At 43.4% G+C, this 60,920-nt stretch overlaps 2 protein-coding genes and 1 non-coding gene across 5 annotated transcripts; all 3 read left to right on the plus strand.

Annotated features, from left to right (window-relative positions):
- Nucleotides 1-3,796: 3,796 nt before the first annotated feature.
- LOC137281905 (uncharacterized) lies at nt 3,797-8,151 on the plus strand. Its single transcript, XM_067813617.1, has 5 exons — nt 3,797-4,129; nt 5,125-5,262; nt 5,381-5,511; nt 5,908-6,010; nt 6,212-8,151. The coding sequence occupies exons 1-5, from the start codon at nt 4,075-4,077 to the stop codon at nt 6,313-6,315; spliced, it is 531 nt and encodes a 176-aa protein (XP_067669718.1). The 5' UTR covers nt 3,797-4,074; the 3' UTR covers nt 6,316-8,151.
- Nucleotides 8,152-10,398: 2,247 nt separating this feature from the next.
- Nucleotides 10,399-29,618, plus strand: LOC137281910 (homocysteine S-methyltransferase YbgG-like). 3 transcript variants are annotated; one of them, XM_067813630.1, is made up of 9 exons: nt 10,406-10,495; nt 13,069-13,161; nt 14,615-14,711; nt 14,900-14,967; nt 15,725-15,876; nt 17,258-17,358; nt 18,627-18,788; nt 24,142-24,344; nt 28,958-29,618. In XM_067813630.1, exons 2-9 carry the CDS (start codon nt 13,157-13,159, stop codon nt 29,097-29,099), a joined length of 930 nt encoding a protein of 309 aa, XP_067669731.1. In that variant the 5' UTR covers nt 10,406-10,495; nt 13,069-13,156; the 3' UTR covers nt 29,100-29,618. The 3 variants fall into 3 exon arrangements, with proteins under 3 accessions (XP_067669730.1, XP_067669731.1, XP_067669729.1); XM_067813628.1 differs by having other exon boundaries at nt 13,072-13,161; nt 14,615-14,738; XM_067813629.1 differs by lacking the exon at nt 13,069-13,161 and having other exon boundaries at nt 10,399-10,495; nt 14,615-14,738.
- Nucleotides 10,799-10,872, plus strand: Trnat-agu (transfer RNA threonine (anticodon AGU)). Its single transcript has one exon. It is a non-coding gene; the product is annotated as a tRNA-Thr (tRNA).
- Nucleotides 29,619-60,920: the final 31,302 nt, after the last annotated feature.

Below are 60,920 nucleotides of genomic sequence, written 5' to 3' on the forward strand. Positions count from 1 at the left end.
CAGTTTGGTGAAGAATAAACTCGAGCTATACTCGATCGTATGTCGTTTAATACCAAACTAAATAACCAGTGCTCCTCAAACAAGCTTGACTGACATACATGTGTGTAAGTTATCGCTGTGACCCATTGATGGGCTGATTCAGGAATGTCCAAATGAAAGGGATGGGTGGGTGGGGAGGTGTGATGGGGTGGGGTGGACTGGGATTTTCTCCTACGTTTACCTGACACTCTCTGATGTAACTGGAATATCGTTGGAAAAGGCGACTAATCTATTTCACACACACATATACACACAAGCACATTCACACGTACGTACACACACCGAGAAACACGCTCGCAAGTATGGTGACCAGACACGTGCAGGTGCATGTACGCACCCACACACATACAATGACAACACATTTGGACGCACTTGCCTACGTGCACACACACATACAGGGGCACACTCGCACGTGGGCGCGCACACACACAACACACACACAACACTACACACACACTCACACACACTCACTCACTCACTCACACACTCACACACAATCAAGTCAATCCAGAAGCATCAACAGGCCGGCCAACTCAAGTGGAGCAGGAGATGATCCCAACTAGGTTAAGGTCAAAGGTCTTTTTCCTTGTACCATTTACTTCCTCCTTTTGACAGTTTTTACTGTTGTATATTGAATTGTATTATTATTGTCATGGCTAGTGCCCGTGTTTAATTGAGTCATCGTCTCGAATCCTTTTATCAGAATGTTGTAATATTTCGCAAATATTTACGAGTGTTTCTTCAGAATTTCAGTTGGTATTTGCGCAAGGGACGGTGGGTATAGCCCTTTCGTTACCCGAAGTACCCCGAAGTCGAGACTTCGGGCCCCACATGTGTTTACATGTGTATACAATTCATGATCCCTTCGGGATCCGGTTAAAATTAGTGTCTATTTTAGTTGTGAGTATATGTTTTACGGCGTGGAGACTCAGCTGCATTGGTGTGGTCGTACCCAGATGAGATAAAACCATGTTCGGTGTTGTGGCACCCAGGCGGGATAAAACGTGGATCCTTGTCTTATCGTACTCAGATGAGATAAAACGCAGTGCTGTGTCGTCACACCCGGGTGAGATAAAACGCTGCTTAGTATCGTCGTAATCAGATGAGATAAAACGCGGTTCGGTGTCTTCGTACCCAGGTGAGATAAAACGTACCTCGGTGTCTTCGTACCCAGGTGAGATAAAACGTACCTCGGTGTCTTCATACCCAGGTGAGATAAAACGTACCTCGGTGTCGTCGTACCCAGGTGAGATAAAACGTACCTCGGTGTCGTCGTAACCAGGAGAGATAAAACGTACCTCGGTGTCTTCGTACCCAGGTGAGGTAAAACGTACCTCGGTGTCGTCGTACCCAGGTGAGATAAAACGTACCTCGGTGTCGTCGTACCCAGGTGAGATAAAACGTACCTCGGTGTCTTTGTACCCAGGTGAGATAAAACGCGGTTCGGTGTCTTCGTACCCGGGTGAGATAAAACGTACCTCGGTGTCGTCGTACCCAGGTGAGGTAAAACGTACCTCGGTGTCGTCGTACCCAGGTGAGATAAAACGTACCTCGGTGTCGTCGTGTCGTCGTACCCAGGTGAGATAAAACGTACCTCGGTGTCGTCGTACCCAGGTGAGATAAAACGTACCTCGGTGTCGTCGTACCCAGGTGAGGTAAAACGTACCTCGGTGTCGTCGTACCCAGGTGAGATAAAACGTACCTCGGTGTCGTCGTACCCAGGTGAGATAAAACGTACCTCGGTGTCGTCGTACCTAGGTGAGATAAAACGTACCTCGGTGTCGTCGTACCCAGGTGAGATAAAACGTACCTCGGTGTCGTCGTACCCAGGTGAGATAAAACGTACCTCGGTGTCTTCGTACCCAGGTGAGATAAAACGTACCTCGGTGTCTTCGTACCCAGGTGAGATAAAACGTACCTCGGTGTCGTCGTACCCAGGTGAGATAAAACGTGACTCGGTGTCGTCGTACCCAGGTGAGGTAAAACGTACCTCGGTGTCTTCGTACCCAGGTGAGATAAAACGTACCTCGGTGTCTTCGTACCCAGGTGAGATAAAACGTACCTCGGTGTCGTCGTACCCGGGTGAGATAAATCGTACCTCGGTGTCTTCGTACCCAGGTGAGATAAATCGTACCTCGGTGTCGTCGTACCCAGGTGAGATAAAACCTGGCTCGGTGTCGTCGTACCCAGGTGAGGTAAAACGTACCTCGGTGTCGTCGTACCCAGGTGAGATAAAACGTACCTCGGTGTCTTTGTACCCAGGTGAGATAAAACGCGGTTCGGTGTCTTCGTACCCGGGTGAGATAAAACGTACCTCGGTGTCTTCGTACCCAGGTGAGATAAAACGTACCTCGGTGTCGTCGTACCCAGGTGAGGTAAAACGTACCTCGGTGTCGTCGTACCCAGGTGAGGTAAAACGTACCTCGGTGTCTTCGTACCCAGGTGAGATAAAACGTACCTCGGTGTCGTCGTACCCAGGTGAGATAAAACGTACCTCGGTGTCGTCGTACCCAGATGAGATAAAACGTGGCTCAGTGTCGTCGTACCCAGGTGAGATAAAACGTACCTCGGTGTCTTTGTACCCAGGTGAGATAAAACGCGGTTCGGTGTCTTCGTACCCGGGTGAGATAAAACGTACCTCGGTGTCTTCGTACCCAGGTGAGATAAAACGTACCTCGGTGTCGTCGTACCCAGGTGAGGTAAAACGTACCTCGGTGTCATCGTACCCAGGTGAGGTAAAACGTACCTCGGTGTCTTCGTACCCAGGTGAGATAAAACGTACCTCGGTGTCGTCGTACCCAGGTGAGATAAAACGTACCTCGGTGTCGTCGTACCCAGATGAGATAAAACGTGGCTCAGTGTCTTCGTACCCAGGTGAGATAAAACACGGTTCAGTGTCGTCGTACGCAGGTGAGATAAAACGTGGCTCAGTGTCTTCGTACCCAGGTGAGATAAAACATGGTTCAGTGTCGTCATACCCAGGTGAGATAAAACTTGGCTCAGTGTCTTCGTACCCAGGTGAGATAAAACGTGGCTCGGTGTCTTCGTACCCAGGTGAGATAAAACGTAACTCGGTGTCGTCATGCCAAGATGTGACAAAACGTTGCTCATCATAATTATCAACTAGAGGAAAATCTGACTTGGCCTTGATCTAGTGCCACCGGGCGATATTGGGCGTATTTGGCATAGATTGCCAGGTAGCGCAACGTCACGTGTCTCTTGTAACCTCCATCACCGAAAAGGTTTTCTTGGTTTTGCAAGAGTGGGTTAGCAATTAAGATATTAGGCCACGTCGACAATATTTCAGCCATATCTTGACTAAAAGAGGTTCGACAGTCAAGATTAGATTTGAAAACCTGTCTACGAAGGAAGTAAAATGGCGAGAATATCACAGATATAAATGTGAAAATGGCGTAATCAAGCCGTTCAGTGACAATACGCTGCTGAATCAGTGATCATTAAATACTAATGTTTTGGTTTGACGTATTTAATTCGTCTATCACTACATGTAGCAATAACATCCCCGCTTTTAACCTGAAAGTTTTTTCATGACCCTGAAATCTGAAGTTGAAAATGCAAATGCACTCCCACCCCGACACTATTTGTCAAGCGTGTGCATTAATGATAAAACTACCCTGTAAATCGGATAACTGGCGATCTCCTAGAACTATTTAACGCCATTTTTAGTTTAGAGCATTACATAAGCTTGATCGAAACTACCTTTGCCCAAAATGAAAGTAGTAACGTGACGTAATACGTCTGCATTTTGACATGCGGATGCACATGATTAGAATGCATTTTTATCAGCTTGAAAACATCTCAACGAAGCATTGTGATTTGGCAAAAGGACACGCTTACAACAGCGTAATCTTATGTAAGCGTTATTCGTGGAGCAATTGTGTTAAAATCCGGAATTTCCGGCTGGTTATTTATAGTAACATGTCATCCACGAGCGTGCTTTATAAAAAGCCACATTTTCAAAACTGACACACTGAAACTTGAACCTGAAGCGAGGGAAGTTGTACGTCTTCGAAGATGCCGAGCCAGTCCGAGAAAACGCATAGCCAGAATGGTACCAAGTCTGATAAAGGTAAAAGCTTTTCTTTTCTCAGTTAACTGCAAAGATTTTACATCCGATCAAGGAAATGACTATATCATGATTGTTCAAATATGAAGGTGTGTTTAGTCGTCGTTCATTCCCGGCGTGTAATAATCTGGACAATCAAGTGACTGATATCATGAGCATTGATTGTTGATAAAAGGGTCGGACCTTTTACAAGCCATGGGAGCAAAGATACTGATTGTCATTGGTTGAAATTTGATTTGTAAATAATTATGACTGACGTACAAACAGCATTAACTACTTTTTGACCCACATCATTGCATGCTTTTATATTAAATAAGACCAGGTGGTTGTTTGTTTTATAGTTTAGCTTGGGGTATTGGATGGCTGAGATGATGATGAATTGTTCTTTGTTTTATAGCATTATATTGGTTTATTGAAACATAACCTATGTACATATAGACGATCTGTATTAAATTGATTTTAAACAGGGGACAGATATGAACAACGTTCAGCGTCGTTGTGGTGAGCGAGAGAATGAGTTTAGTTTTACGCCGCTTTTAACAATATTCAAGCAACATCACGGGGAGCACCAGAAAATTGCCTCACACATTGTACCCATGTGGAGAATAGAACCCGGGTCTTCGGCGTGACTCGCGAACGCTTTAACAACATGACTACCCCACCGCCCCTAAACGTCGATGAGGTACGAAGTCACGCTATCAATCAAGGTGATAGATCTTAGCGCTTAAGGTGGTTGATCGTAGCTCTAGGTAATTGATCCTATGACATGATCAATCGATCTTAGCGTTGATCTTAGCGTAACTTCCATCAGTTATGATGGGCTACCCAGGATCGTTTCATGGATCAGGTACTTTATTCTGACCACCAGATCAATCACCTCTTGGAACTTTTTCAAACCTGGGTCCCCACGGTGAGTGAGTGACTGCTCATGGGTCGCAGGTCGAGAGAATGACTGAGGAAGTCGAGACGTGATGAATGGAGTTGCCTTTCTGTTTCAGATGGATCACTGGTCCCCATTAAGAGCACGTGGTCAAAGACAAGTGTTCTGGTCAGTGTCCGTAACAACGAGCATGTGAGCGTTGAGGGAGACCCACCCGTTATGTCGCTTGTGCATGGAATTAAAGTGACAGAAAAAGGTAACCCAGCTCGTCATTACTACATGTATTATTATTGCCATTAATACTTTTTCACGAAGTAATGAAAATATCGCAAAGACGCAAGGATGCTAAATAAGTGTAAATTACATTTTCACAGTGACCTTCACCCTTGCCTGTCTGCCGGTTCTTGTGAATGGCGTCATCATGTCTATGTGCTACCTCAGCCACAAGGTCAACGGGGTCACCTATTACGTCACAGCACGTGACGACAAGCAGGTGTTTCTCAAGGTAAGTCATGGTGGCATATACCTCAACTTTCATAGTGAGTGAGTCAGTGAATTGAGTATTACGTCGCCTTTTACAATATTCCAGCAATATCACGGCGAGGGACACCTTTCACAATAATCCAGCTCATGGGCGGGGGAAACCAGAAGGGCGCTCCACACCACAGTATTTCGATAGAGAGGGGTGCTATAAAAGCCAGTGATGTTCAGAAAGTCTAGCTTGGCGTCCTGTGATCATAGTGACTGAAAGCATCTATGCACGTTGATACAAGGTCGAGGTCACTGAACTTAAATTGGGTCCGCGGGTGTCTTGTTCAGTTGTTTGGAGTAGCGTTTGATTCTGAGTCTATCCCGAGTCTCCCCACCGAAGATGCATTACTTCATATTGCTTATCTTACAGGAAGGCCTCTGTGATCCCGTTGTGGGTCTCACTGACCCGAGACTATTCGAGATGTTCGCAAGGGACAATGGCTGGTGTCAGTTTAGAAGCTTTGCTCACAAAGGTACATATAACCGATGATCATAAACTCTTATTAAGTCAATGTCTGTCCAGTCAAGATTATTTACAGACCGCTGTCGTGAGATATGAATACTGACCAAATGCAGCGTTAAAAACAATGAAAATATAAACGAAACAAAAACAGGAATACTGGCTGAGATCAGTAAGTGTGATACACTCCGGTTGTAATTCTGGTCTTTTGCAGATTTCTTCCTGACTCACGACGGGAGCAGCTTGTGTCTGAAGATCATGGGTTCAAGTGACGCTCAACGGTTCGACTTCGACCTTATTCACCTGACCAATACATGAACTGCCTCATAAAGAACAACACAAGATTGAGAGAAGAAATGAACAGCTTTCCAATTCCATCTTTCCTTGCCTCCCGTGCAGCTTTCATGTAACGTCCAGACCAGTTCAATGCAGTCAAATTCTTGATATCCAGATATAGTCACTTGTAATTACCCATACAATGGGGCATTAACCTGTATTCCTTTTGTTCAAATACACAGGACGTCAAAAATATTACAAGTAACATATGATGACAGTCAAAAACGTAGAAATACAGAATTTAGTTTTCCTCCGATAAAACTGCTCAGGAAAAAAATGTCTGCATTAGATGAAATCGCAAAATATTGCATTTACAATGTGGAACATTGTGCATGCTGCGATTGTGGCTTTTCGTGTGTGTTTTTTTAACCAGGGAAAATTTCAGTGAATATTTCATTGCTGTATTTCATAAGATGAAAGTGTTAAAAGTATCACGGTGCTCATTCTGGATTTCAATACTCATTTTTCACAGTACCAATGCAGGACATGAGCCCATTTTATGAGGTTTGAGTATTAGGGTGCGATGCAAACATATACGGATTATCATGAGCTTTGGGACTGCATTTGGCGTAAACTTCTTTAATCAGCACTGTTCATCCCATTCAGCATTATACTGCATGTGTTCACAATTTTGTCACATGTCGATTTGTCAAAGCAGACGTTGATCGTGTTAACCTCGTTTATCCGGACGGCATATTTCGGACGATTACGTCCACAAAAAGACTCTACCCTGTGAATGTTCATCCGAACGATTTTATTTGTACATAAAACCTCAGTATAAAAGTTTCAGAATCTCTCTCTTTTATCCAGATCGCGCCATGCTTATTTAAACCGAATCTAATTATGATGGCCAGTATATTAAGTCACTGATTTAGATTAATGTCATGTCATATGGTATGCATATATCGGTACATGTCAGTAAGCGATGTTTCTGCACTAATGAGGTTAAACAGTACGGATATTTGTCCTTCAGTATCAAAGTCCATTCAAAACTATTTGCATTTCGCCCTTACCATCACCGTGTGTTACTGCCATCATTTCACTTTCACATGAGAACGAGAATTTGAAATAACAACTTATCTTTTTCGTTCGTGGCTATTTGTTTCATATCGGAACACACCGATACAAATCACGGAAACCCGGGTTGTTACTTTCGAAAGGTCTTGACGAACGCATTATTTGTTTTCATGTGATGAGAATAGGGAAATATTTGTTATGTGTTTTTGTTGTCGAAATGAAGTTAAATGTAATAAATTGTTGAATAACTTGACATTTTCTGTTCAGAGCAGGAACTTTCCCCAAGCTAAATAATATTGAACAAAGCGGCCTTATTTATAACCCGCCTCCTAAACACTTTAATTTGGTTGGTGACGCCAAGTAACTGATCTTATAGGAAGACAATGGAATTCTTGATCACAAATTCACAATAAACTGTTCCGATAACTTTTTCATTTTGTCCCGAAACAATGATTTAGTTATGGCCTTGCATTCTATGCGTTATGAAATCGTACCCTTGGCACTGAACAGCTGCTATATTCTGACATTCACGTTTTGCGCCGTTACCGATAGCGTCACATGTCTGTGATCAGCGTACAGAGACAAATCCTCATGATATTTTGGTTCAAATTATTGTATGCATGTGTTTCAATATATGTATGAAAAAGGCTCTATGCGTTTATGTGTATTCATCATTACCCATGATGTGTTCTTGCAAAGTACAGTTGTATAAATTCGCGAGATGGATGCCTATGCTACGGAAGATGTCTCCCAGAGCGGGATGGCCATAAAACCACGAATAAAGTGATTGTATTACATCAATACGTGTGTTAGACTGCTGTTTATTACGTGATGGGGAGAGTGGGTAGCTTTGTGGGTAACGCGTTTGCTCGTCATTCTGGAGACCCGTTTTCGATTCCTCACATGGGTACAGTGCGAAGCCCATTTCTGGTGTCTCCGGCGGTGACAGTGCTGGTGTGTTGCAATTCAGCGTAAATAGAGAATCTCACCCAAGTGTCCATTGATATCGAATATATCAACAGTTGATAAAGTAACAAATATCCGTAACAAATATTCCGTGTGATGATGCAAATGGCATCAGAAGACACGAGGGTGAGATTCTCTATTTATCTTCCAAAATCATTCAAAGAAAAATGCACATTCTCTGAACACAGAACTGCCATTAGATTTGCAGTGCAGCTACGCCACAGCATTGTGACGTCATCTTGTTCATGATGTCATATTGTCAGGGCATTTGTGCAAAAACATACCGCCTGATCTCACACAAGCGATATTTCCTGTTCAACACAGTTATTGGATGATAAAACTACAGCCACTTACTTTGTGACATAACTACAAATGACATCATATAGAATCACCGCCAGACCAGACAATTGCTGACTGCTATCGCACGAAAAGAATAAATTCGAAGTCAGTAGTACGTTTTATTTATTTGAATTTTGAATATTCGCTCATAGATACGTGCAGTTTTCAGACGTTTTCAGTTGTCCTCTGATTTTCTGGTTGTCGGGGAAACCAATTCTGTGTTATACTTCCCCGGCAGACTCAAGTATTCCATTGCTGATGCCGGCATTACTGCAATACTGGCCATTGGGTTTGGTACTTTTTCCTCTCGGACATTTGGACATGGCTTAAGGAGTGTTTAAGCTACAACATACAAAAGATGGAGCATAGCAACACTTGGTATAAGAAAGGGACATTAAACGTAGTCACTACGACTCCCATCTGCGTGGAAATCTGAGCACAGCTTTCTGTATTTGAATGATGTGTTTAAACTTGTATTTAAACTTTAATTCACTGTGGTTATATGGTGAAGGACGTATGCTCCATGTCTTGGATATTATCTTGGTTGACATGCGACAGCACTATTATACTCTACGCATTCCTTGAACTGCTCGATGTGCAGCCATGTAGAATGGTAACTGTTTACAGGAGATCTTCACGATATCACCAAAACATCCTGAACATTTCTGGGAATCACGGACATTTTCTGGAAAATTCTGTTTCCTGTTTTGTTCCTGTTTCTTGAATGAGTTTCAAACCCTGAGTTTCAATGGTCATTTAATAAACATTCAGGACAAAAGGTGGGGTGCACACCTCTGCACCCCCTCTTGATCGCCTCTGAGACCCATGAGTGTTAACATTGGTCTGAGACCCATGAGTGTTAGCATTGGTCTTCAGCTAAACCATGCTTGTGAGGGGCAACTACTGGAATTGGTTGGTTGGCATGGTTGACTGCTCTTGATAACTGGAATGTCTGGTCCAGACCTGACTATTTACAAACTGTCGTCATATTGCTAGGGTGTTAGTGAGTGCGGCGTTAAGCGAACAAGCAAAACATTGTTTAAAATGCTATGCCATGAACTAAAAGGCTATGCAGGTCACTAGCTCTAACGCTCAGGTAAAGTTAAACCAACCCAAAGGATGTTTGTTCGGGTAAGGAAGATGACGAAACGATTATTTTTCAGACCACCGACATGTAGAGAGAGGCTGATCTTTATGTGATATGAGGTACATATGGTAACTCGGCATATATATATCAGTTTCGAGATAGATGATTCCGGAGCCAGCTCTTTGAAGCTCTTTCCAAATCTTTCTATTCTCAGCTTCACTGGTAGACCCTTTACTCTGCCTTTATGCTATATACAGTCCCTATCCTTTACGGGCTCTTCCGACACTCCTCAGTTGAATGGTGTCTGACTTTGTGGGCGTTTCCAGCTGAATTAAATATATAAATAACCCCTCCCCTCCCCCCCGATAACATGTAATACTTCACACTAGAGTATGCATAAAATTCTTACGTATGGGATGTTAATAAATCTCCGTAATTCTCGCTTTAATTTCTAAAATAATTTTGTTTAAAACGTTAGCATTGATGTGTTGATATTGTAAGTAAGTAAGTAAGTAAGTAAGTAAGTAAGTAAGTAAGTAAGTAAGTAAGTAAGTAAGTAAGTAAGTAAGTAAGTACCATTCAGAGGAATCGAGTTCAGCTGACGACTGAGCTCTGAGCTGCACGGAAAGCTTTGTATGCTTTTATGACCGCTTCTCACACCTTGTTTATTGCAATTCAAAATGGCGGCGTCCCAAATGTGATAACTGGAGCGTATTTAAGATGAGCAGAGAACAGGTTTGACAAACGTTTCAGGTATGACAGAGACAATTTTCGATCATTTCTACATTAAGTGCACATATATTTTAACTGCCATCGTACCTGAACGCTGCAGCACTCTCATGTTCGTTGTCGAATAAATCGATGGTCCACTAAATAAAAATGGTTGCTCTGTGAATATTGAGAATGACTTTTTTGCGCATAATCTGGAATAAAAACATCTCGAAAGAGCATTTATATTTTGTAAATGTTGTCATGACATTAAAATTAATTATAACTATGCACGGTGATGACGTTTGTCAAGATTATGATGTTACCAAAACCGCCGTGAGAGCAAGTGGCTCTATAGCTCAGTTGGTTAGAGCGTCTGCCTAGTAAGCAGAAGGTCGAGGGTTCGAATCCCCCTGGAGCCTGAGTTTTTGTTCATTTGGACACTTTCGTGCCTCCCAGACCAGGTGACAAGCCTACGACTAAAAGGGGTAGATTTTGAATTCCACCATATGATGTTGTATATAATGTGAAGTTTATGGGTAATGTGAGATAGATTGAAATGAGCATGGAGAGAATACGATCAGAGGACATAGATTCTTATCTGAGTTTGAAAGTTGTAGCTGATGTATTGTGAATGGATTAACTTCATTTATAGTCAGTTAATGTGTATTTGTCTTGCCCCAGTTGCTAAGCAACTTGGTAACACGACAATAGAGTGAACCCTGAATTGTAGCATTAATAATTAATAGACATTTTTAATTTTTACAATTTTTGAATTTATATTTTGTTGGATATATTAATGCTTCATGACGAATCATAACATATTATTTCTTGTAGTGGTAATGATTAATAATGAATTCTGCATAAATTATGTTTCCATAATGAAAAACTGAATCCTGATGAAGCTCTTGAGGTAATAATTAATAATGAATTTTTGTATGAATTGTCAAAACACATTCTCTGAGCTTGGGTGGCGTCAAACCAGTGTGCACAAATGAAAATAAGAATGTTGTGGGTGAATGGTGATGGGCATGGCAGTACCTGGAGCATCCAAAAGCTGATTACAATGGACGACGAGTTAAAACTGGGTGACTTTGGGGTAGACACCAGCAGGAGAAAATGACAGAAAAAGACATATTACCTTCGAGAACCAGAAACATCAATATATATGACAAATTAGTCATTACCACTGAACAGTGTATAGAAAATGAAATCCAACTGAGACCCCTAAATTTAGAATATTGTTATACTGTATTGAAGCCAGCAAGAATCCTGTCACAACAGTACAGCTTTTGTTACAGAAGAATTAAGAGAGGGACTGAAATGTTTAAGAATTTATAAGTAAAAAAGTATGATGAAGGCAAGCTAGATTGTGAAGGTTGTGGATTTTACAGACTGATTGTACAGCGTGCTGAGATCGGTGCGAGTGACATTCAGAATGTGATGTAATTGACACGTATAATACATTATGTCATTGTAACTAAGAGACATAATTAATGCTGGAGATAGCAGAATGTGGATGTAAACACAAGAATGTGGAGGTAAACACAAGAATGTGGAGGTAAACACAAGAATGTGGAGGTATATGCGAATGAAGTAACAGAATGGCTTTGATACCTGCCCTAAGTGTTGATCACAAAATGTAATTATCAATACATGGTGAAAAACTGAATCATTCTATTTATGACTTGCTGTGGTAATTATTAATAATTAATTTTGTATGAATTAGTACTGCTTGAAAGTATTCCAGATGCTGTATTGCGGTGTTCTTGACACTACCAGCTGCAGTATACAGGAATGCAACAATTTGTTCTTGAAACAATGTGTCCCGTTTTGCAATACTTTTTGTGAGAACCGATATACTTGGTATAACATTACATGAAGCCTTATGTCAATGGTTTAAGATCAAATCCACACTTATATATACACAACCTATGTTTCATGTTGTGATTAATTGACAAAACGACTTGCTTCACATACCATTAACTGTAAATAAAAGAAACTCCCTGACAATCTTAATTTTATTTTGAGACCCACAGCAAAGAAACTCCCTGACAATCTTAATTTTATTTTGAGAACCACAGTCATGTAGAAAACTCATTGTCAAACACTGAACCTCCCAATATTGCACAATGGGGTACTTGAAGTGCAATATATGCCAGCCCAACTCATTAAGATGCAACAGAATTTTTATCAGGTGGATGCCAATATTCAGTGCTGAAATTTATTTTTCATCTTTTTTTCTTGCAAAGTGACAAATATATAAAACGTCCAGCCATTAGTTTACATGCAGGCTTGACCAGGCATATGAGACTAATTCAAATTAATTTTATCATTTGTACATATTAATATTTCTTGTCCACGTTTAAGCTAAGAGGAAGAATTTAAAAGTCTCAAACTGCAAGTACAGAGGTCAAGTTTCATTTTTAAAGTTTTTTTGAAAAATGAAACTTGCAGTGTAAAACTTCAGACTTGGTGGTACGTTTAGTCAATGAATCATGCGGGTCACAAATGAGCGACAGAAACAGAATCCTAAATCAAGCTATGTAACACAGATATACACATACACTTCATATGCATATTAATTAGATGCAACATTGAAGTAAATTGTTACATAGCAGTGCAGTGAAACATCTCACTTGACTTGAGGACCAACTGTTGTATGGACACAGAAGAGATCTCTTTTGAAGCTTTACAACTGCAGACATGAGGTGAATATTTTCATTACTATCTTTACTAGATTTTATTGCTTTTATCACTGCCTCTTTTAGTGTGAGTGGGTTAAACTTTATATCATGTAAGACAGTATTCCAGCCATATTGTAAACTGAAACTTGTTATAAATTTGTTAGAAATATGGATAAATTTTTAAAAACCTGTTGACTAAAGGCTGTAAAAACAACAATAAATTGAAATGACATGACTGTGAAGAGGTTCTTGAAATATTAATGGGTAAAAAAAATTCATCTTTGTTGATCAGTATAAGGATATGGCAGTATACTTATACCAGTTGCACTTGTGGCTGGTGCAGCAGAGATGGCAAACCACTCAAGAATTTTTTGATATCATTTGGGCAATTGCTGGGGAAAAAAGGTCAGTGTCCCTTTGATAGGATCCTGGCAAAGTATGGGCACCCTAATATCCACAAAGGCACACCAAAATAATCTAACTGATGCCTAATGGTATTCTTGTAGCCAAGTGGTTAAGGCATTTGGGTTCGATTTCCTGCATGGGTACAATGCAAGAACCTCATTTCTGGTGTCCCCCACCATGATATTCCTGGAATATTGCTTAAAGTGATGTCAAGCCCTACTAGCACACTCATTTCTTAGAAAAAATTGCATTCCTACCCTTGAATTTGTCTTCGTATTTGTACTGCAATTGAATTTGCACTGCTAAACTCTTTTGTACAGCCAAATTGTTTTGCTCTGCCAATATACATCCCATGCAGCTGTTTGTATTAAGGTGTAGACTAAATTTAGAATACTATTGTCAACACAGACATGCTTGTTCTGATTTACCTCTGCTAATAAGTCTAATTATTTTCAGATTACTTGTCAGGTTTATGAGAATTCAGGATGCGTATTGTGTAATATATAAAAATAATGCCAGCGAGATCACAACACCATGTATTCATTTCTAGACACTTATTTGTTCAAAATGTATTCCTTCAATGTTGCAAGTATAATTAGTGGATTTAACTCAATCCTATAACAGAATACTCACATCTAAGTTTCTTTCAGCTCCAAATATATATGATACAATGTGTGGTGTTGCTGCCACATGTGCTTGATCTGGAACGTGTTGTGCATATTTTATTGTGAAGGGATGGTACAAAATGGTGATACAAAATTGTTTTCTAAATATTGATAATATATATCTGTGTTATATATTGTACAGTATGGTGATATACAGTAGTGTATTATATTTCAGTGATATATGTCTGTGTTATGATATATTGTACAGAATGGTTATACAGAATTGTGTTAAATATGCCAGTGATATATGTCTGTGTTATGATATATTGTACAGAATGGTGATACAGAATTGTGTATCATATATCAGTGATATATGTCTTGTGTTATGATATATTGTACATAATGGCTATACAGTATTGTGAGTGATATATAAGTGATATATGTCTGTGTTATGATATATTTTACAGAATGGCGAGTGACACAAAGACAGAGAGTAACAGAAAGCTGCAGCATCTGCTTTGTCAGCAGTATGTACTTCTGGATGGCGGCAGTGCCACGGAAATGGTCAGGATCGGCTGCAAGAACATTGATGTGTGATATATCAATAATCTCAGATTTTTCATACTTGAAAGATGGCACATTATGACATTCAATGATGCATGTTAAAACTAAGAAAAAGAAGTGTACAGAACAAGACAGAAAACATAAATATATCACGCACACCCTGATACATGAGATATGTCTATTTCCAGGATGACCCTCTGTGGTCGGCCCGACTCCTGAAGACAAACCCAGAGGCAGTGAAGCAAGTGCACAAGAAGTATGTGGGAAAACTGACCTGTCTTGTACTGGTAGAACTGCTTCTGTAATTTTTATCATACACTTGCTAGTACCAACCTGAAAATTATCCCAAACTATTCATGAACGTTCCCCACATCTGATTGTCTCATCCATTTCCTACTTGAAACACCTGATGTCTCACCCATTTCCTATATATACACCTGACTTCTCACCCATTTCCTATATATACACCTGACTTCTCACCCATTTCAATGTGAAACACTTGATGTCTCACCCATTTCCTATATATACACCTGACTTCTCACCCATTTCAATGTGAAACACCTGATGTCTTACACATTTCCTATATATACACCTGACTTCTCACCCATTTCAATGTGAAACACTTGATGTCTCACCCATTTCCTATATACACCTGACTTCTCACCCATTTCAATGTGAAACACTTGATGTCTCGCCCATTTCCTATATATACACCTGACTTCTCACTCATTTCAATGTGAAACACCTGATGTCTCACCCATTTCCTATGTTAACACCTGACTTCTCACCCATTTCAATGTTAGCTTTGTCCAAATTATGTATATTCAGAAACAAGTTAGATGGAATTATTTGTTTTTGTCAAAATTAGATATGTTCAGAGACATTGTAAGTTAAATGCATATATGTGGTACCCATTACGTTCCTTTGTTTGAGGCCTAGTGACCCTTATTCCCAGCCCATTCCCCTTCAGCTGTATTCCATGAAGTTGTATGTCTCACCACATCTGTCTGCAGTTTCCTACTGGCTGGCAGTGAGGTTCTGGACACAGCCTCCTATCAGGCCTCAGTCCAGGGCTTCATTGACCATCTGGGAGTTGACCAGGACACAGCCCTCTCTCTCATAGGTCAGAGTGTGGTTCTTGCACGAGAGGCTTGCACAGAAACAGGTATGTCTGAGAAATATCCATGTTTAGTCGTTACTTATGTGCACACACTCTCACTTGAGTTGACTCTTACAGTAATTTTGATTCAACCTTTTATAAATCCATTGTAACATGAGTTTCAGTTGTATGAAATAAGGTTTAACATAGAGAGAAAACTGGACTGAATACACAGGGTGTCATGTTGTAGGGTGTGATGCGGTTGTTGGGGGATGTGTTGGGATGTATGGTGGTTCTGAATACACAGGGTGTCATGGTGTAGGGTGTAATGCGGGTGTTGGGGGATGTGTTGGGATGTACAGTGGTTGTGAATACACATTGTGTCATATTGTAGGGTGTGATGCGGTTGTTTGGGGATGTGTTCGGACGTACGGTGGTTCTGAATACACATTGTGTCATGTTGTAGGGTGTGATATGGTTGGTGGGGGATGTGTTGGGCCATACGGTGGATGCTACTTGATGGTTCTCAATACACATTGTGTCATGTTGTAGGGTGTTATGTAGTTATTGGGGGATGTGTTGGGATGTACAGTGCGGTGCTACACGATGATTCTGAATACACATTGTGTCATGTTGCAGTGTGTGATGCAGTTGTTGGTGGATGTGTTGGGACATAAGGTGGTTCTGAATACACAGGATGTCATGTTGTAGGGTGTCATATGATTGTTGCGGGATGTGTTGGGATGTACGGTGGTTCTGAATACAAATTGTGTCATGTTGTAGGGTGTGATGCGGTTGTTTGAGGATGTGTTGGTCCGTATGGTGCAGTGCTACATGATGGTTCAGAATACACTGGGTGTCGTATTGTAGGGTGTGATGCAGTTGTTGCGGGATGTGTGGGGCCGTACGGTGCGGTGCTACATGATGGTTCAGAATACACTGGGTGTCGTGTTGTAGGGTGTGATGCAGTTGTTGCGGGATGTGTGGGCCGTACGGTGCGGTGCTACATGATGGTTCAGAATACACTGGGTGTCATGTTGTAGGGTGTGATGCAGTTGTTGCGGGATGTGTTGGGACATAAGGTGGTTCTGAATACACAGGATGTCATGTTGTAGGGTGTCATATGATTGTTGCGGGATGTGTTGGGATGTACGGTGGTTCTGAATACAAATTGTGTCATGTTGTAGGGTGTGATGCGGTTGTTTGAGGATGTGTTGGGCCGTACGGTGCGGTGCTACATGATGGTTCAGAATACACTGGGTGTCATGTTGTAGGGTGTGATGCAGTTGTTGCGGGATGTGTTGGGCCGTACGGTGCGGTGCTACATGATGGTTCAGAATACACTGGGTGTCATGTTGTAGGGTGTGATGCAGTTGTTGCGGGATGTGTGGGCCGTACGGTGCGGTGCTAAATGATGGTTCAGATTACACTGGGTGTCGTGTTGTAGGGTGTGATGCAGTTGTTGCGGGATGTGTTGGGCCGTACGGTGCGGTGCTACATGATGGTTCAGAATACACTGGAGCTTATGTAGAGAAGATCACTAGAGAGGTAAGACATTGTCGTGTTAGTGGATGTTTCCGGTTATGAAGTTTGTTGATGTACACCTCTTCAGTAAATGAGAAAATGTGGCTAATGTGACTAGTTTCCAGCTGGTATGTCAAATCACCCACCCCACAAAATATAACAACATAGGATAAGTAAGACGACCTGATATTGTTTAGTTGCCTTTTGAACTAAATATCACCAATTATTCATCTGCTGCAGTATCAGCCAGGAATATGGAACTGAAATAGAAATACTGACCACTTGCATTAAATTCTAGGATACTTTTTTTTTAGAACATTTATTGTTGACCTTCCACAACAAATGGAGATAGGTGGCCTGACATAGAGATGGAACATGTGTTTTGAAATGCTAGCCTTGGGTCTGGTGAAAATGAATGCCTATTAATTTGATTTTAAATGTATGGAGTTTATCTTGTGTGAGAGCATGTGGGACGTGGAGGGATGAGATTCAAGGGACATAACTCTTGCAAGACTGGTCTTCACGCCACCTGCTTCTTGCACAAAAAAATGTTGGCACATTTTGATAATACTGATTCATCATATTTCATCAAACTGACCTCATGCTGAAGTGACCTTGTATAGAAAAGGGATGTGGATTGATGGTCTGATTGTGACCACGTGTCCAGTTCGGTTGACTTCACTGTCCTTTTGGGACACTATGACCAGGGTGTGTAGGAGGGTCAGTATGACCTGGGTATCTTGGAGGGTCGCTATAACCAGGGTGTCTACGAGAGTGACTATCACCAGGGTGTCTTGCAGTGTCACTATGACCCAGGGTGTCATGAAGTGTCACTATGACCATGGTGTCTTGGAGCATCACTCTCACCTGGGTGTCTTGGAGTGTATCTATCACCTGGGTGTCTTGAAGTGTCACCATGACCTGGGTGTTCTGAAGTGTCATTATGACGTGGGTGCCTTGGAATGTCAGAATGACCTTGGTGTCTTGGAACATCACTATAACCTGGGTGTCTTACAGTGTCACTATGACCCGGGGTGTCATGAATTGTCACTGTGACCTGGTATACTTGTTTTGTCACTGTGATGTGAGTGTCATGTTGTGTCACTGTAACCTGTCTCTTCTGTACTCTTATCATACCCTTATAATGGGATATATATTCTCTCTGTATCCTGCATGAAGAAGGTTTTGCTGCCAGCTGTTGTTTTTCTCTTTCTTTTTTCCCAAGTTTCTGTCACTTTCAGCTTGCAATAAATCAGATTCTGACACTCCCCTCCCTCCCTCACTCACTCCAGGAACTGAAGACCTGGCACCGTCCCCGTGTGGAAGCGCTACTGAGTCATGGATCAGACATGTTGGCTGTAGATACCATCCCAGTCCAGAAGGAGGCTGAGGCCATTGTTGAGCTGCTGTCCGACTACCCTGATGCAAGGGCAATGGTGTGCTTCTCCTGTAAGGTACCAGCTTTCTCCCCTTATCACAGGATGGTTGCTTAGCCTTAGGATGGTTGCTTAGCCTTGTGGTGTGCTTGGTTGCTTGTCATGAATAATACTTAAAGGATTATACTGGCTTGGAAAGGCTTTACTTGATAACATAACATTTGACAGTGTAGACTTGATCAAGCCTAACATTTGACTGTTTGTGTCTTTATAGCGCCTTGCATTTGACAATGGATTTGAAATGGCTTTTTGTCAGTGTGGATATCAACCAACTTTACATTTGACAACGTTGACGTGATAGGGCATTTCATTTGGGAGTATGGACGCATTTAGGGCAGAATGGATTTGAAAACATTTTGAATTTCATAATGTGGTTATGATACAGACATAAATTTGACATTTAGGACTAGATAGAACTGCACAGTTGACAGTGTGGACTTGATAGAGCCGTACAGTTGAGAGTGTGGACTAGATAGAGCCATACAGTTGACAGTGTGGACTTGATAATACAGCTGACTTCATGGACTAGATAGAGCCTTACAGCTGACAGTGTGGACTAGATAGAGCCATACAGTTTACAGTGTGGACTAGACAGAGCCGTACAGTTGACAATGTGGACTAGATAGAGCCTTACAGTTGACAGTGTGGACTAGATAGAGCCTTACAGTTGACAGTGTGGACTAGATAGCCTTACAGTTGATAGTGTGGACTAGATAGAGCCTTACAGTTGACATTGTGGACTAGATAGAGCCTTACAGTTGACAGTGTGGACTAGATAGAGCCATACAGTTGGCAGTGTGAACTAGATAGAGCCTTACAGTTGACAGTGTGGACTAGATAGAGCCTTACAGTTGACAGTGTGGATTTGAAAAGGCCTTCTTACTGACTCACAGGTACTTTGGACAAAACCATACAGACAGCCAAGTCTTGTAAAGGCCTTACAATTTTATGACATGTCTGTACGAAACCTCAATATTTACTGTACATTTCTGGGAACAGAAGCTGACACAAAGAGAAAGTATACACCCATGTTTGATGTAGGCTGAATGTAACTTACACAAAAGATTGCTGTTTCAGGCCATGTCCTTCCTACAGAAATTATACATGTTTTGGGGACCTAAGTTTGTTGAATTTCCTGCAAGGTATAATAGTGGTGGAGCTGGAGCTTGGGCATGGTAGTCTTATGTGAATGCAATTGAATACATCTTTTTCTTAAATAGATGTGTTAATGTCATGGGTTTACTCCCAAAAGACAGACCTCTCATAAGACGGACTCAATGAGTACACTAATTAGCTGAGCCATGCTGTCCACCCTTATTTATTCAATGAGTTGACCCAGAGTCTCTACAGAGTATAGTAACAACACACTCCTATTGTATGTGCCGTCTCAAAACATATTGCTTACCTGTTACTGGTATTGTAAATGTTCTTTACATATTGCCAATATAGCAGTGTCATCAATTTAAAATAATGCAGATAATGTCAAGTGTATTGTTGCCACAATCATTTCTAAATACCCTGGTTATAGTATATATAGTTCTTCATTGTCAAAAGCAACTCCATTACATGAGAAGTAGGTGAAATATTGTTCAGTGTAATTTGAATGTAAATCAAACAAGAAGAGGAGATAAATTTACTAACTGTCTTAGGGTTACACCCTTAAGACAGTTAAAGTATTCAGACATTGTCCTTTAAATGCTACATGTGATTTTATAAGGCTTTACATAGATTTGATAACATGAAAACATTTACCAGTTATGTTGTGATTTAGTAGTTTGATCCACATTCCAGTTCTCGATACATTATTGTGTGTTCTTCGAAATCTATGAACACACCGAATAACTTTTTCTTCATACTTTTTAAATTATGAATAATGCTGAAGAGAGTACAAATGTGGTCATAAGTTGTATAACCCTTTCTAAACTCAATGTTTTCTTTTTCATCCAGGCACATAGAGTTATCATCACGGGTACAGCTTGATTAAGTCTTATGCAACCAACCATAAAATATGTCATTTTAAGCAGTCTGTCTTTTAGGAGGTCTGTCTTATGTAAAGACACCATATCATGCACCTGTAGCCAAATTATGATTCTTAAGTTTATGTACGTGTTATATGGGAAAACAATTTTTGACTCCATACAGATGCACGAATGACAATGAGAGGTAACTGGAATATCCTGTGAGAGGTCATCAGAATTGGTCCTGTAGAAAATACATGGTGAAGCTAAACAATGCTGTATCACGTGTTTGGCAGTTTGACATGTGACAGTTTGGAGGCCTTGGTGGTGTTGTACTCTAGAGCATATATAATACGTATACATGTCCTGACTCTTCTGTCAACTGATGAGTTCATTCAAAAATTGACTCCTCCCCCCTCAGTGAATGGGTCACATGGTAATAAGGCTGTTATTATTCTCACAGCCAGCAAGGGTTGTATGCTCCATGGAAAGCTGAATATGAAAATCATTGACATTCTGATTCCCTGACAGGATAATAAAGGTACACTGTTAACATAATAATTTATTTTTTCAAAAGGATAGTTGTTTGAAATTGGCCTCCGTTTCTCGAAAGGTAAATCACAAAAAATGAAATCTGTGATGTACCTTTAGAGAAATGGAGGCCTGTTAAAGAACTAAACACACCTTTTCACCCAAATGGAATTGATTTACTTAGTGAAATTATTTCTCTAAAACTTTCTGCAGACCATTCGCTACATGAAGTAAACTGTTGTGTCTATGCTGCCGCTGAAACTTTGGAGCAACTTCATCCAGTTTCTAAAGACAAACTGTATAATGATATGAACAAAAGACCAAAGAAAAAACTGTTTATTTGTAAAACTTACTGAAACAAGAAGAAATATTTCCTGGATAGAGGTGTGCCTTAAAATAAGATCGTCATGGAATCCCATGGGTAAAGGATAAAAGTAACCCATGCTTACCATAAAAAGCGACTGTGCTTGTCATAAGAGGTGACTAACGGGATCGGGTGGTCAGGCTTGCTGACTTAGTTGACACATGTTATCGGTTCCCAATTGCGAAGATCGATGCTCATATTCTTGATCACTGGATTGACTGGATTTACTGACTGCTGCCATATAGCTGGAATATTGCTGAGTGTGGCGTAAAACTAAACGCACTCACTCACTCATTTGTGAGAAATGATTGCATTGTGTGTACATGCTGTGTATGTAACAGAAAAGTAATCCAACTGACTCTTTCACCTAGATGAAGTCAGCTGGTCTCAAATGTGAAATTGAATTCTTCTTTCTGCTGTCCAGAATCAGTCACTTTCCCACTCGCAGCGTGATTGACAAGATTCATGAAAACCATGCTAAATATTCAGACCTTACTTTTGAAATGTCTTGCTTGCATCTCAAATACACTGTCGTCAGACTCCCCATTGGTCTCGGTATCCTGATCTCTTAGTGCAGATCAGGAGAGTGTCCGGGTTCTCCATTGAGAGTACAGCCCTTCTGACACTTTGGATAATGCAGAAGTCTGTTGGGAAGTCTATGTATTAGCCAGAAAGTTCTTAGTGGATTTGACAAGGCAGCATTTCCTGGGAGAAGTCCTATTCACTGTCTGGACTATGTGTAGAGTGGGCAAGCTCCTAAACTGATGATGATCCTAACCAGCCTGCCAGGATGACTGTGCCACCAAGAAGAGGCATGCTCAAAGCATGCAAAAACAGCACAACTATTACCTTGGATAACCCAAGCTGCCTGTTAGGTGCTAGACAGTTATAGTCATATGACATCACACAGGATACCCTTTCTCTGCTGGATGAACAGTGGCAATTTTGAATGAACTCACTTGCCTAAGGTGAGACTGCATGTATCACATGTGTTTTGTGTTGGAGCAGATCTGATGTCCAAGAAACACAGGAGTCAAACTGCCAAACATGGTCACCTCTCTGAGCTCAACCTTACTTAACTTCAACCAAGCTGTGACCTGAGCCCTGTGCACAGGAACATGTGCCATGCATGTCTTCTAATCTCCTGGACTGCAAAAGAGCAAATTACAAACTGACTATTCTTCATACTATTATTAACGCTGTTATTATATTGATATCAGGAGAATAAATTGAAATATTGCAAAATATTTTATCAGCAATAATTTAACAACAATATTTTGCTTAAAAGAGATAAAATGAATGTTTCTGAAGTCTTTCTTGAATTCTAGGTATGCCTAACCCTTTTATTCATACCAAGTCACAAGTAAACATTTCCAGACAAAGAAGATCCCAAAATGATAAAATACTTAAAAAGTGTTTTTCAAGTAAAGTAATACATGTTGTTGATAGCTTTAATAGCCCTATCACCATGACCTTTGACATTTGTTTGATTTCAATCTTGGAAACTGAAGACTGTCGTAGGTTTCTTGGAGAAGTGTATGACATTTTGTTTTCACAAATCTCCCATTTTACAAAATGAATTTTTAAAATTACTGTGCAAAGATGAATTAAGCATTGAAGAAATATTTCTGATGGTTGACTTGATTCTGTGGCAAGACATTTCAGTAGTTTCCTGTACACTTCTTCTAGATTTTGGCGATTCCTTCAGCAGCATGGTGTCATTTGAGATTGGCCACACTCAAGAAAAACCCACATTATCATTCTTCTTCTTCTTCTTCTTCTTCTTCTTCTTCTTCTTCTTCTTCTTCTTCCATCATGTCACCACCTCATAATCTCCAAAACACACATCACACTTATTACTCCTAAGGTCTTGTACAAGTGTCAGATAAATCTGTTGAAAGCCACTTATCTGTTTCCTTCTTATCGGGGAGAAAATATATGTGTCAGTTATTAACTTGTTTTTCGTTTGGAGTGCATATGTCATGAGGAACTTTGTGACATAATGCATGTTATATACCACTCCAAGAAGAAAAGAACCATCCAGTTCTTGAATATTATTAAAGTAAATTTGTTAAGCTATGGGATGGTGTGGTAGTGTAGTTGTTACAGTGTTTGCTTGTTATACAAAGGTTCTAGGTTCTATTCCCTCTGTAGCCGGGCATGGAGTCATCCCACACATGACATCCATACCTTGTCAGCTTGCTGATTGGCTTAGCGTCTTCGGTCATGTGGACAATGCGCCTGACTTTGGATTAGAAGGTCCGTGGTTTGAATCCCAGCATGGGACTTGGAAATTTTATGGCCACTACACCTACATGGGTACAATGCGTTAAGGCCAATTCTGTTGTCCAGTGCCATGATACTGTTTGACCATTGCTATCATTGATATAAAACTACATTCACTCACACCCATTGCCATACCATGATCAGTCAGCTGCTGTAAAAAATCTTGGTTTTCAGCTGAGGTTTATTTTCAAAGATTCACATATCATATCCCATTGTATGACTGTTTGTGTAGGCTGGAGGTGTTACATGCCATGGAGAGAGGTTCTCAGAAGCTGTGCGAAGCGTGGTTCAGTCAGACCAAGTGCTAGCGGTTGGTCTGAACTGTACAGCGCCAGAACATGTGTCTGACCTACTGGAGAGTGTTCAGCACCTTCAACTACAAAAGGGCGTGGTGATCAAGCCAAACAGCGGGGAACAGTGGGTTCCAGATAAAGGGTAATAATGTGACAAGGTTAACATGTGTCCGATTTACTGGCCACTAACCAGCACCTCCTACCTAATTATAGGTTATTGTCAGGTTAGTGAGTAGACTGGCAGATGTCCTGTGATAGGTTAGTGAGTAGACGGGCAGGTGTCCTGTGATAGGTTTGTGAGTAGATTGGTAGGTATCCTGTGATAGGTTAATGAGTAGACTGGCAGGTGTCCAATTGACAGGTTAGTGAGTAGATTGGCAGGTGTCCTGTGATAGGTTAGTGAGTAGATTGGCAGGTGTCCAATTAATGGGTTAATTAGTAGACTGGCAGGTGTCCAATTGATAGGTTAGTGAGTAGACTGGCAGGTGTCCTGTGATAGTTTAGTGAGTAGACTGGCAGGTGTCCAATTAGTAGTTTAGTGAGTAGATTGGCAGCTGTCCTGTGATAGGTTAGTGAGTAGATTGGCAGGTGTCCTGTTGATAGGTTAGCAAGTAGATTGGCAGGTGTCCTAGGTGTCCTGTTGACAGGTTGATGAGAAGATTGGATCCAAGATATGCCTCTCTCATGTTCAAGATTGCTGCAAATAGCACTAATAAGACGGATCCAGTATAAAGCAATAATGATACCACTACTAACATTTTAACATTTTAAAAATCTGTGCAGAACATTTTTATTAATTTGTTGACATGTATATAGATTTCTTACATAAATGTATCAGTTTCTTGCCTAGAATTCCTGACTGAAGAGAAAAGAGATGCTATTTCTCCACTTGAAAATATCTTGATTTATTTGCTACTCTTCTGTGATGTATCCTCGAACACAGCTGTGCCTTGCTGCCATTCATGGGTGACAAATTACATGCAGGAGCTGTATCCTTGTCTTGGATTCACTGCAGTGCAACTGCATAGAGCACAAAAACCTGCAAATATCACAAGGCCCATGCTTGTGAAATACTCCTCTTTTAACACCAGAGGTTGTTTTTCTGGAGCAGATGCTGTCAGCATGGATCTATGTCAAGGCTGGCGTTGAAAGAGTACAATGACAAAAAGAGGATTAGGCCTGATTTTATGTCATTTTCTCAATGGAATTGTCGTGTTGGTTAAGCTTTATGTGAGGTTTGAATCCAAGATTTTTATGAAAGCTTATGCCATTATCACAACAAAAGCTGGGGGATCAGGCCGGGGGGGCTGTCTTTGTGGGAAATGGGGACACGTTTGTTGAATTGTAGAGGTTTTGCCGTGTTGTAGTAAAATTGATGCCCTTTGTGGTTTAAGCAGATGTTGAGGAGATGTTGAGATACCTTGTCTTGCTTTATGAAGTGTCCAAGGTGACTGTGCACAGCAAGGCTTGAATAGTTTCCTTGTGTTTAGCCATGAGAGATCTTAGAGCAAGGGTTCTATTGTAAGCGGCTCACTCCTGATAGTGACCACAGTTAACTTTAAATGCGTCAAGTATTTGAAGCATTCAGTTAATACCAAAAATGTTTATAGACTTTTAGGGACTTTAAGTGAAATTTATTATCATTTTCGTTATAAAATTGTGTTGGTTGATAGCTTTTGAATGTTGTAAGTTGAATAGAGATTAAAGTGAGAGCGGAGAGAGGTAATTTAGGAGACTGAATTAGAGAGAACTGTGAATTACAGAGGATTGTGTGGAGCAGATAGTGGAGAAAAGTGGAGAAGTTGATTGTGGAGAGAGAAGTATGATTGTGGAGAGAGCGTTGAATGGATTGTGGAGGAGCGGATTGAGAAGAAAGTGGGGAGTGGATTCTAAGAGAGGGAGAAGCAGATTGTGGAGAGAGTGGGATGTGGATTGAGAGAGTATGGAGAGAGTAGGGAGCAGATTGTGAGAGCGGGGAGCGGATTGAGGAGAGAGAGGGGAGTGGATTGTGGAGAGAGTGGGGAGAGGAGTGTGAGAGCGGGGAGCAAATTGTGGAGAGACAAGGGAGCGGATTGTGGAGAGAGTGGGGAGCGGATTGAGAGAGTGGGGAGTGGATTACGGAGAGCGTAGGGAGCAGATTGTGAGAGTGGGTAGCGAATTGTGAGAGCGGGAGCGAATTGTGGAGAGAGTGGGGAGTGGATTGTGAGAGTGGGGAGTGAATTGTGAGAGCAGGAGCGAATTGTGGAAAGAGTGGGGAGTGGATTGTGGAGAGAGTGGGGAGAGCATTGTGAGAGTGGGGAGTGAATTGTGGAGAGAGTGGGGAGAGGATTGTGGGGAGTGGATTGTGTGAGCGGGGAGCGGATAATAGTGTGGAGAGAGTGGGGAGAGGAGTGTTAGAGCGGGGAGCAGATAATGGAGAGAGTGGGGAGTGGATTGTGGAGAGAGTGGGGAGTGGATTGTGAGAGTGGGGAGCGGATAATGGAGAGAGTGGGGAGAGGAGCGTGGAGAGAGTGGGGAGGGGAGTGTGAGAGAGGATAGCGGAGAGAGTAGGGAGCGGATTGTGAGAGTGGGGAGCAGGTTGCAGAGAGAGCAGGGAGTGGATTGTGGAGAGGGTGGGGAGAGGTGTTGAGAGTGGGGAGCAGATTGTGGAGAGAGCAGGGAGCGGATTGTGGAGAGAGAGAGAGAGGAGAGGCATGGATTGTAGAGAAAGGGAAATATGGATTGTGGAAAGGGAAGACAGAATTGTGGAGAGAGGGAGAAATGGATTGTGGAGAGACTAGAGAGTGGATTGAGGGGAGCAGATTGTGGAGAGAGTGGATTGTGGAGAGATCAGGGAGTGGATTGTGGAGAGAGTGGATTGTGGAGAGAGGGAGGAGCGGATTGTGAGAGTGAGGAGCGGATTGTGGAGAGAGGGAGATATGGATTCTGTAGAGAGCAGGGAGAGGACTGTCGAGAGAGGGATTAGACAATTGTGGAGAGAGTAGTATGATTGTGGAGAGAGCGGGGAGCAGATGGTGAGAGTGGGGGGCGGATTGTGGAGAGAGTGGTGAGTGGATCGTGGAGAGGCTGACTTGAAGATTTTGGATAGCTGTATTTAAAGGAGTGAGAGAATCACTGAGTGGCGAGAAAGACGAGTGCACTCCTAAGAAAGGGTTGACAGGTTGTGGAGGGTGGGACTGGGCGTATTGTGAAGAGAACGATTGACTAGATCGCGGAGAGAGGATGGAGAATTTATAATTAAATGGGCTTTTGGAATGGTGAGAGTTGGGAGAAGAACGGTTAGTGAAAGATAAGCATTAAAGTAGGTATCGGGGATTTCTGGCGGGGACGACAAGACGGTAGTTTGGTTAGTGTGTAATCCGGACAACCGGACAAGAGGAAAGTTACCCAAGTACAAACCAATCCACTGAGTCAGGTGAGCGGCTCTTCAGTGCAGTGGGCTGCACAAACACGTCTAAGTTGTAGTGCAAGGCATTACACTTCATGGTTGAGCAGGCTTGTCATGAAAAACAACCATCTGGTGCACACTGCATTATCAGTCTGATCAGCTGTTTCCTATGACACGGCCTTGAACAGGGTTGCAGAGCTGGGCCCATTAGCGCTCAGTGATCACAGCTAAGATCTTAATTCCCATACGTTAAGATAATATTGCGAGATCGTTTCAGGCTCATGGGTAATAAAACTGCTTTATTTCGTTTCGCATAAATTGAATACAGAACCATTTACCAGTCTGTGGTGTCTGGGTGAATATTATTGAAAGTTCTTACGATTGTAGTTATTGTCAGTCAGGTGGGAAACCGTTTCTACGTCTTTTACGGTGGTAATGGGGTGGCGTCAAGTACTGTCGGAAATAGGAAAAAACATTTTAAGCTGTTACTCTGTATCCCTAAAATGTACACAGTTGCAAATAGCATATGCCCAAATAACCCACATTGGCCTAACTGGGCTTTCAGTGGGATGCGGAATAGGGTATCCAGAAAAGCATGTTTACTCGTAATATCGGGTACACATAGACACAACACAAAAAGCTGCTGAAAACAATAGATCAGTCAATAGATTAGGTCGCTCAGGCAGGTATGACGCCGGGCTGTCGACTCCCCTGATACATGAAATGTATGCGCTGTCTGCGGGCACAAGGGGTCATGTCAAATATATTTTATGCTCTCTCGTGCGTTTTGAATATGTCTCATGTACTGATTGGTATCTCATGTGCCTTTCAATCAGAGAGTTTATGTTAAGATAGGTATAAGAGTACCCATAGAACCGCTTTCTCTGCACTCCTCCCTCGTAACAAACCTTGAACTGTGTCAATATTTTTATGATAGTTTGTTTAATAACTTTTTTATTTTTAGGGTAAAAATTCTGCAAAAACCTCACTGAGTTGGTATGATGTTTTAATTATGATCAGCGTTTGATAGAGTATAATACGTTGAATAGTTTCCGAGTTAGATTGCAATTCATCGGTCCGCCTTTGTGTCAAACGCACTGTATCCCACTACCACTGATACTATGGTAAGGCCGACCTTGGTTTAACAGATATTTCACACTGTCACATATTAACTACATAAATTGTAGATATAAATGTGAAAAAAACATTTGTTTTCCAATTTCCGATAGTACGTTAGAGGTTAGGTGTCAAGCGGAGGTCCCGGGCTCAATTCTCCAATATGTACAATGTGTGGAGGCCATGTTTGGCGTCCTCAGATATTGTTGGAAGATTGTGGCCTAAAACTATACTCACTTTATGTTTTTCAGATGGCTTCCTGGAACTGCCTGTGATTCACTTGACAAACAGTTGAAGTCGTGGGTGAATCGCGGGGCAACATGGATCGGAGGATGTTGTCGTGTGTACCCGGATGATATAGCCAGAATGAAAATAGAACTGGACAGACTATGAACTATTAAAATCGCAAACAATGACACATAAAATATTCCGTGTCGGGTACATACTGATACAAGTCACGGTTAATTAAAGGTGGTCGTGTTCTGCACATACGATAGCTATTGTCCTATAGACAGAAACCCCGTCAGACCAGAACTCGTTATTCCAGAATCACAGCATACCGACTATGTCTAGAAGCGTCTGTTGGCTGTCTCTGTAACTGAGGCCTTGCTAACACACATGATTCATATGATTTAGAAACAATGATTTAACCAGTGAATAACATACTCCATAACAATGATTTGTAAGTACGGATGAATAATTAGACTTCGTAACAATGATTAGTTTATACGAATGAATAATATACTCCGAAACAATGGTTGGTTAATACGGATGAATAACATTCGTCATAACAATGATTGGTTTATACGGATGAATAGCATACGATGTAACAATGATTGATTAATACGGATGAAAATTATGCTCCAACAATGATTGGTTATTCCTATGAATAAAGTACGCCGTATAAATACATGATTAGACAGAATGATTAACACACTTTGTATCTATGGCTGATCAGTATTGAAGATTAAACAGATGGGATATTTCATAAAACGGAGAGACTTAGGATAAACGCCCATTTCAAACCAATCGTTGCTGGTTTTGGAACGGGTTTCCTGGGTACCGAACAACTGTTCGTCGCGAGCTACCACTCGAGTAGTAGTGAGTGAGTGAGTTTAGTTTTACGCAGCAATACTCCAGCTATCTAACAGCGGGAGGACACCGCTCGAGTATATTGAGGTTTAGCACCTGATTCTGGACCTCTTCCTCTTCACATACGTGCACATGAATCCCACCAGGTGTGTGGATCTCTTCCCGACATCTTCCTCTATACATACGTGCACATGAACCCCACCAGGTGTGTGGATCTCTTCCCGACATCTTCCTCTTCACATCCGTGCACATGAACCCCACCAGGTGTGTGTGTATCTTCCCGACATCTTCCTCTATACATACGTACACATGAACCCCACCAGGTGTGTGGATCTCTTCCCGACATCTTCCTCTATACATACGTACACATGAACCCCACCAGGTGTGTGGATCTCTTCCCGACATCTTCCTCTATACATACGTACACATGAACCCCACCAGGTGTGTGGATCTCTTCCCGACATCTTCCTCTTCACATACGTACACATGAACCCCACCAGGTGTGTGGATCTCTTCCCGACATCTTCCTCTTCACATACGTGCACATGAACCCCACCAGGTGTGTGGATCTCTTCCCGACATCTTCCTCTTCACATACGTGCACATGAACCCCACCAGGTGTGTGGATCTCTTCCCGACATCTTCCTCTTCACATACGTACACATGAACCCCACCAGGTGTGTGGATCTCTTCCCGACATCTTCCTCTTCACATACGTGCACATGAACCCCACCAGGTGTGTGGATCTCTTCCCGACATCTTCCTCTTCACATACGTGCACATGAACCCCACCAGGTGTGTGGATCTCTTCCCGACATCTTCCTCTTCACATACGTGCACATGAACCCCACCAGGTGTGTGGATCTCTTCCCGACATCTTCCTCTATACATACGTGCACATGAACCCCACCAGGTGTGTGGATCTCTTCCCGACATCTTCCTCTATACATACGTACACATGAACCCCACCAGGTGTGTGGATCTCTTCCCAACATCTTCCTCTATACATACGTACACATGAACCCCACCAGGTGTGTGGATCTCTTCCCGATATCTTCCTCTTCACATACGTACACATGAACCCCACCAGGTGTGTGGATCTCTTCCCGACATCTTCATCTTCACATACGTGCACATGAACCCCACCAGGTGTGTGGATCTCTTCCCGACATCTTCCTCTATACACACGTGCACATGAACCCCACCAGGTGTGTGGATCTCTTCCCGACATCTTCCTCTTCACATACGTACACATGAACCCCACCAGGTGTGTGGATCTCTTCCCGACATCTTCCTCTATACATACGTGCACATGAACCCCACCAGGTGTGTGGATCTCTTCCCGACATCTTCCTCTATACATACGTGCACATGAACCCCACCAGGTGTGTGGATCTCTTCCCGACATCTTCCTCTATACATACGTGCACATGAACCCCACCAGGTGTGTGGATCTCTTCCCGACATCTTCCTCTTCACATACGTGCACATGAACCCCACCAGGTGTGTAGATCTCTTCCCGACATCTTCCTCTTCACATACGTGCACATGAACCCCACCATGTGTGTGGATCTCTTCCCGACATCTTCCTCTATACATACGTGCACATGAACCCCACCAGGTGTGTGGATCTCTTCCCGACATCTTCCTCTTCACATACGTGCACATGAACCCCACCAGGTGTGTGGATCTCTTCCCGACATCTTCCTCTTCACATACGTGCACATGAACCCCACCATGTGTGTGGATCTCTTCCCGACATCTTCCTCTATACATACGTGCACATGAACCCCACCAGGTGTGTGGATCTCTTCCCGACATCTTCCTCTTCACATCCGTGCACATGAACCCCACCATGTGTGTGGATCTCTTCCCGACATCTTCCTCTTCACATACGTGCACATGAACCCCACTAGGTGTGTGGATCTCTTCCCGACATCTTCCTCTTCACATACGTGCACAAGAACCCCACCATGTGTGTGGATCTCTTCCCGACATCTTCCTCTATACATACGTGCACATGAACCCCACCATGCGTGTAGATCTCTTCCCAACATCTTCCTCTATACACACGTGCACATGAACCCCACCAGGTGTGTGGATCTCTTCCCGACATCTTCCTCTTTACATACGTGCACATGAACCCCACCATGTGTGTGGATCTCTTCCCGACATCTTCCTCTTCACATACGTGCACATGAACCCCACCATGTGTGTGGATCTCTACCCGACATCTTCCTCTATACATACGTGCACATGAACCCCACCATGCGTGTGGATCTCTTCCCAACATCTTCCTCTATACACACGTGCACATGAACCCCACCATGCGTGTGGATCTCTTCCCGACATCTTCCTCTTCACATACGTGCACATGAACCCCACCATGCGTGTAGATCTCTTCCCAACATCTTCCTCTATACATACGTGCACATGAACCCCACCAGGTGTGTGGATCTCTTCCCGACATCTTCCTCTATACATACGTGCACATGAACCCCACCAGGTGTGTGGATCTCTTCCCGACATCTTCCTCTATACATACGTGCACATGAACCCCACCAGGTGTGTGGATCTCTTCCCGATATCTTCCTCTTCACATACGTACACATGAACCCCACCATGTGTGTGGATCTCTTCCCGACATCTTCCTCTATACATACGTGCACATGAACCCCACCAGGTGTGTGGATCTCTTCCCGACATCTCCCTCTTCACATACGTGCACATGAACCCCACCAGGTGTGTAGATCTCTTCCCGACATCTTCCTCTTCACATACGTGCACATGAACCCCACCATGCGTGTAGATCTCTTCCCAACATCTTCCTCTATACATACGTGCACATGAACCCCACCAGGTGTGTGGATCTCTTCCCGACATCTTCCTCTATACATACGTGCACATGAACCCCACCAGGTGTGTGGATCTCTTCCCGACATCTTCCTCTATACATACGTGCACATGAACCCCACCAGGTGTGTGGATCTCTTCCCGACATCTTCCTCTTCACATACGTACACATGAACCCCACCAGGTGTGTGGATCTCTTCCCGACATCTTCCTCTATACATACGTGCACATGAACCCCACCAGGTGTGTGGATCTCTTCCCGACATCTTCCTCTTCACATACGTGCACATGAACCCCACCAGGTGTGTAGATCTCTTCCCGACATCTTCCTCTTCACATACGTGCACATGAACCCCACCATGTGTGTGGATCTCTTCCCGACATCTTCCTCTGTACATACGTGCACATGAACCCCACCAGGTGTGTGGATCTCTTCCCGACATCTTCCTCTTCACATACGTACACATGAACCCCACCAGGTGTGTGGATCTCTTCCCGACATCTTCCTCTGTACATACGTGCACATGAACCCCACCATGTGTGTGGATCTCTTCCCGACATCTTCCTCTATACATACGTGCACATGAACCCCACCAGGTGTGTGGATCTCTTCCCGACATCTTCCTCTATACATACGTGCACATGAACCCCACCAGGTGTGTGGATCTCTTCCCGACATCTTCCTCTTCACATACGTGCACATGAACCCCACCAGGTGTGTGGATCTCTTCCCGACATCTTCCTCTTCACATACGTGCACATGAACCCCACCAGGTGTGTGGATCTCTTCCCGACATCTTCCTCTTCACATACGTGCACATGAACCCCACCATGTGTGTGGATCTCTTCCCGACATCTTCCTCTAGACATACGTGCACATGAACCCCACCAGGTGTGTGGATCTCTTCCCGACATCTTCCTCTTCACATCCGTGCACATGAACCCCACCATGTGTGTGGATCTCTTCCCGACATCTTCCTCTATACATACGTGCACATGAACCCCACCATGCGTGTAGATCTCTTCCCAACATCTTCCTCTATACACACGTGCACATGAACCCCACCAGGTGTGTGGATCTCTTCCCGACATCTTCCTCTTTACATACGTGCACATGAACCCCACCATGTGTGTGGATCTCTTCCCGACATCTTCCTCTTCACATACGTGCACATGAACCCCACCATGTGTGTGGATCTCTACCCGACATCTTCCTCTATACATACGTGCACATGAACCCCACCATGCGTGTAGATCTCTTCCCAACATCTTCCTCTATACATACGTGCACATGAACCCCACCAGGTGTGTGGATCTCTTCCCGACATCTTCCTCTTCACATACGTGCACATGAACCCCACCAGGTGTGTAGATCTCTTCCCGACATCTTCCTCTTCACATACGTGCACATGAACCCCACCATGTGTGTGGATCTCTTCCCGACATCTTCCTCTGTACATACGTGCACATGAACCCCACCAGGTGTGTGGATCTCTTCCCGACATCTTCCTCTTCACATACGTACACATGAACCCCACCAGGTGTGTGGATCTCTTCCCGACATCTTCCTCTTCACATACGTGCACATGAACCCCACCATGTGTGTGGATCTCTTCCCGACATCTTCCTCTATACATACGTGCACATGAACCCCACCAGGTGTGTGGATCTCTTCCCGACATCTTCCTCTATACATACGTGCACATGAACCCCACCAGGTGTGTGGATCTCTTCCCGACATCTTCCTCTTCACATACGTGCACATGAACCCCACCAGGTGTGTGGATCTCTTCCCGACATCTTCCTCTTCACATACGTGCACATGAACCCCACCAGGTGTGTGGATCTCTTCCCGACATCTTCCTCTTCACATACGTGCACATGAACCCCACCATGTGTGTGGATCTCTTCCCGACATCTTCCTCTAGACATACGTGCACATGAACCCCACCAGGTGTGTGGATCTCTTCCCGACATCTTCCTCTTCACATCCGTGCACATGAACCCCACCATGTGTGTGGATCTCTTCCCGACATCTTCCTCTATACATACGTGCACATGAACCCCACCATGCGTGTAGATCTCTTCCCAACATCTTCCTCTATACACACGTGCACATGAACCCCACCAGGTGTGTGGATCTCTTCCCGACATCTTCCTCTTTACATACGTGCACATGAACCCCACCATGTGTGTGGATCTCTTCCCGACATCTTCCTCTTCACATACGTGCACATGAACCCCACCATGTGTGTGGATCTCTTCCCGACATCTTCCTCTATACATACGTGCACATGAACCCCACCAGGTGTGTGGATCTCTTCCCGACATCTTCCTCTATACATACGTGCACATGAACCCCACCAGGTGTGTGGATCTCTTCCCGACATCTTCCTCTTCACATACGTGCACATGAACCCCACCAGGTGTGTGGATCTCTTCCCGACATCTTCCTCTTCACATACGTGCACATGAACCCCACCAGGTGTGTGGATCTCTTCCCGACATCTTCCTCTTCACATACGTGCACATGAACCCCACCATGTGTGTGGATCTCTTCCCGACATCTTCCTCTAGACATACGTGCACATGAACCCCACCAGGTGTGTGGATCTCTTCCCGACATCTTCCTCTTCACATCCGTGCACATGAACCCCACCATGTGTGTGGATCTCTTCCCGACATCTTCCTCTATACATACGTGCACATGAACCCCACCATGCGTGTAGATCTCTTCCCAACATCTTCCTCTATACACACGTGCACATGAACCCCACCAGGTGTGTGGATCTCTTCCCGACATCTTCCTCTTTACATACGTGCACATGAACCCCACCATGTGTGTGGATCTCTTCCCGACATCTTCCTCTTCACATACGTGCACATGAAGCCCACCATGTGTGTGGATCTCTACCCGACATCTTCCTCTATACATACGTGCACATGAACCCCACCATGCGTGTAGATCTCTTCCCAACATCTTCCTCTATACACACGTGCACATGAACCCCACCATGTGTGTGGATCTCTTCCCGACATCTTCCTCTTCACATACGTGCACATGAACCCCACCAGGCGTGTGGATCTCTTCCCGACATCTTCCTCTTCACATACGTGCACATGAACCCCACCAGGTGTGTGGATCTCTTCCCAACATCTTCCTCTATACACACGTGCACATGAACCCCACCATGTGTGTGGATCTCTTCCCGACATCTTCCTCTTCACATACGTGCACATGAACCCCACCAGGCGTGTGGATCTCTTCCCGACATCTTCCTCTTCACATACGTGCACATGAACCCCACCAGGTGTGTGGATCTCTTCCCGACATCTTCCTCTATACATTCGTGCACATGAACCCCACCAGGCGTGTGGATCTCTTCCCGACATCTTCCTCTATACATACGTGCACATGAACCCCACCAGGCGTGTGGATCTCTTCCCGACATCTTCCTCTTCACATACGTGCACATGAACCCCACCAGGCGTGTGGATCTCTTCCCGACATCTTCCTCTATACATACGTGCACATGAACCCCACCAGGCGTGTGGATCTCTTCCTGACATCTTCCTCTTCACATACGTGCACATGAACCCCACCAGGCGTGTGGATCTCTTCCCGACATCTTCCTCTATACATACGTGCACATGAACCCCACCAGGCGTGTGGATCTCTTCCCGACATCTTCCTCTTCACATACGTGCACATGAACCCCACCATGTGTGTGAATCTCTTCCCGACATCTTCCTCTTTACATACGTGCACATGAACCCCACCAGGCGTGTGGATCTCTTCCCGACATCTTCCTCTTTACATACGTGCACATGAACCCCACCAGGTGTGTGGATCTCTTCCCGACATCTTCCTCTTCACATACGTGCACATGAACCCCACCAGGTGTGTGGATCTCTTCCCGACATCTTCCTCTTCACATACGTGCACATGAACCCCACCAGGTGTGTGGATCTCTTCCCGACATCTTCCTCTTCACATACGTGCACATGAACCCCACCATGTGTGTGGATCTCTTCCCGACATCTTCCTCTAGACATACGTGCACATGAACCCCACCAGGTGTGTGGATCTCTTCCCGACATCTTCCTCTTCACATCCGTGCACATGAACCCCACCATGTGTGTGGATCTCTTCCCGACATCTTCCTCTATACATACGTGCACATGAACCCCACCATGCGTGTAGATCTCTTCCCAACATCTTCCTCTATACACACGTGCACATGAACCCCACCAGGTGTGTGGATCTCTTCCCGACATCTTCCTCTTTACATACGTGCACATGAACCCCACCATGTGTGTGGATCTCTTCCCGACATCTTCCTCTTCACATACGTGCACATGAACCCCACCATGTGTGTGGATCTCTACCCGACATCTTCCTCTATACATACGTGCACATGAACCCCACCATGCGTGTAGATCTCTTCCCAACATCTTCCTCTATACACACGTGCACATGAACCCCACCATGTGTGTGGATCTCTTCCCGACATCTTCCTCTTCACATACGTGCACATGAACCCCACCAGGCGTGTGGATCTCTTCCCGACATCTTCCTCTTCACATACGTGCACATGAACCCCACCAGGTGTGTGGATCTCTTCCCAACATCTTCCTCTATACACACGTGCACATGAACCCCACCATGTGTGTGGATCTCTTCCCGACATCTTCCTCTTCACATACGTGCACATGAACCCCACCAGGCGTGTGGATCTCTTCCCGACATCTTCCTCTTCACATACGTGCACATGAACCCCACCAGGTGTGTGGATCTCTTCCCGACATCTTCCTCTATACATTCGTGCACATGAACCCCACCAGGCGTGTGGATCTCTTCCCGACATCTTCCTCTATACATACGTGCACATGAACCCCACCAGGCGTGTGGATCTCTTCCCGACATCTTCCTCTTCACATACGTGCACATGAACCCCACCAGGCGTGTGGATCTCTTCCCGACATCTTCCTCTATACATACGTGCACATGAACCCCACCAGGCGTGTGGATCTCTTCCTGACATCTTCCTCTTCACATACGTGCACATGAACCCCACCAGGCGTGTGGATCTCTTCCCGACATCTTCCTCTATACATACGTGCACATGAACCCCACCAGGCGTGTGGATCTCTTCCCGACATCTTCCTCTTCACATACGTGCACATGAACCCCACCATGTGTGTGAATCTCTTCCCGACATCTTCCTCTTTACATACGTGCACATGAACCCCACCAGGCGTGTGGATCTCTTCCCGACATCTTCCTCTTTACATACGTGCACATGAACCCCACCATGTGTGTGGATCTCTTCCCGACATCTTCCTCTTTACATACGTGCACATGAACCCCACAATGTGTGTGGATCTCTTCCCGACATCTTCCTCTATACATACGTGCACATGAACCCCACCATGCGTGTAGATCTCTTCCCAACATCTTCCTCTATACACACGTGCACATGAACCCCACCAGGTGTGTGGATCTCTTCCCGACATCTTCCTCTTCACATACGTGCACATGAACCCCACCAGGTGTGTGGATGTCTACCCGACATCTTCCTCTTTACATACGTGCACATGAACCCCACCATGTGTGTGGATCTCTTCCCGACATCTTCCTCTTCACATACGTCCACATGAACCCCACCAGGTGTGTGGATCTCTTCCCGACATCTTCCTCTTCACATACGTGCACATGAACCCCACCATGTGTGTGGATCTCTTCCCGACATCTTCCTCTTCACATACGTGCACATGAATCCCACCATGTGTGTGGATCTCTTCCCGACATCTTCCTCTATACATACGTGCACATGAACCCCACCAGGTGTGTGGATCTCTTCCCGACATCTTCCTCTTTACATTCGTGCACATGAACCCCACCATGTGTGTGGATCTCTTCCCGACATCTTCCTCTTTACATACGTGCACATGAACCCCACCATGTGTGTGGATCTCTTCCCGACATCTTCCTCTATACATACGTGCACATGAACCCCACCATGTGCGTAGATCTCTTCCCAACATCTTCCTCTATACACACGTGCACATGAATCCCACCAGGTGTGTGGATCTCTTCCCGACATCTTCCTCTTTACATACGTGCACATGAACCCCACCAGGTGTGTGGATCTCTTCCCGACATCTTCCTCTATACATACGTGCACATGAACCCCACCATATGTGTAGATCTCTTCCCGACATCTTCCTCTTCACATACGTGTACATGAACCCCACCAGGTGTGTGGATCTCTTCCCGACATCTTCCTCTATACATACGTGCACATGAACCCCACCAGGCGTGTGGATCTCTTCCCGACATCTTCCTCTATACATACGTGCACATGAACCCCACCATGTGTGTGGATCTCTTCCCGACATCTTCCTCTATACATACGTGGACATGAACCCCACCAGGTGTGTGGATCTCTTCCCGACATCTTCCTCTATACATACGTGCACATGAACCCCACCAGGCGTGTGGATCTCTTCCCGACATCTTCCTCTTTACATACGTGCACATGAACCCCACCATGTGTGTGGATCTCTTCCCGACATCTTCCTCTATACATACGTGCACATGAACCCCACCATGTGTGTGGATCTCTTCCCGACATCTTCCTCTATACATACGTGGACATGAACCCCACCAGGTGTGTGGATCTCTTCCCGACATCTTCCTCTTTACATACGTGCACATGAACCCCACCATGCGTGTGGATCTCTTCCCGACATCTTCCTCTATACATACGTGCACATGAACCCCACCATGTGTGTGGACCTCTTCCCGACATCTTCCTCTATACATACGTGCACATGAACCCCACCAGGTGTGTGGATCTCTTCCCAACATCTTCCTGTTCACATACGTGCACATGAATCCCACCAGGTGTGTGGATCTCTTCCCGACATCTTCCTCTATACATGCGTACACATGAACCCCACCAGGTGTGTGGATCTCTTCCCGACATCTTCCTCTTCACATCCGTGCACATGAACCCCACCAGGTGTGTGGATCTTCCCGACATCTTCCTCTTCACATACGTGCACATGAACCCCACCATGTGTGTGGATCTCTTCCCGACATCTTTCTCTTCACATACGTGCACATGAACCCCACCAGGTGTGTGGATCTCTTCCCGACATCTTCCTCTTTACATACGTGCACATGAACCCCACCATGTGTGTGGATCTCTTCCCGACATCTTCCTCTTCACATACGTGTACATGAACCCCACCATGTGTGTGGATCTCTTCCCGACATCTTCCTCTTCACATACGTGCACATGAACCCCACCATGCGTGTGGATCTCTTCCCGACATCTTCCTCTTTACATACGTGCACATGAACCCCACCAGGCGTGTGGATCTCTTCCCGACATCTTCCTCTTCACATACGTGCACATGAACCCCACCATGTGTGTGAATCTCTTCCCGACATCTTCCTCTTTACATACGTGCACATGAACCCCACCAGGCGTGTGGATCTCTTCCCGACATCTTCCTCTTTACATACGTGCACATGAACCCCACCATGTGTGTGGATCTCTTCCCGACATCTTCCTCTTTACATACGTGCACATGAACCCCACAATGTGTGTGGATCTCTTCCCGACATCTTCCTCTATACATACGTGCACATGAACCCCACCATGCGTGTAGATCTCTTCCCAACATCTTCCTCTATACACACGTGCACATGAACCCCACCAGGTGTGTGGATCTCTTCCCGACATCTTCCTCTTCACATACGTGCACATGAACCCCACCAGGTGTGTGGATGTCTACCCGACATCTTCCTCTTTACATACGTGCACATGAACCCCACCATGTGTGTGGATCTCTTCCCGACATCTTCCTCTTCACATACGTCCACATGAACCCCACCAGGTGTGTGGATCTCTTCCCGACATCTTCCTCTTCACATACGTGCACATGAACCCCACCATGTGTGTGGATCTCTTCCCGACATCTTCCTCTTCACATACGTGCACATGAATCCCACCATGTGTGTGGATCTCTTCCCGACATCTTCCTCTATACATACGTGCACATGAACCCCACCAGGTGTGTGGATCTCTTCCCGACATCTTCCTCTTTACATTCGTGCACATGAACCCCACCATGTGTGTGGATCTCTTCCCGACATCTTCCTCTTTACATACGTGCACATGAACCCCACCATGTGTGTGGATCTCTTCCCGACATCTTCCTCTATACATACGTGCACATGAACCCCACCATGTGCGTAGATCTCTTCCCAACATCTTCCTCTATACACACGTGCACATGAATCCCACCAGGTGTGTGGATCTCTTCCCGACATCTTCCTCTTTACATACGTGCACATGAACCCCACCAGGTGTGTGGATCTCTTCCCGACATCTTCCTCTATACATACGTGCACATGAACCCCACCATATGTGTAGATCTCTTCCCGACATCTTCCTCTTCACATACGTGTACATGAACCCCACCAGGTGTGTGGATCTCTTCCCGACATCTTCCTCTATACATACGTGCACATGAACCCCACCAGGCGTGTGGATCTCTTCCCGACATCTTCCTCTATACATACGTGCACATGAACCCCACCATGTGTGTGGATCTCTTCCCGACATCTTCCTCTATACATACGTGGACATGAACCCCACCAGGTGTGTGGATCTCTTCCCGACATCTTCCTCTATACATACGTGCACATGAACCCCACCAGGCGTGTGGATCTCTTCCCGACATCTTCCTCTTTACATACGTGCACATGAACCCCACCATGTGTGTGGATCTCTTCCCGACATCTTCCTCTATACATACGTGCACATGAACCCCACCATGTGTGTGGATCTCTTCCCGACATCTTCCTCTATACATACGTGGACATGAACCCCACCAGGTGTGTGGATCTCTTCCCGACATCTTCCTCTTTACATACGTGCACATGAACCCCACCATGCGTGTGGATCTCTTCCCGACATCTTCCTCTATACATACGTGCACATGAACCCCACCATGTGTGTGGACCTCTTCCCGACATCTTCCTCTATACATACGTGCACATGAACCCCACCAGGTGTGTGGATCTCTTCCCAACATCTTCCTGTTCACATACGTGCACATGAATCCCACCAGGTGTGTGGATCTCTTCCCGACATCTTCCTCTATACATGCGTACACATGAACCCCACCAGGTGTGTGGATCTCTTCCCGACATCTTCCTCTTCACATCCGTGCACATGAACCCCACCAGGTGTGTGGATCTTCCCGACATCTTCCTCTTCACATACGTGCACATGAACCCCACCATGTGTGTGGATCTCTTCCCGACATCTTTCTCTTCACATACGTGCACATGAACCCCACCAGGTGTGTGGATCTCTTCCCGACATCTTCCTCTTTACATACGTGCACATGAACCCCACCATGTGTGTGGATCTCTTCCCGACATCTTCCTCTTCACATACGTGTACATGAACCCCACCATGTGTGTGGATCTCTTCCCGACATCTTCCTCTTCACATACGTGCACATGAACCCCACCATGCGTGTGGATCTCTTCCCGACATCTTCCTCTTTACATACGTGCACATGAACCCCACCAGGCGTGTGGATCTCTTACCGACATCTTCCTCTTTACATACGTGCACATGAACCCCACCATGTGTGTGGATCTCTTCCCGACATCTTCCTCTATACATACGTGCACATGAACCCCACCATGCGTGTGGATCTCCCCCCGAGCTCTTGTACGAATACACGAGCACTCTTGAGAAATGAAACAACAATATTTTTTGTTGTGCAGCGATCAGTTCTGGAACAGGCCCTGCCCAGTCGACATAATTCATAAAAGGACACCATGGAACTGGTGCCATGCATAATGTGCCAGGTCGACTGACTGTATGATATGAACCGACCTTTTCAATAATATTTGAACTGCATGAATTTCCACTCTTTTCACTCGCCGTGTCATGTATATTGTGTCAGAGACATACGTGAACAGAGCCTGTTCCCTTCTATTCCACTTTGCCGCCGGGGGGCGTGACCGAACCGGTCTTGTGGTACAGAGAGGCCACGTTTACATCATGAGATATGTAACCTACATGTACTACAGAAATACATATATTCTTTTTTCTGTCCTAGTATTTTGTAAGATGCCTGAGAAACACAAATAAGTTCAATTTGGGGAATATTTCTGTAGGGTAACAGGAGAATCTGTGGTGTTTTAAAGGATAAATGTTAATGGGTTTAATCATCAAGATCTTGGTATTGAGACCAGAAGATGGGTTCACACACCCCATGGGGATTCGAACCTTGGACTTTGGAGTGACGAGCAAACATTTATACCACTTTTATATCTAATAATGTCCTGTGACTACAATATATATATTCTATTATTTCTCAGTCGTTCAGGATGAAATTCCCTTTCAATACGCATATTTCCTTAATATTCCCCAACCCCCAATGACGCCTCGATCGTGAAGGGGAGGAGTGCCTGTTCAATGGAGATATTATCAATTGCGAAACATACGCGTCTGTGCGTCTGTGCGTTTGTGCGTCCGTGTTTTATAACACGGAGCAGATACAAGTGGTATGCAAACTGTCTAGGGACGCTTAAAACCTCACATACATAGGATAATACTGCATCAACTAATATATTTTTCGCCAACATCTTTCAAGATACTAATTGAAAAAATTAAAACAAACTGATATTAGACAGAAAACAGCTGTTGGATTGAGGCCAGGTAAACGTGTGGCGTGTCACGTGTCACGTGTCAATCACTCACTCGTAAACAACTTTTGCCACTTACGGGGTATGGCGGATTTAATCTCCCACTCAGAAATCAACACGTTACCTGTTTTCGTGGAAGAAAGAGAAAAGGAAGGATTTATCTCCGCGGAATAGTGGATGCTTGGTGTTTTGTTAAGATCACGAGAACCAGTCCGATGTTTTGTTTTTGTATATTTGGTTGTTTTTGGTGGGGTTTTTTGGTGTGTGTGTGTGTGTGTGTGTGTGTGTGTGTGTGTGTGAGAGAGAGAGAGAGAGAGAGAGAGAGGAGAGAAGAAGAAAACTGGGGAGCGAGAGGGAGAGGGTGGAGGTGGTTTGGATTTATATTAACAGAAAGATCGATGTCGCTGATTTCGTACGGTCGGATTTTGTAACATAAATTTAATTAATCAATGAGCAGTTACATTATACATGTTGACACCATTGAGGGTGCAGGTTAGAATTGGTCTTAAGCAACCCGTGCTTGTCGTGAGAGGCAAATAACGGGACAGGGTGGTCCGGCTCGCTGACTTGCTTGATACTTGTCATCGTATCCGAACTGCATGATGTTGATCCGGGTTTGTCTGGTCCAGACTTGATTATTTTAAAAACCGCCTACGTATAGCTGGACTGTTGCTGAGCGGGCTTTAGATAACAAACCAGCGAACAATCATAAAACTTGAAATATTTGCTTTTTTCTATATCAATGTATAAAAGGCAAATTCCTGTTGCCGTGACCTGCATACATCCAAGCACGAATGTCAGAATGTTTGACATCAGCATCATCCCCAAACCTGCTGACCTGACCCTCGCATGAAAGAATGGCGACGTATGGCACGTGACGTCATCAGAATTTATCTATTTATTTATTTATTTATTTATTTATTTATCTATTTATTTGTGCGCAGGAGAGTTCATGCGTGGCTCATAGCATTTGTTGGTCAATCAGAAATTGCATGTGACTGGTCAGGGAACTTTAGATGTGTGTCCATCGTAGGTTACGTTGGAAACATCCTGTCATATGGTATGAGATGTGAATTTCGTTGATCTTTAGATCATTATCATCTTTAGTTTTCCTAAGCCGTCAATTTATATAAAGATGAGGTCTAAAAGCCCTGGTTTTAGCACTTAGATGGTGTGACTTGTCTGATGCTGTTACAATACTGCTAAAAAGCAGTGTAAACTAAACTGACTACTCATCTCCAGCCCAAGCACATTTACTAACTACGGCCCATGAAGATCCGGACCAGAAAGGATCTTCACCAACCTATACTTGTAAAATACGACAAAAGGGAGTCGCTGAGACATGTCATCGTATCCCAGTTGCGTAGATCGATACTCATACTGTTGATCTCTGGGTTGTCTTGTCCAAACCGTGTTGTTTACAGACCGCGGCCATGTAACTGGAATATTGCAGAGTGTGGCGTAAATTCACTCTCTCACTCACAACTACCTACGATGTGGTCGGGTATCCCAGTTTATTAAGCCGCTCGCCACTCACACCAAACAGATGCAAGATTCCTCATGTTTCTTTGAAAATATATAACGGACAGCGTTATCCATTCACTAACTAGTCCAATAAACGTGTCTCACGAGCACGTAGATATGCAAATGAGGATATTGATATTTCTTTCAAAGGTCACAAGATAAAGAAAACAATACCTTGGAACATTTCCTCTTCGTAAATTTACAATATTCATATTCATATACATTTCTAGTACCATACCATACAGACACAAACTCAGGTCATAATCTGGATATTCATGCTTATATTATGTACCGATGTACCCTGTGTTATATACTTGAATACCCCTGCCCACCTGGGGTACAAAACTCAATAGTATAGGCTACTGGGTCAATGCATGCATCTTTGACCACTCCTGGGTTCAGCGACCACGGCATATCATACTGGGATTTGTGTCAGTATTTCATCTGGATACTTCTTGGACACTGTGGTCTATTGACTCCAGTATCATACTAATCCCATGGATGAAAACACTCTAGGATAGTTCACAGCTTGAATGCCATAGATCCCGCTAGGTTAATCTGGCTTATTTGAAATGTTCTTTAAGCAGTGGTGTGTATGTGCAAACCATAGAGTGTTTACATCAACATGGTGTTTTGTGTTCAGATTTAGTTACCAAAAATATTTACTAATCTTAAAGAATAATTATTTTTTAATTGAAAAAATATATAATCAATTCAGGACCTTGTGATAACTATTTGCATTTAAGACTTGTACAATTTCTGAACTTGATTTGAGAATCTGCCGACACAGTTACACAAATATATGAAAGAACATGTAAGTAATATAATTATAAATTCAAATCTCAACATTTTTCTTCAGTAGGAGGAGGTACTTGGAAGATACAGTTTGAAAACCGCTTGCTTGTTTTGCGTGGAAAAACACTTATTTTTAAAATCTATAGCTCAACGCCGGTTGTTTTCTCATATGTATAGTTTAAAAGGACAAATCAAACTCGAACCGATTTTTCTAACACTCAGTAATTAGACATTCGGCTTCGCGAAACATATATAAGCATAGTATGTCACATTCTGTCCGAACACGTGCTGAGCGGTGTCAACTCACTTGATTTAAGTCAGAGAATGGTTAAATCTTTATATTTCTTGGCAACAGAATGTTTGTTTATTTGTTTGTAATAATCCAGTCCCTTGACAGCATTTTAAAAAGTCTGGTTTGAATCAGAGAATCCAAAGATTCGCTCCATTATCTGAGAAATTGGGATACGATGACGTGTCAACCAGGTCAGCGAGCCTAATCCCCTCATCGCGATAATCTCCTCTTGGGAGAAACATTGGTTGCTAACGACCAGTTCTAACCCAGATCTCCACGGGAGGCAACTGGACTATAGTGGAAGAGATTTGTTTAAAAGCTCGTCGAGGTAGACCGTTATCAGAAGCTACAGCTCTACCATTTCATAGTAGAACGGTGGTGTAGCCTAGTGGTTAAAGCGTTGGCTCGTCACGCCGAAGACTAGGGTTTGATTCTTCACAGGGAAGCAATGTGTGAAGCACACTTTAATAGCCCCCATGATATTGCTGGAATGTTGCTAAAAGCGGAGTAAAACTAAACTCACTCACCCACCATTTCATAACCCGTCGCATTATGAAGCACCACATGTACCTACAATAGAGCTATGGCTCCACACGCGTCATGGAAATAAACCAAGAAAGCTGTTAAAAAGCGATTACCGTTTGGTGCAACTTTGATTATTAAATACAACGTCAGTTATTAAGATTTCAGACTTAGTTCCCCACATACTTCGTCAGATGAAATTCAATTGTAGTTAATTGTATATATATGTGGTGAGTGCTTTAAGTGAGCCTAACATTTGATGGGTAGTATATATTTAAGCTTTACAGGGACAGTACAGGTACGTCGGTCTCCTATCGTTATTATTGTGTTTCATATTCGGCTGTGGGCGAATAATCCCGTATTTTGTTTCTTTTTTTTGTGCGTGTGTTATTTTTCTTTTCTTGCTTTAGCTACCAGATGGACTTTACCTTGTATATATTTGTATATATTTGTATATATTTGTGACGAGTGTATGTTTATCCCTTCATACACACGTGTCATCAATATTTTAAATTATTAATATATGCTAGGGACATAGAGAAACTGTGCATACAAACATTTAAAATCTAAATGTATCAAACCTGTGCAGGCACATACGGATTTAAACTCAGAGATTAGTGACATGTATCCCACATGCATGCACGTGGCACGTTCCATGACGTCAGTGGTTTCGTCCTTGAAATGTGCAATACGTTGTTGCACGTGCATTCCGGGAAAGAGAAACAGAACAAATGAATACTACGCAATACTGTCACTTTGGAAAGGTCAACCCCTGCCCATGTGATCGTTCAAAAAGTTAAACGGCTATTGAAACGCATAGCATGCCAAGGCTAACGTCTGCACAACGTCATGACGTCATTGGGATGGTCCGTGGGGGATGTCTCAACGACAAGTGACTGCACATTGCCACTGCCACCGGAACACCATTTCTATACTGGTGAGACGCTACCAGAACACCAATGACCTCATCGATCGGTCACGTTGTGGACGTCCATGTTCAACAACGCCAAGACAGGACAAATGGATAAGGGTGACCCATCTTCGCCACAGGTTTGAGACTGCAGTGATGACTGCCCAGATCATCCCAGGACTTCTCCCTATTCACTCTAACAACGTTTACGTCATCACGACGTCCCGCCAGACGACGTATCCTGCATCAATGTCATCGACAAGATCGCCGAATGTGGTGACGAAATTATGTCCGCAGACCCTTGTTTTGATGGGGAAATGTTGTTTTTACAGATGAGTCCAGGTTTAACGTTTCCCTTAGTGATGGACGTCAACGTGCCTATAGACGCGTGGGAGAACGTTAAGCACAGGCCTGTGTCTTGAACAGGAATCCCTTTGGTGCTGGTTCCGTGATGATTTGGGGTGCAACAACAGCACGCCAGAGAACTGCTTTGGTGATTGTTCAGGGCAACGTAACTGGCGTGGGCTACAGGGATCAGATTCGACCCGTGGCAATTCCTTTTCTGTAACGCCATGGCCAACAGGCCAATGCCCGCCCTCATACGGCAACGTTGTCTTACTGCCTTGGCCTGCAAGTTCGCCGGATCTCTCCCCAACAGAACATTTTTAGGACGAAATGGATCGACGTCCATGCCGTCTTCCTCATCCGCCAGATAAGGTCCTTGACCTTGCAATAGAACTTGAGAGAATCTGGCGTGACATCCCACAAGCTTTCCTGGCACGTTTGATAGGCTCTATGCGTCGTGGAAGCACTGCTGTTCTCAATGCCGATGGTGGACATACCCGTTATTGAGCTTGTGATATGGTCGTTTGATCCCTGTCCCGCTTGTGGACTAGTGACGTCATTGTGATTGACTTTCCAATTTTAATTCTCCCAACTTGTTAAGGTCTCATGATCTTCATTAAAGTTTATATGCACCTATGACATTGTTCTCGTACTTATCAACTAGGATAATACTTTGACAATGCAGAGTTTCTTTATTTGGCTAGTATGCATACGTACTACAACACATCAGTGAAACACACTAGCATCATGGTTGAATGCCCAAACACAACAGTGCAAGTAGAAGTCTTCTCATGCAGCTTGTGGCAATCTTTCGTTTTTTTAAAAAGCCACAGACAGTACTGAAACTTCACAACTTCTACACCATGCCACAGCTCATACAGTTAAGCACACATGACATAGCAGGACCATTGCATTGTTACAGGATGGTGAATCCATAAGTGTTGCTTGCCGTCTTCAGGTGTCTCCCTCTGTCATTCACTGAGGGGCAGGTTCCACGCCACTGGAAGAGTACAGGACAGACTTTGCTCAGGAAGACAAGAAAATCATCAAAGGCAGACGGCCGACAGGTAGTGCTCTAAGCCCTTCGAAACCAGTTCACAACTGCCTGTGTCCAGTTGCTACAAGTTCCATGGGATGTCTGGCTTCCACATGCGCTTGGCTGTTGTGTCTGGGCATTGCAATCAATCGTGGCGCTGGAGTGTTTCAGTACCCAGTTTTTGAAATGTTTCATGTCACTCAAGCTAAATGTATACTGAATCAATTGCTTAACATGTCGTTTAAAGTGTCCATTACGCAGACAAAAAGTTGCATCTACCTCAGGATATGAACGAGCTCGCCAGGTTAATGTTTACGTATAGCTATCACATTTTACGGTGTTTTTGTTTGTAGTACACATACAAATGTAGTCAGAATCTTAAAATGGACAATGGTGATTTGTTTTGAGCATGCTAACGTGTTGTGGTTGTTAGGTGTATTTCTAATTACATACCGCAACAATTCGTGAGTGCAAGCTCATATTGATGAGAGTGATGACATGTGGTAGTGTACTGATGACATGTTTAGCCAACAAATGACAGCCTGTACGTAGGTGATTCTCAATCCCGCTTAGTCAATTCTCTGTTGTCACAACTATTATGACAAAAAAGTCATACTGTTATTGTTAATTGTTTTGTTTAAAGTATAATTACGGAGTTTGATTGTGAAATATGTCGACGGCTGGTCGAAAAATTTGATTTGTACATATTTATGTATGTATGGTTTCATCTCGATAGAATGTCGTATTTGTTGCCAGGGTAAACATAAGTATCATGGTGCTAATAGCGTGCTTGCAATGCCAGTTAACGCTGGAAAAACCTGTGTTTTCCACATATGCATTCTTGAATTACACACGCGCGTGTGTGTACGTGTGTGTATACGTGCGTGCGTGCGTGCGTGTGTGTGTGTGTGTGTATATATATATATATGCGCGCGTGTGTGTATGTGTGTATACGTGCGTGCGTGCGTGCGTGCGTGCGTGTGTGTATATATATATATATGCGCGCGTGTGTGTATGTGTGTGTATACGTGCGTGCGTGCGTGCGTGTGTGTGTGTGTGTATATATATATATATATGCGCGCGTGTGTGTATGTGTGTATACGTGCGTGCGTGCGTGCGTGCGTGTGTGTGTATATATATATATATATATGCGCGCGCGTGTGTGTGTGTGTGCAAATATCTTGCATGTGAACAGCTGCGTTTATGTTTTACTGGATTTATGACAATAATCTTCGCAAAGTTACGAATTTGTTTTCCAGTTCATGTAGGTCATGTGTAAACACGACCTTCTAACCGTATGGAGTATTTTGCAAAATTTGGTTCAGAACAGTTTCCTGAAGTAAGTGGTTATATTTACACTGGTGAGTCTAAACTTTTGATGGGAAGTATATATGTGTGTATACGTATTTATATTATATATACGTTTGTATTAAGTTGCAGAAAGCAAACAGTTTGACAATGGTGAAACCCACCGCAATACAGGCTAAGAGTACATGGGGATCACATTTACTATTACAACAGTAAGACTCGACTTTACACGCCATGTATGACTGACACAAACTCTCCCATGGTCATGCCTTGTCGAGGTTAGACGTAAATAACTTGTTTTTGTAGTTCTACCTTGAACTTCTTATAATAGCACTTGTAAATTATTGCATAAATAGTCCTCGAATTTATTTATATCACCTCGAGTATAATGGGATGTGTTCGTTATGTTTACAAAGCGTTTTATGCATTCGGAACACACCATTGGTCAGGAAATCGTAAACAATTTGGCGAAAGAAAGTTTGCATTGAAGACTAGACTTTACAACAGAATTACAATTCTGTTTAAAACATTATCAAATTATGACAGAGTAACCCTTCCTTGTTCTGCCACCATCAGCCATTGATGTCTCGGATATGTATATATTTTCTATTAGATACCGTTTGGAAATAAATGACAGGTTTCAGTCAATCTAATTATTGTTTGTCAAAAATAGTTTACTTTGACTTCCGTCTTCGATTGAAGGTCTAGCTAGGGTTCTGCTTAAGATATTTGATATTCTCATTACATGAAAAAATTAATTTGTTAGACTTTGGCATGAAATCAACTGTGTGGCATGAGCTTGTGATGCAAACAGTATCTATGAAATCAAATTTGACTATGACAGTTTATACCACTGTGAATATGTATTATCGTGAATAAAACAGGTGACTAACGGGATCAGGTGGTCAGACTCGCTGACATGGTTGACACATCGTATCCCAGTCGCGTAAATCACTGCTCATGTTATTGTCACTGGATTGTCTGGTCCAGATTCCATTATTTACAGACCGCCGTCGTATAGCAGGAATATTGCTAAGTAGGGCGATAACCAACCAACCTACCAACCAACCAAACAAACAAACAGCCAAACAACTAAAGAAGCAAGCAAGCAAGCAACCAACCTAAAAATCCAACTTTGCGGTGTTAAACCACAAACAAACATCAGACAAATGGATTCGGGTGTAGACTGGAGGGTAGGTTTGCGTACCTTTTGTGGGGTCCCCACAGCTCCTTTGACTGATATAATGCATAACATCCGTGATTAGATAAAATGAGTAGGTTTTGTGCCTCTTTTAGAGATGTTCGACGGTTATCACTGCAGAACACTAGAAATGAGATTCACTCATTAAACTCATTTGAAAAATCGAACCACGGATCTTCAGCGTGAATAGCGAACGCTTTGACCACTGGACTTCAACCATTAACACCACCGATAAAATAGGAGTCATCGAACTGATCTGTAAGCACTAATGCTCATCCGAGTATTTATAGGAAACAGGATTCTGGTGAGGCCGTGGGTTGTGATGTTGTAGTAGATGGTGTTTTTGCAGGTGTCGTTGTGGGTGTGGGCTTGTGGTATGCAGAAATATGCCACTAAATATTTGCTGACCAGGCAAATACACAGTTTATGGGGTGAATTATCTGATTTTTTCCTGCGTTTTACACTGTTTACTGTCTTTCACACTTTCCAAGAAATATTTTACCCTTCAAAACAATTCACTGAAAACACTCACTATATGTTAAGCACGAATGTACGGTTCCTCATCCAACTTTGTGGGAACCAACTACAAAAGTAATGCAGATAAATTGCACTTTAACCACGCGTCAAATTGGTACAAAGCACGTGCAAATATCATGCATGCGAACAGCGGCGTTTTAATTGGTGCAACGTTTTGTTACGAATTCGCCAGTTTTCACTGATTGTTATCATTAACTGAAGTCGAGACAATAATTTCTTTACAACATTACGGATCTCTTTTACATCAGTTCATGTGTAAACAGCATCTTTAAACAGCATGGAATATTCTACAAAAAAATAGTTAGATCAGCTGAATGAAGTACGCGACCGTATTCACAGATGTGAGTCTAAACTTTTGATGGGAAAGGTATATTCGCCGTTGAAGACGACATATTGGGTAGTTTGTTCGATGTGTCTTGATTTCTCTCATACTAAATCAACCACACGAAAATGATATTTTCTGAACACAAATTGACTTCTCAAGAGTTCCCAGTTGTGTGGTAGAAGTCCCCGCCAGATCCGGCTTATCGAGACGTCTCTAGCCCTTGCATCTATTTCTGTTCACTAATTCCGATATGTTGTTTCCATGTGGAATATATCCTTTCCCAGAAAGTTTTATTTCTCGGAAGTCGCTTTAGTATCCGTTTTAGAATAAGCTCCGCACGACGTTGTAGGCTGCGTGGAGCTCCCGTCGCCTGCAGCTGCCTCTAAGCTTAATATCCAGTGAGTTAATCACGGATTAAACATGATTAGCCCATTTAATAAAATCTTATTAGTATGGTTTTGAAATTAAAGGAACTATTTCGAACTTTTTAAGCGGAAACTCTCACGAAAGTTTTATTTGCTTGTTGTTGATGCAATAAATGGTGATGGTGTGTACGTGTTCGAGTTTGGGCCAGACAATCCAGTAATGGATGTTGTGATTGATTGAGTATATCACGACCGGGGACATCAGAAATAGGCTTCGCACATTGTGTCCATGTGGAGAATCGAACCCATGTCTTCGGCTTGATGAGAAAATGCTTTAATCACTCCAGAACACCAAAAGATGAAAAGACGTATACAGGTGGCACTTATTGTTGCCCTCCCTAGAGCTCGGCATAAGGACGATAAACAAAGACTCTCAGTATACAGTGGATGAGGTATGTTGTCTTTGGGGGCGACCTTTGAAAACCTAAATGTACAATTAGTAGGGGATATTCCAGTTTTACGGGTATACTACTAGCCATTGCCAATGTATATGAGAAAAAGTAATGAATATCCATACAGATGAAACATTTCCAATGAAATGGAATAAACCGTTACATTCTCCCTTAATTTCTCTTCATCATCTGTTTCTTCCTTGGCTTCATCATTTGCATTTCATCAATCTCGTAAATCCAATATCCCCAACTTTTTTAAAAAAATAGTATATATCCGGGCTGATTGTATCAACCACACAGCTCTTGCAGCAATAATCTACCGCGCGAGATTACTCTCCATTTCGGAGCGGTGCTGTAGCCAAGTGGATAAGCAAGCGCCCGACCACATTCAAAACGTGGGTTCGATTCCACACATGGGTACAATAAGTGAAGAGAATGTCTGGAGTCCCACGCCGTGATATCGCTGGGAAATCGCTACAAGCGGCGTAAAACCTCACTCAGTCATTCACACTCACTCACACACTATTCCCCTTTCATCTGATTCCCGCACACACACGTGCATGTATGCACACGAGATTCCATTCTGCATAAGCACAAGAGTCGTGAATGCTAATATTGAACCCCGACTCACCAAACACCCGTGTGACACTTACAGAGAATGTGGTCAGACTATCTTACAGTTCGCGTCATAGAGCGGGCTCATATTTCATATCGTGACTCATTCATCAATATTGTATGGCTTCCATATGGACTGTTTCCTCACTACGTGATCAACATCTCCCGCCTCCACGATGCCCTGCTTACTGATGCGTGAGATTGAGATATGTGCCTTTAAACTTTACCCAGCAGTTCAGTCGGTTTTGAGCGTTCTGTCATATGGTGAAAACCCGTGTTTTCGGGAATGCTCGACGAACGCGCTGACAAACAAGTTTAAAGAGAAAGGGCGCCTAGGAGAGGGTGTTTTCTAATTAAGTTGGATAAGTTGTGCCCAATCCATTTCATTCTCCAATATAATATGTTTAAAACAAAACAAGTTCGAAGATGTTTATCAATAAGCACTTTACTTACTCATGTAGTTCCAAAACCAAAAACAATGGGCAAACTAACTGTACGCACCTCTTTGTTTTAACTTGATTAAAATAGAAACACAACAACAACCACATCGACTAAAACAACAACGACAATAACAACGACATCAAAAACGGTGTAATATATTTCTCACAACATGTCAAAAGGGTAACGCTTTGAAATTGGGTTGTTCAAATCCAATTTCCTAGTAAATATCCTTTCATTTTCCGGGCATTGCACTTCCTTTAGATGTTAATGCATGGCGTGCTTATTTATTCTCCGAAGATGCTACAAGTGGACTTTCTCTTGAAACACCCTCCACATCACAGTCTTGTTGACCGTACTGGTTTTTGCACATGCGTGACTACCCATACCAACCCAGGCAGGACAAGGTATCCTTTTAAAAATATATATTAAGAAAAATGGAAACAAGAATCCAAATGAAACCCCGAGCAAACCTTAATATTAGTCATTCTACACTTTCATATATTATTTTTGGTCTGGGGGCTTATGTTAAAATCACCAAGGTGAACATTCTTACTTGGTGTAAGCAAGTTTTGAGTTGTAAGAGGAAGAAGTGTTTTTAGATATCTAATTTAAATTGAAAACCAAAAAGCAAAACAAAAAACAAACACACAAAACAAAAACAACAACAAAAAACAAAAACAAAAACAAACAAACAAACAAACAAACAAAAAACAAACAAAAAACCCAAAACGAAACAAAAGACACAACTATTTCCACAAACAACATTTTCACTTCTACAATGATGTGACAGAAAGTTGAAGTGTATTTTGGCAAGCATAAATTCAGACCTATGTTTAACAACCTGGTTTCTTAGAAATATAGGATCTCAACTCTGTCTTAAAATTGAAAAGATATTTATCTTTTTATTAAATAACACTACGCATGTTTAAGGAGAACGTGCACAAAGGTATCCGCCGTATTGTAAACATGTTGTTTGTTCGCTGATCATGTCACCCCTGTTGTCCCTGGGTTTAGACGGCTAGCTGGGGTGAAGGACGCGTCGACCGTTCCTTCGTCGGTAATGAAAGTGAGAACGTTCGGCAACTTACATTGACTACAGCAACCTGACACCCGCATTTGCCCGTAACTGTACACGCTCTATATTAAGAGGTAGTCTGGCTCACGCAGTTGTTACAGACAATGTCACAGGCAGTGGTACAGGCATATGCATTCTTATGATTCTGTCGATTATGTCTTTGGCAGTCAGCCGTTAATTTGGTCAATCGCTTTGAGGCATCTGATTGTATTTGATGTTAGTCAGTTATGGTAGTCAGGCTTAAAGGCTATTTGTGACAGATTTTAGCTATATCCTATATCCTTTCCCTGTAAGTTCCGTCTTGGTCGTGACTTGGTCAGCTAAGCAATGATTGGACATTTCTGTACATGCTTTAGTACATGAGTTTATAAACAGGAAGGATCAACGCAGATTGAAGCTGTGACGTCATATGGACCCACTGCACCAATCAGCTGTTGACAAACCGCTTTAATACGACCACTACCAACATAACAATACACCAAACTAATAACGCTTTGCATCTTTATAACGCAATGTTCTCTAAAATAGACAAAATGACTGCCACTAAATATATGTTCTGCGGAATACCCACTCCACGTCTAAGTCATAGAAACCATGCTGGAATCGAACCCGGGTCTTCGGCGTGACGAAAGAATGTTTTCACCACTGGGCTAAACTACCGCCCAAGCTAGAGTAACAAATATTTGAGTCATTGTATTAATACATTTTTAGGCATTGTATTTTTATGATTCTATATTCCTATCTACGATCCTCTAGCAACATCTAATATTATATATGACTCCTTTTCCTACAACTCTAGTTGATATCGTCACACTGGACAGATTTGCATGTCGTTCCATCAAATACAAACGTCATAAATAATATATATATATATAAGTTTTACGGCTTTTGGTAGCATTCCAGAAATATTACGTCAGGGACACGAGAAATAGGCCATGTAACCATGTCGGGAATCGACCCCGACTCCGACAAGCGAATGTTTTGATCACTATTCTACCCGATCGACCCGATAAACAAATCACACCAGTCAATCTCGTATATATAGCAAACGAATATATAGGGTGAGTGAGTTTAGTTTTAGGTCGCTTTTGGCAACATTCCAGCAATATCACGGCTTGGGACAACAGAAATGGGCTCAACACATTGTGACCATATGGGAAACCAATCCAGGTCTTCAGAGTGACGAGCGAACGTTTTTCCAACTAGGCTATCCCACCACTCTATAGAGGACAGGCTTTTGATATTAACAGTTACGCTAAAGATGCTTAAAATGATTGCTGTATCTTTTCTAATTAGTTGTAGCCAGGCATGTATGCGGTTGATGTTATAAGGCATGCATGGATTTCTACCACATGTTCCATCTATAATTGCCAGATTGAAAGTTGATAGGTATTTTGGCAAACCATAAATTCAGAGTTTGATTTCACAACTTGTTTTCTTAGAAATGCAAGATCTTATCTCTGTTTTGAATCCTGCAGAGATACCTATCTTTTCATCAAATTACATCATGCATATAAGGAGAACGTGCACAAAAGTATCCGCCGCACGGGAAACATGTTTGTATGCTGATCATGTCATCTCGATTGTCCCTAGGTTTAGACGGTTGGCTGGGGTGAAGGACACGTCATTTCCTCGTTGGTGACGAGAGAGAAAACTCGGCGACCTACGTCGCCTACAGCGACCAGACCCCTGCAGTTGGTGCATGGTCACTTTAGGCGCCCTATACAGAACTCTCCTCTGTTGCTGAGTACGTTAGTTTTGCGCCACTTTGAACAGTGGCCAGTGTGAAGAATATATTAGTCATTTACCAATTCGATGAAAATCACCAGCAAGGGTATGGTTCCGAGGAAAGGTGCAGCGCTGGAGAAGTGTCTTGGATAACACGTTTCTAGGGCTTGGTCGGTTAGTTGGTTGAGATCGTTATCGAAGGTCAAAAAGAAGTTTCAAAGTTGCGAACTATGTCGACAAAAAATTAGAAAAGATGGTACATGTACAAGGTCGGTAACAAGGTCGACAACTAACTCCAAAAGGTTACGGTTGACACAAGTTCGACATAGAGGTAGAAGGTCGACAAAAATGTCGAAAAGAAGGTTATGGTTGGCAACAAGTTCGACGAGAGGTAAAAAGGTCTACAGGAAACTCCAATAGAAGAATACATACAAGGAAGGCATATTTCTCTTCTCTCGTTGTCTGTCTTACAGTCGATCAACCATGTAACTGTCCCATCTTTTTTGCAGTGCATCAGTCCTACACGTACTCTGTCTCACCATCCCCGAACCATCTCTAGCCGTTTCTACAATGCAACAGTCCTGGATGTAGTCTGTCTCACCATTCCCGAACCATCTCTAGCCGTTTCTACAATGCAACAGTCCTGGATGTACTCTGTCTCACCATCCCCGAACCATCTCTAGCCGTTTCTACAATGCAACAGTCCCAGGCGTACTCTGTCTCACCATTCCCGAACCATCTCTAGCCGTTTCTACAATGCAACAGTCCTGGGTGTACTCTGTCTCACCATTCCCGAACCATCTCTAGCCGTTTCTACAATGCAACAGTCCTGGGTGTACTCTGTCTCACCATCCCCGAACCATCTCTAGCCGTTTCTACAATGCAACAGTCCCAGGCGTACTCTGTCTCATCATCCCCGAACCATCTCTAGCCGTTTCTACAATGCAACAGTCCCAGGCCTACTCTGTCTCATCATCCCCGAACCATCTCTAGCCGTTTCTACAATGCAACAGTCCTGGATGTAGTCTGTCTCACCATTCCCGAACCATCTCTAGCCGTTTCTACAATGCAACAGTCCTGGATGTACTCTGTCTCACCATCCCCGAACCATCTCTAGCCGTTTCTACAATGCAACAGTCCCAGGCGTACTCTGTCTCACCATTCCCGAACCATCTCTAGCCGTTTCTACAATGCAACAGTCCTGGGTGTACTCTGTCTCACCATTCCCGAACCATCTCTAGCCGTTTCTACAATGCAACAGTCCTGGGTGTACTCTGTCTCACCATCCCCGAACCATCTCTAGCCGTTTCTACAATGCAACAGTCCCAGGCGTACTCTGTCTCATCATCCCCGAACCATCTCTAGCCGTTTCTACAATGCAACAGTCCCAGGCCTACTCTGTCTCATCATCCACGAACCATCTCTAGCCGTTTCTACAATGCAACAGTCCCAGGCGTACTCTGTCTCATCATCCCCGAACCATAACACATAACAGTATTCTCTCTAGTTCTTTCTACAAAGCATCAATCCTAAATGAAATAAGTCCAGCATCTCACTGAGGCCCATTTTCATTTTAAAATTAATTGTTGTTGTTGTTTTTTCTATCAGAATCTCCTGAGACAAAACGTTAACCTATCCTAAACGAAGCGAGTCGAGATCCTCCACATGCTCCCCGTACCGAGCATCAGGTCAACGAACGCCTGTTATGCAGTATGTGTTGATGCACAATTTGACCCACCAACATGGGGTCTATACACACTCGGGTTTATAGTTTTCCTTGAGAAATGGCTCATAGGGTTTCTTTGTGTTGTAATGGACAGCTACATGTTGCGCACGGGTCGAGTTACGCTATTGCGCAGGGGTATTCAATTGTAGGACTTCTTTTCAAGTTATTGTGATGGCTCGAATCTGCGCACTGACGTCACAGACTCGTGCTGTTCAGAACATATCGGTGCCGGCTCGTAACCTTGAAAGACAAAATGAGTACACATCAGGGTCCGTCTCAAAATAATTAATAGGGAATTTCTCCTACGTTTGGAATATTCCAGAAATATCGGGTGAGGATGGGGTGGCCGTGTGGTTAATTTGTTCACTCTTCACGTCGAAGATCTATGTTCAACTGGACACATGGGTACCATGTTTGCAGTCCATTTCAGGTATCCTACACCGTGATATTGTTGGAATATTCCACAAACAAACAAATAAACACACTCACTCTACCTTTCTCGTAGCTGTGTATTCCAGAAATGTTTGTTCGGGAATTGAGACCGTGCCTCTAGTGTGATAAGGGTAGGTCTAACTACATGGCTACCCTACCGCATAATCGTCAGGAGAACACCACTTTATTAACAGATTTGGTGCTTTTAAAATGATTTAAGAACAATAAAAGGTCAAATGAAAAAATGGTAGGAGAAAGCAAACATGGTCATGTGGTCAGTGGATGTGGTTGTGTGTCCAAGCGTCCGAGGAGCAGTGGAGTAGCCCAGTGGTTAAAGTGCTTGTTCTTTCGTCACGCGAAGGTCGGTTCTCGATTTCTCACATGGGTACACGCTTCTTTGTAAGGTGTGAAGCCTATTTCTGGTGTCCCCCGCTGTGATTTTGATGGAATATTGCTAAAAGCGGCGTAAAAATAAACTCAGTCATACACTCAGTCGTCTTATTCACGCAAGTGTCTTTTTGGTGCTCATGGTGTCAATGACAGGTTTTAAGTGGGAAAAGGGCGATATATGTCTCCGTGTCCAACATCAAGGTACCAGATATATTCTCTCTCACGTCGAAGTCCAGGGTTCGATTCCCCACATGGGTACAATACAAAAGCAGTGTAGATCCAAACTCACTCAGTCACTGGACTGTCGATATATTGTCTCCTGAGTATACTACTGTTTGTAGACAAATATAGTGTAAAGGAAGAATTCATTTACAGAACAAATACCCCTTTACGTGTACTTGTAGTTTGAATTTTGCGTGTGGGTGTGCATGATAGCATGTCCTGATGTCAATTTCAATTGATTATTTATCGACTTCACTACTCATGATATCTCCCCACTTATCTCGTGACCGTGCTATATACAAGGTGTCAGGACACAAACATATACAGATAGGTAAATTTCAATGCCTCTTTAGAAATTAATTTTTAAATTGTCTCTACTGTTAACACTGTACAAATACAAGTGCTCAATGTCAGGGTCACCTCAAGGTCAAGTTCACCACGACCCATATGTCCATAATAGATTGGATGTTTAATTAGGTTGGGTACATTTTTAGCGAGCTGAGGGAAAGGATAGCGGTCTGAATTTCGGGAGGACGCCATTTTGCTGCGTCGATAATAATACATTGGAGAGGGGTTGTTATTATTGCGAAACGAGAATAGAAATAATTTTTCGTACACACAAAAACTAAGTGATCCATGTACACACCTCTAAACGGTCTCACACACACTCACACACAAACACACACACACACAGAGACACACATACACGCACGCACAGACGCACACACACACACACATACACACTTCACTAGTATAACACTTTACATCTTAGATTCTGAATGTAGTATCAGCAACTTTGCTCAACAATCCGCCATAACATCTTCAGCGGGGATCATCAACCACATTGACCGCAAGAGGGAAATTCAGTCGCCACTACATATTCAGCAATTCCATTAACCTCCCTATTCCGTATCATCTGACTGCGTCCCTCTCGCTGTGTTAAGAGGTCAGTGAGGGGAACATCCTTTAGGTCACCGTCAAAGGCTCGTCGGACACTCCTTTTTCCGACACCAACCCTCACACGAATCATCATCATCATCATCATCATTATCATCGTCATCGTCATCATCGTCGTCGTCGTCGTCGTCATGGCCGTCACGGCCGAGTGACCTATATCAGAAATCACGTACCTATGCGCATCAGGCCTTGAAGCGCCAGATTTCCATATACACACTATAGGCACTGAGTACTTTTGTCTGCTATACGATCCCCTGAAATCCCCGAAATCTCGTCAATCCGCGTTAAGCTTAACCTTATTACCAGCCCAGAACCATAGCTTTG

Source organism: Haliotis asinina, chromosome 4 (assembly GCF_037392515.1).
Source record: "Haliotis asinina isolate JCU_RB_2024 chromosome 4, JCU_Hal_asi_v2, whole genome shotgun sequence".
Classification (NCBI taxonomy): Eukaryota; Metazoa; Mollusca; class Gastropoda; order Lepetellida; family Haliotidae; genus Haliotis; species Haliotis asinina.

Excerpts from the sequence above, each read along its gene's own strand:
- LOC137281910 (XM_067813628.1), top strand. Across the intron at positions 14,739-14,899 it reads TCGGCTGCAAGAACATTGAT|GATGACCCTCTGTGGTCGGC; the intron begins GTGTGATATATC and ends GTCTATTTCCAG. Across the intron at positions 14,968-15,724 it reads GTGAAGCAAGTGCACAAGAA|TTTCCTACTGGCTGGCAGTG; the intron begins GTATGTGGGAAA and ends ATCTGTCTGCAG.
- LOC137281905 (XM_067813617.1), top strand. The coding sequence starts at position 4,075 with ATGCCGAGCCAGTCCGAGAAAACGCATAGCCAGAATGGTACCAAGTCT. Across the intron at positions 5,263-5,380 it reads AATTAAAGTGACAGAAAAAG|TGACCTTCACCCTTGCCTGT; the intron begins GTAACCCAGCTC and ends ACATTTTCACAG. Across the intron at positions 6,011-6,211 it reads TAGAAGCTTTGCTCACAAAG|ATTTCTTCCTGACTCACGAC; the intron begins GTACATATAACC and ends GGTCTTTTGCAG.